The sequence below is a fragment of the Blennius ocellaris genome, assembly GCF_963422515.1.
Source record: "Blennius ocellaris genome assembly, chromosome: 4".
Lineage (NCBI taxonomy): Eukaryota > Metazoa > Chordata > Actinopteri > Blenniiformes > Blenniidae > Blennius > Blennius ocellaris.
The window spans coordinates 14,860,573-14,929,714 of NC_137653.1; the positions used below are offsets into that span (position 1 = coordinate 14,860,573).

The 69,142-nt window shown below is 42.8% G+C and overlaps 7 protein-coding genes across 14 annotated transcripts; 4 read left to right on the forward strand and 3 right to left on the reverse strand.

The window, feature by feature from the left end:
* Nucleotides 1–200: 200 nt before the first annotated feature.
* cyp27b1 (cytochrome P450, family 27, subfamily B, polypeptide 1) lies at nt 201–5,535 on the forward strand (the record flags this gene model as incomplete). Its single annotated transcript, XM_080494671.1, is given in 10 exon segments — nt 201–422; nt 1,198–1,388; nt 1,774–1,900; nt 1,903–1,963; nt 2,998–3,198; nt 3,955–4,118; nt 4,215–4,381; nt 4,474–4,555; nt 4,637–4,834; nt 5,408–5,535. Coding segments are annotated over 10 exon segments (1,527 nt in total). The 3' UTR covers nt 5,522–5,535.
* A 1,534-nt stretch (nt 5,536–7,069) lies between these two features.
* Nucleotides 7,070–11,913, forward strand: mcrs1 (microspherule protein 1). The gene is made up of 14 exons (XM_080495572.1): nt 7,070–7,229; nt 7,867–8,024; nt 8,195–8,333; nt 8,429–8,593; nt 8,686–8,795; nt 8,887–8,995; nt 9,164–9,302; nt 9,640–9,715; nt 9,840–9,868; nt 10,054–10,146; nt 10,260–10,342; nt 10,455–10,542; nt 11,385–11,512; nt 11,616–11,913. Exons 2-14 carry the CDS (start codon nt 7,867–7,869, stop codon nt 11,700–11,702), a joined length of 1,404 nt encoding a protein of 467 aa, XP_080351698.1. The 5' UTR covers nt 7,070–7,229; the 3' UTR covers nt 11,703–11,913.
* Nucleotides 11,914–15,135: 3,222 nt separating this feature from the next.
* On the forward strand, nt 15,136–23,434 carry suox (sulfite oxidase). 6 transcript variants are annotated; one of them, XM_080495512.1, is made up of 5 exons: nt 15,136–15,155; nt 18,313–18,383; nt 19,153–19,315; nt 19,937–20,206; nt 21,132–23,434. In XM_080495512.1, exons 2-5 carry the CDS (start codon nt 18,325–18,327, stop codon nt 22,365–22,367), a joined length of 1,728 nt encoding a protein of 575 aa, XP_080351638.1. In that variant the 5' UTR covers nt 15,136–15,155; nt 18,313–18,324; the 3' UTR covers nt 22,368–23,434. The 6 variants fall into 6 exon arrangements, with proteins under 6 accessions (XP_080351638.1, XP_080351641.1, XP_080351639.1 ...); XM_080495515.1 differs by having other exon boundaries at nt 15,138–15,155; nt 19,156–19,315; XM_080495513.1 differs by lacking the exon at nt 15,136–15,155 and adding an exon at nt 16,559–16,667.
* Nucleotides 23,435–28,222: 4,788 nt separating this feature from the next.
* Nucleotides 28,223–32,601, forward strand: mmp19 (matrix metallopeptidase 19). Its single transcript, XM_080495526.1, has 9 exons — nt 28,223–28,374; nt 28,550–28,635; nt 28,785–28,915; nt 29,520–29,732; nt 29,852–30,097; nt 30,573–30,695; nt 30,851–31,015; nt 31,264–31,391; nt 31,489–32,601. The coding sequence occupies exons 1-9, from the start codon at nt 28,282–28,284 to the stop codon at nt 31,717–31,719; spliced, it is 1,416 nt and encodes a 471-aa protein (XP_080351652.1). The 5' UTR covers nt 28,223–28,281; the 3' UTR covers nt 31,720–32,601.
* Nucleotides 32,602–32,892: 291 nt separating this feature from the next.
* Nucleotides 32,893–44,450, reverse strand: LOC308129731 (transmembrane protein 198-like). 3 transcript variants are annotated; one of them, XM_080495772.1, is made up of 5 exons: nt 44,009–44,450; nt 35,497–35,749; nt 34,760–35,335; nt 34,112–34,189; nt 32,893–33,907 (listed from the first exon to the last, which is right to left on the reverse strand). In XM_080495772.1, exons 2-5 carry the CDS (start codon nt 35,648–35,650, stop codon nt 33,855–33,857), a joined length of 861 nt encoding a protein of 286 aa, XP_080351898.1. In that variant the 5' UTR covers nt 35,651–35,749; nt 44,009–44,450; the 3' UTR covers nt 32,893–33,854. The 3 variants fall into 3 exon arrangements, with proteins under 3 accessions (XP_080351898.1, XP_080351896.1, XP_080351897.1); XM_080495770.1 differs by having other exon boundaries at nt 34,041–34,189; XM_080495771.1 differs by lacking the exon at nt 44,009–44,450 and adding an exon at nt 36,666–37,184 and having other exon boundaries at nt 34,041–34,189.
* Nucleotides 44,451–49,324: 4,874 nt separating this feature from the next.
* timeless (timeless circadian clock) lies at nt 49,325–61,461 on the reverse strand. Its single transcript, XM_080495444.1, has 30 exons — nt 61,326–61,461; nt 60,617–60,740; nt 60,352–60,505; nt 59,716–59,830; nt 59,544–59,606; nt 59,325–59,426; nt 58,995–59,150; nt 58,752–58,885; nt 57,292–57,379; nt 57,012–57,188; nt 56,672–56,889; nt 56,474–56,577; nt 55,788–55,957; nt 55,588–55,713; nt 55,262–55,413; nt 54,682–54,779; nt 54,479–54,593; nt 54,161–54,362; nt 53,920–54,059; nt 53,267–53,346; nt 53,020–53,143; nt 52,837–52,919; nt 52,555–52,709; nt 52,174–52,411; nt 51,649–51,717; nt 51,411–51,529; nt 50,966–51,212; nt 50,094–50,148; nt 49,911–49,963; nt 49,325–49,618 (listed from the first exon to the last, which is right to left on the reverse strand). Exons 2-30 carry the CDS (start codon nt 60,696–60,698, stop codon nt 49,491–49,493), a joined length of 3,747 nt encoding a protein of 1,248 aa, XP_080351570.1. The 5' UTR covers nt 60,699–60,740; nt 61,326–61,461; the 3' UTR covers nt 49,325–49,490.
* A 1,592-nt stretch (nt 61,462–63,053) lies between these two features.
* On the reverse strand, nt 63,054–67,667 carry prph (peripherin; the record flags this gene model as incomplete). The annotated part of the gene is given in 11 exon segments (XM_080495299.1): nt 63,054–63,125; nt 63,252–63,325; nt 64,000–64,052; nt 64,270–64,490; nt 64,598–64,723; nt 64,814–64,978; nt 65,129–65,224; nt 65,535–65,595; nt 67,037–67,587; nt 67,589–67,615; nt 67,617–67,667. Coding segments are annotated over 11 exon segments (1,497 nt in total).
* Between the last annotated feature and the right edge of the window lie 1,475 nt (nt 67,668–69,142).

A 69,142-nucleotide genomic window follows, 5' to 3' on the forward strand; every position in this document is an offset into this window, starting at 1 on the left:
TCCCCAAGCGGGGGCGGGACCACGACCCGATTTACATCCATGATTGGCCCAGTAGAGGGTCGGGAAAAAAGAAAAAAAAAAAACTCCGCTTTTTCCCTCCCCGGGTTCGAGGGGCAGGTCGTGTGTTATATATACAGCTTCCAACGGGGACATCAAAATGAGCATCGCTGTCCCAGAGAGCCGCGCCGGGCCGTCGCTCCATGACCATAGTGAGAAAGATGCTGCAGCAAGCTCTTCGAGTGTCCGGCCGGAGCGCCCTCCCCCTGGCCAAGTGGATGGAGAGGTGGGCCGAGGGCGCAGCGGCCGGCGTGGAGGGCACCAAGGCGGCCAAGTCCCTGGACCAGATGCCGGGGCCGTCCGTCGCCAGCTTTGCCTGCGACTTGTTTGCCAAACGGGGTCTGTCGCGGCTGCACGAGTTACAGGTGAGAGGATGAATAGAATAGAATAGAATAGAATAGAATAGAATAGGATAGAATAGAATAGAATGGCCCTCTGGGGTTGTTCATGTATGAGAATACATTCCAAGTTAAATCCATGCGCGTGCATAAACTAAACAGTTCAGCAAAGCTGCAGGTGTTTGCAAATCTGCTGCTGATGCGCTTCAAGAAAACCAGAAACAGAGAAATAGCGGTGTTAAAGTTGTTTGTTTTGTTCCACCACTCATAAAGTAACAATCAATGGATTGACCCGATATCGTTCCATGTTAATTTAATGGACGCTAGATGTCTCCATCAATTAAAAGTCGATCCTCATTGAATGCCAGATATTGTCCACATGCAGCCTCAGTGTGTTTTCTCTACTGCCTGAGAAATATTTCCCTAAAAAGATCTTAACGTAGAAATCAACAAAAAGACATGATTGCACATTAAATTATTGAATCTGTTTACTTAACTGTTTATTATTGGATAAAGTGGCTCTTGCTTTTCATAGATTGTTAAGTAATCAGTACAATTTGGCATTATTGTGCCCCCACCATAATAAAAGTTGTGTGCTGGCTTCACACCATTCATTTCTTCATCAACTGATTACATGTCCGCTTGAGTGATGCATCTTCTGTGAAAATGAACTCATCAGGGCATTTACAAGCTCTGCAAGCATCCCTGGTTCTGCACAGTGCTTTAGATTACAGGGAAGTTTGTACAAACATGAATGCCACTGATTCTGAAGTGTTTTGTTTCGTTGTTTCGTTGTCTTTAGCGGAAAGGAGTGCAGCGGTACGGCCCCATGTGGAAGGCAAGCTTCGGCCCCATCTTCACAGTTCATGTGGCCCATCCAACACTCATTGAGCAGGTCCTGAGGCAGGAGGGCCAGCACCCCATGCGTTCTGACCTTTCTTCTTGGAAAGACTACAGGAAGCTCAGGGGACATCATTATGGACTTTTAACATCGTGAGTGTCGCCCTTCTCTTACCTGTTCAACCCGCACACTTTTCCATCTATAGCAATTCCTTCTAATTGACTTCAAAACTTGAAGTATTTTCCAAAGTTTGTCATTGACCGTAAACTGATTGCAAAGTATGGCCAGTGGCCCAATTGTTACTTATTTATCAGTTGACACTTTGGTGATAAGGCTTTCAAACAATGGTGGAGCCTGCTTTCTCTTTTGTTTACTTATGGTTGTGTTACAAGATTCTCAAGTTAACTAAAGACTCAGTGAAGTGCAGCCACGAGAGTCCAGATTCACAGGACGTTACTCTCCAACAGTAGAGAATGTCTGCTATTGACCTGTTGGCAAAAAATTCTTTCAAGTACAATATGCTGTATTATTTCTCAGTGAGGGGGAGGAGTGGCAGACGGTAAGAAGTCTCCTGGGGAAACACATGCTGCGGCCGAAGGCGGTTGAAGCTTACGATAAAACGCTGAACAGCGTCGTCGATGACCTGATGCCAGACTTAGCTTTTGCAGAAGTCCTGAAGGCCTCGTCCCTGACATCGCCAGCGAGTTCTATCGCTTCGGCCTTGAGGGTAAGGTACACATTGTGTGAGGGGCAGCGATGTCATGCATCAGTACAGGGTGTAGCACACCATGTGAGCATTGGTAATTAGGGCCAGCCGCTCGCCGGAACGCCCTGCAATATCAACGACATATAACATGTGTATATCAGTGTTGGCCTGCCCTGAAAGTGTTTATCAATTCCCATCCAACAACAAATCCCTGCATTTCACCATTGCACTATCGTATTGAGATACTTTCCCTTAGTAAAAGATCAAAGCCACAAAGCTACAGTTGTATATTCAGTTATATTTGATGAATATATATGTATAAGTTAATCCTGCATTCATTGGGGTAAAGGGGGAAGGGGACTCAGCGGTTCACCCGGTGGAATTGATGTGGTAGCTACAGGGAGGGAGTGGGGTGGTGGGGGGGTTGGGGGGGGGGGGGGGGGGGGGGTCAGATTTGAGGTGGAATTGGTTTTCTTAGTTACTTTTCTTCCCACGCACACTGCACATCAGTCGCTAAGGTTTTCGTCACCTTTTTAACCGAGTCGAACTCAAAGTAATGTCTTCTCTCTCCTGCACCCCATGATGTCTCCTGTGGATCTCTACTGACGACACAGGGACGACACGTCTTTGTTATGGCGGGAGACAGTCTCCCCGGACAAAATCACAGTTCATTTACGTTGTAACGCGACCTGGTTGCAGGAGGTCTAATTCCTTATTTTTTGCAAAAGTAATCCCTTGCTTTACTCGTCGCTCGATAAAAGTAATCAGATGACAGTTTTCAGATTACTTGTAAGGCCTCGCTGCCCACCGGTGGTCGTCGCTCTTCACTGGTTTAAGACAACAAAAGGCCAGGACCACTGACAGACAGGACTTGATGGGAAATTATTTTTCAAACAAAATCTCATCTGTTTCGTTGTGACTCACATGACCGCCATCGATCCTGGTCATAGAGTAAAATGGTATATTAAGTCATCACAGAATTATTTTCCATTGTTCAACTTTGTGGACATCAAATGTGTTGTAATTAATTAATTTGCTTTCTTGCTGGTCCTCAGGTATCTCCTCAGTGTTGTTTGAGTCCAGAATCGGTTGCCTGGATCAAGTTGTCCCTGAAGAGACGGAGCGTTTCATCCAGTCCATTAACACCATGTTTGTGATGACACTCCTCACCATGGCCATGCCGAGATGGCTTCACCAGCTCTTTCCCAAACCCTGGAGTGTGTTTTGTCAGTGCTGGGACTACATGTTTGACTTTGGTAAGTTAATCCTTCCTTCAACAGCGTTTGACTGGTTTCATGTCAGGAGAGATCAGCGAGCTGGAGGCCAACGTGTGCTGATCATTACAAATACGGGAGTTTTAATTATATGTCCAACACTGCATTCTACAAGAAAAAGGCATTGGGAAGTAAGAATTTAGAAAGATAGAATGAAGGAATAAACAAATATAAACAAAACACAGACCAGCATAGAGAGTAAGCAGATTTTAGAGGACATTATAAAGACAGCTTTAACTATACTTAAGGTTCAGATAGAAAACACCAGCTCGTACTCCAACATGGAACCAAAACAAACATGGACGTGGAACATATTATGAGTCTTTCCATCCCATATATAATTATTATTTCGCTTCCATTCTCTTAACATTGACTGTTGCAAGTTTCCACCAAGCACTGGCTTTTCATCCCATTCAATGTGACAGTACATTAAGACTTATGCTGATCTAAAACATTAAACATTTAAAATAATTACACCGATCTCCACTAGATCAGGCAGCAGGAGATTAAAATCTTTAACCCTCGCACTGCAAGATCATCTGCATTTGATGTGTAGTTTTAAGCAGTTGTTTTGTTTTTTTTTAAGAAGATGAGTTGAGCTTAGTTTTCTGAAAGAATTGCACCAGAACGCTGAATACTTGTCACAGCGTCTCAGTATGTCCAACTCAGTGAGACCACTGACCTTATGTGTCATGCGTTTCTGTGTCATAATAGCTTGTTTTCTTTTCCTGTGTGTAGCGAAAGTTCACATTGACCAGCGCTTGACTGCCGAAGCAGAGAAAATTGCCCGAGGAGAGAAGGTGGAGGGGCGCTACATCACCTACTTCCTGTCACGGATGGGGCTGCCCATGAAAACCGTCTACAGCAACGTCACCGAGCTGCTCCTCGCAGGAGTCGACACTGTAAGAGACACTTATCCGTCATTTTCTTTACTGACTTCTGCTTTTTAGTCCATCAAGCAGTTAATGGACCTCCCCACCCCCTACATGTTGCTATAGATCTCCAGCACCATGTCCTGGTCGCTGTATGAGCTTTCCCGCCACCCGGACGTTCAGACCGCACTCAGACAGGAAGTCTTGTCTGTCCTGGGACATCGGAAAATACCAGATGCTGCAGACGTGGCCCGCATGCCTCTCCTGAAAGCCACAGTGAAAGAAGTGCTCAGGTCGGCCCCCCCGAGATGATGCCGCCATTTACAAATCTTTTAAAATGATCAGATTTTGCTCTGCTTCACATTGTTTAATTGTAATTGTTCAGGTTGTACCCCGTTATTCCTGCTAATGCGAGGGTCATCACAGAGAGGGACATTCAGGTCGGAGGCTATCTCATCCCGAAAAACGTAAGTCTTTCTATTTGTCTCCCAGAGTTTGATTTTATAGATGTAGGGACTAACCAAAATTTTAAAAATGCTTTTCTCCAGACTCTGATTACCTTGTGCCACTTTGCGACATCTCGGGATCCAGCAGTGTTTAAAAATCCAGATGATTTCCAGCCCTCCCGTTGGCTCACCAAAGAAGAGGGTCATCACCCGTATGCCTCTGTGCCTTTTGGCGTGGGAAAGCGAAGCTGCATCGGTCGGCGAATCGCCGAGCTGGAACTTTACCTTGCTCTTTCCAGGGTAAGTCGCTTGACCTCGTCTCCTCTTACATTCCTTTTATCAGAAAATAGAAATAGATGAATTGTGATAGGACTGTCTGATTGGCATCGTCAAGGCTTTGCATTTATGTGTATTGATGGCAGAATGTTTCTCCTCCCTTTGTGCTGTTTGTCCACTGGCAACTGACTGTTTGGCAATTTCCTGAGATCATTTAAATCTGTGTAACATATCCGCAGTGTTTCATAAAAAGGTGGAAACGTTTTTGAAGAAAATAATAGAATTATGTACATGCAGCATCTACATAGACTATTTTAGTTATTTTCAGTAATTCAGACATTTTAATACCATTTGTCAGAAACTGCAGGGTTTCAAACAAATCCTCTTTCCACACATTTTCTTGGCACAATCAAGAAAGTTAAAGAAAGGGCTTTCAGCAATTGTACAAATCCGAGTTTTTGATCAATCATTTTGATCACTTAATCCTGGGATTTCCAAGTCACTACCCAGTTGTTGCCTTTCTCTTTTTTCCCCCCTTTTCCAGGAGCCCAGTTCCTAAATCTTTTCTTTTCTTTTTTTTTTTTCTGTTCTAATTAGATTCTCATACAGTTTGATGTGAAGCCAGATCCGGAGGGAGTTTCTGTGAAGCCGATGACACGGACTCTACTAGTTCCTGAAAATGTCATTAACCTCCAGTTTATTGAACGATGACCTACTCGCCTGAGCTGATCAGTTACGTGAATGTAAACGTGAGTCCCTCGGCAGTGTGGAGAACTCGCGGGCAGCCTTTTCACGGGAACCGTGGGGCTGCTGAACACGGTGCTTCATGTCTCAGTGGACCTTCATCCTCCAACACAGCAAAGACTGAAGACTTCCCAAATGGCAACTGAGTGTGTGCTGGCCCGTATGATGTTTCAGACAAATGTAAAAAAACATAAGGGGCTGACATCTCATCAATGAGGCATTTCACATATAATGGTGCAACAACATATTCGCCATGTTGTTTTTAAAGAAGATCACTATGAAGACCTCATTTTTGCAAAGACCTGAATCTGGTTACAGTTTTTTTTTTTTTTTTTTTTTCTGAATCTACTTATGAACTGTGATCTCGTGCACTCCTGAATATGTAGTATCAACCATTTCCTGTGTCATAATTGTGCAAATATTTAATTTCACCAGCATTTCTGTTCATGTTCAGTAGAGGACGAGGCACACTACTACATGGCTCTTAAAATCTGAGATACACCCTGCACCTTAAATTATTGAAGAGTATTCAGAGAGCCTCTCACTGGCACATGGCTTCTCTTATCTCCTGCTCCGATTGGCTGCTGCGTAGCAACAACTTCCAACATGTTCATTAAAGTGTGTATTTTTTAAAGTCGTTATTGGACAAAGAAAGTAATCAATACGGGTTCTTTCAATAATAATAAAAAAGGCAGCTATTGAAATTATTCCTGTGTGAGAAATTATTTTGCCACTGGGGGAAAAAAAAAAAAAGACTCCTCTGTACTCAAGCTTCATACATCTGTCTATATTGTCTTCAGTTCACCAATGAAGCACCTGTCTTAAAAATTTTTTATATATATGGATACTCTTTTTTACATTCTTAACAAGCTGAACATTGTATTTATTATAATTTAAAGTTGTTGAAACTATTGATGTAAACATGAATAAAGATTTTCAGAATGGAACACTGAGTTTCATCATTTCATTTTGGTTCTATATTGAGAGTCTTGATTATGTCGCAGAAGCACTTTTATGGTGTTTTATTGTCTTTGTAATGAGAAATAAAGGTCCAGATAGGGTCTTAGGTTGATCAAACATATTTGTAGTTGGTATTACTTTGATACAAGGATATAACCATTTTTATGAAGGGAATTCTACAAATGTTCACAAAAAACAAAGTTGAACATCAACGTTCTGATGTGACATGAAAGCTGTGCAGCGTCAAAACTTTGACCAAAGCCCTGCTGTGAAATTATTGTATTATTACGAATTATTATATTAATTAGCCATGCAGATGTAATGCTGTGCAATATATTTTGCCATGCATTTCTCTGTGTAATGTATATGGAAGATAGAATTGATTATGAATTTGTGCAGCTATGACTGTTTCAGGACAACCCCAGTTTCGAATTATGCTTTCCCATAAAACAAATTATTAAAAATATTCCCTTTTCCTGTTTGCAGTATCACGCTCGGGCCCAGTAGGTGGCGGTAAGCCGGATACTAATCTAGCAAACCAAAGAAGAAGAAGAACGCACCGCACGCAAACAACAGTGCAGCTAAACGGCTAATGCTAACAAGACAGACATTTATCTACTTTACGATGTAGCCAAGCTATTTAGATGCTCATGAAATACAGAACAAGACTATACGAAGTACACTTAACGGATCAGGACCCTCTAATAGAAGCACGGTGAGTCGTGAGTAGCTCGTTTTACGAGATATTTTGGTTGACCGCCGGCTATTTCTGGCTAAGCTAATGCTAGCTCGCTAATATCAACATATTTTCTCTGATCAAATTACGGTGTCTATCCAGATACAATATATGATAACATTGCAAGAACTAAGACTGATTATTCTCTACGTTAACTAATTTGTTTTAGCGAGGATATCATATATCCAGGAAGTCGGGCGTTGTGGCTAACTTTACATGTAAACAAAGACAGTTTGGTGAACAAAAACAAGCACACAGCTGAGTTGTATTGTAGATGGGTCTCTTACATTGTTGCTTACATTGTTATTTATTGTCATATATCTAACTTAGAGCTCTTGCAATTTGTTCTCGGTACCTGTTAATATGCATCCCATCAACCCTGTAAACATGTTCGTCTAAATAGTCCACAGTCCATTTCAAAATTACACAGACCACTGCTGCCTCTTGCTCTTTCTACAAAATAGGTATTATAGAATGATTTAAAAAAAAAATATATATATATATATATATAATGAAGAATAAAGAGGCCAAGTTAAGGGTTTATGGTGAGAGGTTAAGTGTCTGGAGTCCAGTTGTTTGAGAATTTTGTGAACTATATCCTGACGTGTATGAACAGATGCAAGCTGGTGACCGTGTGGTTGGTGCATCAATGGGAGTTCCAGCTGGAGCTCAGAGTCGATCTGAAGATGAAGAATCGCTTGGAGTCAAAGATGTGAAAAGGACAGCAACACAAGCCTTTGGCAGCAGTGTTCCCAAGCGCAGAAGTTCATCCAGGTTTTCTGCAAACTTTTCCAAGTTTAACTACAGATTGTGAACAATATACTACACACTGTACCTGCTAAGATGTTAAAAATTTTTTATCTACTATAGTGACATTTTCTGTGGTGAATTTTGAACTTTGGTGTTTACAATTATTTGCATTTTTCTTCTCATAACGTTCATAGGTCAATAAAGAGAAAGAAGTTTGACGATGAACTTGTGGAGAGCAGTCTCGTGAAGTCTTCCACAAGAGTCAAGGGTCCTCCTGTCATAGAGCCGGTCCGGTGTTCAGGGAGTGAACCTTCATCGAGTGAGAAAAAGAAGGTAAAGAAAACTGTACAATCCATTAACATGAAACAAGACGGTGAATCTACATATGTTGACTGATATTTCTGCGCCGTGATTGAACTCTTTATCAGGTGGCAAAATCAGGAACAGCTCTCACGCCATCTTTAGCAATGATAATGAATCCTGCACCTCTGACCAAACGAGTGAAGAAGAGCAAGCAGCCATTGCATATCACTAAAGATTTGGGGCGATGGAAACCCACAGACGACCTGCTGTTAATAAATGCAGTTTTGCAGGTGAGTATTTAAAAATTGGGAATCAATCAGAAGGCATTTGTTGATTGGTCCTTTTCAAAAAAAAAAACGTGCCATTCTCTATGTCCGTCCAGACCACTGACCTCACTTCTGTCCATCTTGGAGTCAAGTTTAGCTGTCGTTTTACTTTGCGAGAAATTAAGGAGAGATGGTACGCTTTGCTGTATGATCCTGTCATCTCAAAGTAAGAGACCGTTCATCTCCTGTATTATTTCGGTTCTATTTACATGAGTTGTTTTTTTTCACTGAGCAGATGTCTTCTTCTTTCTGTTTAGGCTCGCGTGGCAGGCCATGCGACAGCTTCATCCAGAAGCAATTGCAGCGATCCAAAGTAAAGCTCTGTTTAGTCAGACCGAGGAGGCAATACTGGCCAAGATTGGTTCAGTAAGTTCTGCTCTATTCTGTCCATGGTCAATCGCAAGGGTTACATAAATATTTCAAATAAAGGGGTTAAGCGTAGTTGAATTATGTCTGTATCGAGCTGTGGCTACCCGAATAGTGCAAACGACAAACCAATTGTATGTTTGATGAATTTGTTTCTACTTTTAACAGACAAGTCAGCCCAAACTGGACGCGTTTCAGGAGCTTTTGCGAAATTATCCTGGTGTTTTTCACCCATCTCGCACGCCGAAGAGTCTGTTGGTGCACTGGCAGCTGCTAAAGCAGTATTACCTACTTGATGATCAGAGTGGTGAGTTAAAAACACTTCCACATTTAAATTGAATGAATGGTTTATTCAAAGGCCTTAATCATCTTTAACTTAATTTGAAGGTAAATTTAAGCATAAAAAAAAAAAAATCACATGTACACTGAACATATTTGCTTTGTGGGATTTGAAAAAAAGAAATGTTCCTGACCTATTGAATGACAAACATCTCCATCTCATTTTAATGTCTTATAAACTAGAATCTCTATAATCATCACAGCAAACACGACACCTCAAGTAAATAGAGGATTTTCTTTGCTGAATAGAAGTAATGTTATAGAATAACATTTTTTTTTTTTTTGACCTTCATTGCATTTTGCAGTGCAGCCTCTCCCTAAAGGTGACCAAGTCCTTAATTTCTCTGATGCGGAGCAGATGGTCGATGATGTGAAGTTGAAGTGAGTCTGCCACCGAACCCATTGCAGAGCAAACGATTTGAACAATGGAGGACATCTCCGTACATCATCAAACACACGACGGGCAGTTTTTCACTGATCACTTTCTTTGTTTGTACCCACACAGGGAGAGCAGAGACGAGGTCTTGGAGCACGGTGAGAACCTCAAGTTATACCTCTTCGTTCACAAACCTGAGCAAAACGATTTTACCACATTTTTCACGTGATCTATGGAATTTGATGGAACTCGACTTTCTGTCTATTTTGTGGGTACAAACTGAGCTTGTGATAACATTGCCCTGTGTCTTAGACCTCTGGTGCTCTCTGATGTTTCTTTCCAGAGCTGATGATTTCAGACCGTCACCAGAAACATGAGATCAGACAGCTGGAGCAGGAGTTGCCTCGTTGGCAGGTTCTAGTGGACAGTATCACTGGTGCGTAAACCTTGACCGATCAAGGACAAGCAAACAGCCTTCTGTGTCTGTGTGTAAATTCGAGGAATCCACATTTGTGGAACTTTTGTGTTCGTGAAATTCTCTGCAATCAGGGATGAGCATGCCCGACTTCGACAACCAGACGCTGGCGGCGCTTCGAGGACGAATGGTGCGGTACCTCATGAGGTCACGAGAGGTGAGCATCCTTTGACGGTGTTTGACTGACAAACACACCCGGGTGTTTCTGCAAAGAAACCAAACCACAAGTGTTCTCGTAACGACGACGTTCTCATTAAATGTTTGTGCAGATTACACTGGGAAGAGCGACCAAGGACAAACAGATTGACGTGGACCTCTCGCTGGAGGGTCCTGCTTGGAAAATATCGAGAAAACAAGGTGATTTAGCTTCGGTCTTACCTGGCAGATCCTCTGTTGACTGTAAACACTTGAAAGGTCTCTGCTCGGGTTTCACACTGACAAACACTGAGACCCGAGCAAGAAATACTTTCACTGGATTTTTAAAATCTCAGTTATATGAGAAAATACTGGAACTTTTTGTGTGTGTGTGTGTGTGTGTGTGTGTGTGTGTGTGTGTGTGTGTGTGTGTGTGTGTGTGTGTGTGTGTGTGTGTGTGTGTGTGTGTGTGTGTGTGTGTGTGTGTGTGTGTGTGTGTGTGTGTGTGTGTGTGTGTGTGTGTGTGTGTGTGTGTGTGTGTGTGTGTGTGTGGGGCGGAGTACAGTATTGGCAACCTGCTTTCATGAATTTTGTTTGTGTCATGTTGAATCTTCCAGCGTGAAACAAGCCGGGCTAGTTATCTCATTTACCACAAGCCAGGTGATGGAGAGGTTGTGACTCTACTTTTGAGTATCTCTTAAGTCCTCAATCATTTTATACCCAAACTCTCATCATCCAAATAACCATCTCAGGTCCCCTGATGAAGAGCACTTATGCACAGAAGCCACTCAAGTGTTCTTCATTCTGTTGTTGCTGCCCTTCCACCTCGACCTGACCTGAAATTTTGAAGTTTGTAGTATTTGAGCTTGGCGACCCCATGTGGACCAAGTTGGACAGGCGGATACTCGAGTAGATAAAATTATGTTATGTGATCCTTTCTAAACACAGCATGTGTTTGCTCCTAAAAAAAACATAGTTGCTCCTACTTATCTTTATCTCAACCACTGGGATTGTTGTGTTTCTTTTGTGAATGAAAGCATCACGGTAAATGTGTGTGTCGACAGGAATTATTAAACTGAAGAATAATGGAGACTTCTTCATTGCCAACGAGGGCCGACGGCCCATCTACATCGACGGACGACCGGTGCTGTCGGGCAACAAATGGAAATTAAACAACAACTCTGTGGTAGAGGTGAGTGTGTATGAACATGAATCAAATTTGAAGATTTTCTCATCGTTTAATATTAAGGATTGGTTTGGAAAAAAAACCCTAAAAAGCTGCTCTTTTTCTTCAGATTGCAGGCCTTCGCTTCGTGTTTCTAATTAACCTGGAACTCATCTCTCTAATAAAAGCTGAAGCTGCCAAGATGGCGCCACAGTGAGACAACGGCCTTGTTCCTCCGCTAAGCTTAAAGGAGAGTCCCGGGGCAGTGACAGCTTTTACTTGTTTGAATATTTCATGTTGTAATGTAGACACTTATGGTCGAGACTTCTTCTTCTTTTTTCTTTTTTTTTTTCACTTTTTCACAAAATTGTATTTAAATTCTGTAGTTAAAAACATTTTTTCAAAATATTAAACTTGTATACACAATGTTCTGGTGTTCCTTTGGAGTCTGTTTAAATGTAAGTGAAATCAGCCTCACGGGAAGTTTTTTTTTTTCCTTTTTATTCAGGTTTATTTTTCCTTTTTGAAATCAAATAGTTAAGTTAAGAGTGTCGGTGATTATCTGTGGGGAAATTAGTACATTTTTCTTTTCTTTTAACTTCTCTGGTGTGTATGCACATTGTCTATATTACACACTTTTACACTGTCTTTTTTCAGAAAATTGTTTCACATCAATGCTTCTTTCCTCATTCATCTCTCTCGCTATTTAAATGCCCCGTGCATCAGCGCTACCTGCTGTTTATAATTGAGCTCATCAGCACAAACATCACTGAGCATGAGCAATGATGAACCCGAGTGCAGCCGTCATGGAGCGGGAGGCCTATTTATATTGACTTTAGGACAACTTTGATAAGATGAGAAACAATGTTTTCCTTCTTGCACAATCCCCCGAGAACATTACTAGCTTTTCATGGACTTGAATGTTAAGATGATATTCTGCAACTGTCATGGGAATGTGGCAAAAAACAGACATCGTATGGGTGCATATTTCATTTCATGTGTCAATGGTGGTCTTCCTGTGACTGAGAAGGTAGCAGCACAGCCATCTTACATCTGCAGTAGAAAGTAATATATTACTGGTTTCCTTTGTTGAGAATAAAAGGGAAATGATTTCAATCTTTGATTTGTAAAGTACAGTATTAAATCCAGAATTTGATTGCAATTTTCATTTATTGAATTATTGTCCATAATTCTGTTAAATTCTTGAGACAAAACTGCTTCCTCAAAATTCCCCCCCCCCGGTCATCAGAATTTCCGTGAGCTTCACGAGGATCAAAGTAGTTTTAGTATAGAAGTTGAATCCGAGTAGGTTCACAGCTCTGAAAAATAAATAACACTGCACCCGATTACAACCGCACAGACTCTCTCAAGCCAAATCTATTCATGTATTTCTCAAAGGGAATGTCAACTTCTTACTACACGATGTTCTGCTTCATTCATAATAAGGTGGATGGCAGGTTTCAGTCCATTCAATCTCAAGAAACGTGTGGATGATTATTAAAAACCTATTCTGACTGCATGCATCACTCCCCAAACACAAAAAGGAAACGAACGATACAAGGTTTTCCGAGGGTTTTATGTGAAATTGTACAAGAGGAGTTAAATTGGGGACTTATCATCATCAGACAGTACCGTCTGGTGAATCTTCTGTTGCCATAGCAACTCAACCCTCTGTCCTGGTTTGACTGAATTCTTCAAACCTGCCACAGTTCACAGTGGCCACGTTTAAACAAGGGAAACTCAACACACACACACACACACACACGTCCTTTTCAAGCACATACCCGGTAATTTTACTTATGATCAAAACAGAGAAATGTGAATCAGACTGCACCTGTATAACTTTTGTTTGAGCACTTGTTCTTTTTTGGGGGGAAATTAATACATTTTAAAAGAGTAAATGACAAAACATCACTTCTCATATCCTGTGGACTATATTCTGCTTTGACTCATGAGTTCAGGTCATCTGAGATATTAATATGCGATTAGCAAGGCTACAACTCCAAACTGCAGGAGCAGGAAAACTATTGAGTGCAGAGGGAATGCCAATTCCCAGAATTATTTTTGAGATTTGAAAAAACTCGATCACAAATGGAAGTGGAGGGTCGAGCGCTCATATACACTATTACAAAATACATGTCAGAATTTATTCCATTACATAGTGTTGTATCCCCACTTGAACTCTCATATTTCCACTCTCCTCCTGTGCTGTTGACCGGAGTCATTACATGTCCTGATAATATCTTTGTCATTGAGTCTCAGCGAAAAAAATGATGGGAGTCCTGATTGCTGCTTTAACAAATCCACACGAATGAAACACATGTGACTTCCACTGCAACAAAAACTTTTCTCCACTTTAATTGAATCCGTCCTTTATTTTGCTTCTTATCTACGAGTGCAGCCGGAGGACGATGGCTGCTTCTTCTGTAATCCCAAATAGACAGGCTGTGAAATTTAAAGAGCAGCGACAGACTTCTAAGACTGAAGATAGCACATTTTGCCATTCCCTTCATGACTTCTCCTCTTTGGTGAGAAAGTGTGTCAAGCCATCCTTTCCGTCCCTGCAGACGCTCTGCTCAAACCCCTCCCAACCAGAAGGCGCCTCAGCTCTCTGAATCAAGCCACATGGCACAGGAGTGGCCTCCTCCCACATACTGAAGTCTCCATTTTGAGCAGGTTAAAAGAAGGATAAAGGAAACTCACCATGAAACTTCATAGCATCAAAACATTTACAAACAAATACACACATAGAATGCTGAGGCTCACATAGTGTGTGTGTGTGTGTGTGTGTGTGTGTGTGTGTGTGTGTGTGTGTGTGTGTGTGTGTGTGTGTGTGTGTGTGTGTGTGTGTGTGTGTGTGTGTGTGTGTGTGCGTGTGTGCGTGCGTGCGTGCGTGCGTGCGTGTGTGCGTGCGTGTGTGTGTGCGTGTGTGTGATTGGACAAATGTAAAAACATGGTTCGGGAAGTGTTGAATCAGTGAAAAAGTGTAACATGTATGAAATCTATCTAAATTTTAAAGAGAAACGTAGATTTTTGCGACTGCTCCTATGTGGTTATGTTTCCCATATGCGTTATCTGTCCTCCGGTGAGATACGCGTCTTGTGGGTCTATCTCATCAGCTGGTTTGGAAGTACGCTCACTGCTGCATTTTATAGACCAGGAGCTGATACTGCGTTCATAAAGAGACTACTGTGCAGACTCCACTGGTCAAAGAGGTTCAGGGGACCTCAAGGTGACTGAAAATAACTACAATAATGTGGAAAAGTAGCACAAAAAAAAAGTTCTGTCATTTTGCAAAATGTCAAAGATGTGATCTGTCGACTGTCTCTTAAAAATTGTTCCATTGTTTGATTCATGTCCAGAGTCTGCTGTCAATAAATACCCACATGATGGCACTTGTGCCTATTATGAAGCAGTACGACCCCTGAATCTGTCACATTTATCCATCTTTCATATGATAACGTCTACATGTTGTGTTGCACCTGATTTCACCTGCATGGCGTGTGTGTTTGTGTACTCGTGTACACGCCACAGGCCAAACAGGTTGTCGTCTTGAACGCGCTCCGTGTGCTCGTGCTTTGCGTGCGCGTGCGCGTGTTACGTTGAGCAGCGCGAGCAGCCTCTCCGGGTTCCTCTATTGGCTACAAAGCAGGCGACTGACAGCGCAAAAGTAAGTAGGAAGATTTAATGTCAAAACAAACGAACGAACGAGGATAACCGTGTAGACTTTGTGCTCTTTAAGAGCGTTACTTTAATGATGTGTCGCGGGGGAGAGAGGCTAAAGTGGACATAAAAGCTAAGTCCGGGGATCCAGGAGATGCTAATGATAACTGTTAGCTTCCCTGCAGTTTGTCGTTTAAACTTCACTAAAAAAAAAAAAAAAATCAAAACGTGTGACAATAATGAGACAGAACAGCGGACTGGTTGCGTTTAAATATGAGCACATTCAGGATCCGCTGTGGTCTTTTTGTCCAGTCTGTGGTTTAACTTCGCCCCCCTCCTCCATAGCCAGAGAGCCTGCAGGAGTGTGTTTACTGTCACATAATCCCCCCCAATTTTCCTATGTATGGCTGTGTAAAACCTTCATCTAGTCCTGCCATAAAGAAGGGATCTGCTAAACTCTCCTTTCATTCTTGCACCCGATCACACAATCCCAAAGCATACAGGCAGTAATAAGTTCCAAACTGGGTGTAGAAATGAGTGTGTCCACTTCAACAGGGAGGTTTCATCAAGTTTTAGTGTCTTATCTTTAGGGCCAGTCGTCCAGCAAAAAGCTCCATGCAGTTGCACTGACATGTAATAATAACAACTATAAATGTGGGATTGAGAAGATCGTCTGCCCACTTAATAAGTCAGGGAGATCTGGCATGAGGAGAGTGGCCCTGAGACCCACAGATGGCCTGGTGAAAGTGTCCTAGGACCAACGAAATTAAACTTTTAGATCTAAGAAGGTTCCCACCTGATGATCCCAGAACTGTGCTGGCAATCCCTCCTGTTACCTTTCAGTTCTTCATTAGAAAGTAAAGATGCTCCGAAAGAGCAAAAGCTTCTTGGCTTTGTTTGATTTACTGGGAAACCTTTCCTGGTTCTAAACCCTTAGAGTATTTTACAATATGTCAAGTATGAGTAAGTCATAATTTGTGTTACGAATACGATCAGTTGCTCAGTCAGGGTAATTCCACTACGCCGCAGTCAAGATGAGGACTGATGACTTGACTGATGTCCGGAGTCACACTTTTTGTGACTCTGTCCACAAGCGAGGTCAACCACATGAGATTACTGCTCACCGGTTCTGGCTGCTCAGAGTGCTGTGCTATGGAAACTTGGCTGGGGGGGGGGGGGGGGGGGTGAATGTGGCAGGAGAAGGTGCACAAGCAACAGGAGTGTAAGCCCACAGCCTCAGATTGTCAAATAGGCTGATTCAAGAATTTTGGTGGAGCTTCATTCTTTGCCCACTGAGGCGACGTTGTAGGCATCGAGAGCCACCACACCACAGACGGCGCCGGGAAATAGGCTATAAATGTCTGGGAGGATGGTGTGTGTGTGTGTGTGTGTGTGTGTGAGAGAGAGCACTCCTGTACCACAGGCAGCATTAGAAGAGCTACTGAGGTGGAGGAGAAGGAGAACCTGGGAATTGGCTCAGTTGTCTGAAGTTCCTTCTTCTTTTTTTTTTCACCTCACAGTAAATTTTTGCAGTTCAATTGGAAAGCATTGCTCTATATTATTGGATAGAGGAAAGAAGCTCATGGTTACTGATGCTTTGGGCGACCATGTGATCTGTTGCTGCTGCTTTGCTCCAAAGTCCATGTGGGGTCAGGTTAAAGAAAAAAATAACGTTTTTATAGCACTTTGTCTGTTTTGTCTGCTTGCAAGGAGATTTTCTTTTCAAGCCGTTTGTTTTCAACTTATCATAACTGAGCTGACGGCTGCTGTCGTGAGGAAGATCAGATATTCTGGAGCAAAACCAATCGGTCACTTTACCTTGTTGTGAGGAGGGCCCCACTGCTGTGTCCAGTAAAAGTTACCTGGATTACACAACGCCTGGCTATTGTTTTACTTCTTCAGAACTTGGGATTTAAATGAGAGGTTTTGAAGCTGCTGGCTGTCTTGGTGTGGTCCTGAAAGGTGGATATAGATAAGAGTAATCTTAATGGCTGCTGTTGACGGTGATAAGCCAAAAGGTAATCAAGCGATAAAAAACAGCTTTTTTTTATTATATTATCTGTCATTTGGGAGTGGCCTGTAAATCTTCAGTCGAAAGCTTGTACACCTTTTTGGTTTGTTATCCCAATTAATGAAAGCTATGTGTCAATTTCAACCAATCCCGTCAGCCACAGATTTTCCGTTCTTGAAGTGGCCCATCCGTCACAGATTTTTTTTTTTCCAGAGTTGTGGGACGTTTGCTTGGAGACTTTCTTAACTCACAACTTGTTACCTTATTCTTTAAATGTCAGCACTTTTAATACAAAGTCCTGTCAAATGTCATCATTGTGCTGAGTAGTAAAGCATTTTATTTGGTTTCTTTATGATATGCTGGACACCTTATCTGTGCTTTCGGCAAAACGAGCTTACATGTCCCATAAAGTGTCTGTCGTCCCAAAAAAAATTAGCTGAACCGGGGACTTCCTCCTCCTCCTCCTCCTCTTCTTCCTCCTCTTTCCTGCTCACTCCCCCTCAGCTGGTTGGCTGGTTTCGGAGGCTGAAGTCACATTCGGTTGGCCAGTTGTGTAGGAGTGGAAGTGGTTAAAGGTGGAGCCTGTGACTAAATGACAACACGTTCACTTTAGGTAGTTTCACACATGATGAATTTGCTTTTTACCAGTTACCCCTGGTTTCACATCGCTGTCGCAGAGGAGGACAGCCGTCGCTGCACTTTCCAAAAACACACAAGTGAGAGTGCTTCTCAGAAAGCCAAGGCTTCAACCATAAATCTTTTGTACTGCCAGAAAAAAAGAAGTCCACCTTGTGTTAGTATGTTCCTTTCTTAATGAATGCTATTTCTTTTTATTTATTCTAATATTGCTCATTTTATGCTATTTGAGATGTGCTTAAAAATAAAGTGCAATGCAATTCAAATGTATCATTGTTATTATTTACTTGACAAAATTGCACTATTTTCATTCAATAGTAGTGGATTCGTAATTTCAGTCACCCGCAATTGTAAAGATCCTATTATTACGTATTATTGTACACTGACGTAATTTATTTTTAACATGTATTGGTGTATTATTCTTTTGTATTTCAAATGGGTTCGTGTTCCCGAGAATACAGTCGTTCTATGGTTTCTGAGGGGAAATAACAACACAATGTTCTGATTCTCTTACCAGAACATCAGTGCCATGCTGCTTCTCAGACGTTGTCACAGCCTGACTCGATTTGCCCCTCTCACCTCACAAAGGTAATGTAAGAGTATCGTAATTTCTTCTACTACACTGTGTTTTATATTGTGCTGTGATACAAATTTAGGAGTACTAACGACTGGCTCTCAGTTAAAATCAAAGTAGCAAAGATTTTTAACCTGAAAAAGCATTAAGGGCGCCGACACGCCTGCTGTTTCTAAGGTGTCCCAGATGACTTGAGATAAAATTGCTCCTGAGTTTTATCCATGATGACTTTTTCCAGTAAAATATCGAACGCTGTGAAGAAATAAATATTTGTTGCATAATTGATAGTTAGTCTACTAACTTCACAAATATCCAACTATCAAGAGCTCAAATGGGTTGGAGTTGATTTGTTTAATAAAAGCTAAGAAAATACGTAATAATCTAGGGTGCAATATAATAAAAAGTGCGATGCACTTAATGCAGCTTTTTGTGGTCCAGATAAAAGAAAACCTTCTGTGGTTCCTGAGGGTTGCACAAAGTGGTTAGACCAACATGGCGCAGACCAAACTCCCTGTGGCGTATCTGTTTTACATTTTGTTCGACACCAAATGCACAGCATGGCAGCGGATGTGTAAACATCCTTAACTTGAGACTCATCAAAATTGACGTTTGAAAACTGACTAGCGAGTTGCCAGTTAGTCTGATCGTATTGGGATTGAGTCTATTATATTAGTAGACATCAACATTCAACATTGGAAACTCATTGAGACAGTTGGTCTTCAGAACTGCCTGTTGAGCTCCAGGTGATCCGTGTAAAAGCTCCATTTCTGTTTTTTTTCCTAGTAGGCATCGGGCGTTTCCTGTGGCATCGGGTGCAGTCCGTCTCTGCAGCGGCACCAGTGACGACCAGCGATGGTACCAGCGCGGCCCCCATTGGAAACATGCCCTGGCCGGGGTCCTGGCCGGTACAGGAGCGGTGCTGGCTTACAGCCTGCACCGACACAAGGTCAGAAAGAGAAGGGATCAGTAAACACCGTCAATGTTTAATCCTCTTGCCTACATTGTGCTTTTTACACCTGCTGTCCAGTGAGAAGTAACTATTCCAAAACAACACGTTTACTGAGAGAAACCATTACTTTTTCCTATGTTACCAACTAACAATGGCCAACAGCTGGTATCACAAGTAATGTATGGATATGCATCAGAAAATGCCACTGGTTTTTATACTGGGTTCTCTTTTTCAACTGCATTTGTCGAAATCAATTATTCACAGCCAAGGAATGTTCTTGACGCTTGACAGACGAAGGGTTATCTGGCTCAGTGCCAAGTTCTGTTTGCACAGTTCAGGCTTCTGTTCCTTATTTGTATAGACTTCCAGCATGAGTATAAACATTTGCCTTTTAGATAAAGATGTCTGACTGAAAGAAAAAGTAAATCGACGTGTTGTATCACTGGGCTGCAATAAAAAGGAAAAACGACATGCTTTTAGTACGGTGGTGAGATTATCTCCAAAATAAATCCCAATAAAAATGTGGAGCCTTTACCGACTCACACAGTCATCCAGTCCCATCATGTTTCTGCTGCTTTGATGGATTCGACAAGTGACATTGTGGTTCTTCGTCTGCAGGCTGAGCGGGTGGACACCACCGTCCAGACCGTAGAGACCAGCTCCTCTCTTCCCATCTTCAGCCAGGAGGAAGTTACAAAGCATCGCTCCCTGGAAGATGGCGTGTGGGTCACTTACAAAGGCGGCGTCTATGACATCACTGATTTTGTGGCCATGCACCCCGGTGGGGAGAAAATCCTGCTGGCAGCAGGTGGGGCCCTGGAACCCTTTTGGTCTCTGTACGCTGTCCACAGCCAGGAGCACGTGCTGGAGATCCTCTCTGAATACAAGGTTGGTTTCTGGTTCACGACTTCTGGACGATAATCTTCATCAGTAGGAAACTTGTAACCCTGATCTGAAGGAGTGTCGGCCTCCAGAACTGAATCTGTGAGCTGGAAATAGCTGTAAGCTTTCGGGTATCTCCAAGAAAGCATGAACACCCCCCCAACAAAATTTAAAAAAAAGATGATCCATTTTGATAATATGATGCTGTATGTGCTGCTGTCAGGCCTTTCCATTATAAATCCTCGAGTATGATAGAAACAGTCAAGTCTCCAACACGGTGTGGACTTTAAGTATTAATTCTCTTCGACTTGCATTTGAAATTCACCAATAGCACCTTGAAAGTGCAGCTTCACCTTGATATGCTTCTTATAGTTGGGTGAGCTCATTTTTGATTATTAAATATAATAACATAAGATGAAAACGCCCTCAAATCGTTTGAAGGACAAACTGTTACCCCTCCATGGATTACAGCTTGTGGTCAGTATTGAGTGTCTCAGCAGAGATTTTGGTTTGTAAAATGTGAACAAAAGCATCATACTCTTGAACGACATTGACCCTTTTTTGCATCGCTGCTCATTCGCGACGGACAATCGCACTCCAAATCCACGAAATAATGTCCCGTTTATCTTTCGGAAACAGACGCAGACATTGTGTGAACCTGCGTTAAATGCAGCTGAACATCTATCCTGGAACGAACTCGCCTCTTCTGCGTCTCTGTCCAACACTTGTTCCCTGTAGACATGTATAAAAAGGTCTACTGCACAATGTATACTACGGAAAGACTAACAGCTTGCAGGCTGAATGGTGGCACTCCCTCAAGTGGCCAGTGAGGAAAATGCAAGTCAGAAACAAAAGACATTAATGACCTCTGTCTCTCTAATAATTGTCCTGTGTGTGTGGGATCTAATAAAAGTTTTTGTGTCTGTTGAAGATTGGCAATCTGAACCTGGAAGATGTGAAGAAGCAGCAGGCGGTCAAGTCGTCGGACCCCTACTCCTCTGACCCCGAGCGTCACCCGGTCCTGCACGTCAACAGTCTGAAGCCCTTCAATGCCGAGCCGCCGCCGGAAATCCTGTCGGACAGCTACATCACGCCCGCGCCTTTCTTCTTCAAGAGGAACCACCTGCCGGTGCCTCGGGTCGACCCGGCTTCGTACCGGCTGCGTGTGGAGGGGCTTCCCGGAGGAGCGCTGACGCTGTCCTTGCAGGACTTGAAGTCTCGCTTCCCCAAACACACCGTCACGGCGACCCTGCAGTGTGCCGGCAACCGCCGCAGCGAGATGAACAAGGTCAAGCAGGTGAAGGGGCTGAACTGGGGAATCGCCGCCATCAGCAACGCCACGTGGGGCGGCGCCAGGCTCCGGGACGTGCTGCAGGCCGCCGGTTACGAGCCGGACGTGGCCCGGTGGGCTCGCCACGTTCAGTTTGAAGGGCTGGACAAAGACGCGACGGGGACGACCTACGGCGCCTCCATCCCCCTGAGCAAGGCGGCCAGTGAAGAAGGCGACGTGCTCCTAGCCTACGAAATGAACGGCGAGGACCTCCCCGCCGATCACGGCTTCCCCGTCCGGGTGGTGGTACCGGGCACCGTCGGCGCTCGCAACGTGAAGTGGCTGGGGAAGATCGTAGTCAGCGCGGAGGAGAGCGGCAGCCACTGGCAGCAGAACGACTACAAGGGCTTCTCGCCGGGGACCGACTGGGACACCGTGGACTTCAAGTCGGCTCCGGCCATCCAGGAGCTGCCCGTCCAGTCCGCCATCACCACGCCTGCAGACGGCGCCGTGGTGGACCGCGGCTCCGAGACGGTGACGGTGAAGGGCTACGCGTGGAGTGGCGGCGGCAGGGAGGTGGTCCGCGTGGACGTCTCGCTCGACGGGGGGAAGACGTGGCAGGTGGCAGAGCTGACGGGCAGCGAGAAGGAGCACTCCTCCTCCTCCTCGCCGCCGCCGCCGCCGCCGGGACGGGCCTGGGCCTGGAAGCTGTGGCAAGTCGAGGCGCCGCTTCCTCCCGACGCCCAGGAGCTGCAGATCGTCTGCAAGGCGGTGGACAACAGCTACAACATGCAGCCGGACTCCGTCGCTCCCATCTGGAACCTGAGGGGAGTGCTGAGCAACGCGTGGCACCGGGTGCGGGTGACGGTGCGAGAGGACGAGGAAGACGAAGCGTAGACTCGGTGGTCGACTCCACCTTTTAATGATTGACGCGCGACGACAGCCGTCATCGTCTTTAATCCTCGTCTTTGACACAGAGGAAGAAGACGCAGGAAACTGTTTCATAAAGCTTCATGGAATATGGTGATGATAATGCCGGTGAAAGATTTGCAACACCGTGACTCAACATCTGCAGCTTCTTCTACTGAGGAGTCGTTATGTTTGGCCTTAAAGTGAAAGATGAGTTTGGTTGTTTTACGATCTTAATGGCTTATCGAAATGTTTTATTTTTGTAATCAATTTCAGCGTCCAGCAGCTGAAAAGGTTCATTAATGCCACGATTAATGTTCAGCCTCATTTGAAAGGCTAATTGTAATTACATGGTTTAAATCTAATATAAATGTTAAGAATTTATTTAAGTTTCAAATAGAGGGAAGCTCTTATTGGTTTGGGTTCTCGAGACTGCAGGTTATTGAGAATATTTCAAACTGACGACAAGCATTTGTTTCAGAGTTTGACGCCGATAAAGTTTTATCACACAAGTTAACTAACTTTTTTACTAACGGAGATCGTCACCGGTGACCTTTGGCCCCCCCCCCCTTGTGTGGTTTTGTCCGCTGGGTTTATGGAAGGTTCCTGTACTGCCTCGGAGGTAACGTGAAGTACGAGACCACACTGTGAGGGTGGAGCTGAAGTTCAGCTGTGTTTACGCCGCAGCACATTGCAGAGGTCTGTGTGCCGCTTCGCCACACTTTCTTATCCCATATGCGCCAAGAGTCTGAAGACGACCAAACCAAACAGCAGCAGTCGAGCGTCGTGGAGTTTTATTTTTATTTTTTTAAGAAGTAGCAAAGGTTGTGAATAATGCAGAAGGACAGGAAAACAACCGTGAGAGTGTTTGACATGAACATTAACCTTGTTAGAATCTCAACTGCAGTAATTACGGAGCTTTTCCCCGAACAACATCTGTTCAGTCATTCCAGTCATATTCTGAGTTACTGTCACATCGCGCAGTTCTGTAAAGTCCGCAGTCTATTTTCTTCAGTGTCATTTGCACAGTATTGTTGGTGGTTAATAAACCTCTGATTTTATGTTGATGTGTGCTTATTGAGTCACAGTGAAGTCTTATTTATCTGTCCTCGGATCTCAAACTCCAGTTTTGAGAAACTGGAGTTTGTCTTGTTTTCAATTGGAATGAGTCAGACGTTTGCAGTACGAACATCCATAAGTTAAAGGTTTTAGTGCCTCTGTGCTTTTGAATAAATATATATAGATTTTTTTTTATCCAAGTGCAGATAACGCTTTGCAGCGCCTGATATTCAGCCGTGCTGGCTTGTGTGTGTGTGTGTGTGTGTGTGTGTGTGTATGTGTGTGCAGGTGCCTCTTAAGGGGGACATTGAAAAGTCAAATGAGGTGAGCTGAGCGATTGTACTCGCGTGCCGGTGCTACATTTTGTGGCTTTGAAAGCTCAGGTCAAACACGAAGATGCAGAAATAGTTCAACGCGACAGTAAAATATTTCTTCTGAGTTCACAAAAATCGAGCTCTTCTATAAAGCGACAGCCACTTAAACGTACACACTGTGGCCTGGACTCTGTTGTTTTTTGCTTGTGGCAGGTTTTTTTTTGTTTTCGTTCAACTTGTAAATGTGTATCTTAACTGCTTCCAGCGACCATCTGTAATTAATGGATGTGAATGGACTGGAAGTGCTTCCTGAGAATGTTGATTTCAGGTGAACGAGAGGCAGAAGGGGACAAAAGTTCATTGCAGGTGATGGAAGTGTCAGCAAAACGATAAATAACAGGCCGTAGATGAATGACGACTCCCATGAATGAAATCACTTCTAAGGTATGGTGCTTGATAAAAGAAGACGCTCGGAGTCGTCATGCGGTTGGCGACAACCCGGGGATTAATTCTAGATATCTTCTCACTCGGTTTCTCTGACCGGAAGCGAGTGAAGTCGGCAGATGTTTTATTAGTATCTACTGAAAACCAAACACAGTTAAGTGTTTTCTAGGATGCATCTGTCTCTGACTCATTAATGACTAAAGTTGTGGTGAAACGGAGAAAGAGAGCTCATGGCTGCACTGAAGCCCCGAGCTATGAACGTTCATTCATATTGTGATCCACAGATGTTAGAGACACGGGCAGCATGTGGAAGTCGCACGATAAATCAAATAAAGGGTCATATAAAGTTTTTATTAATGAATCTAAAGACAGATCGCATACAAGTGAGAGGATTTTCCATAAGAAATAATAGGGAACTTAATGCACTGAATGCAAGAAAACAATTTGACCAGTTCCTACAAAACGATGATTATGAGGCAGTGGAGAACAATCAAGCATTACCCAGAGGAGAAATCACAGAAACTGAGGTTAAGCAAAGTCATCACTCGAATGGAAAAAAAAACATCACCTCATATCACCTCATATCACTTGTTTTGGATACAAGCAGTTCTGAGTTTATCTCAGTGGCACGTGTGGGTTTTTTTTTTGCAAGAAAACATCCCCATCCAAATAAGGAATACTCTATTCCCACTTCTTGCTGGTTCCTGGTTTTTGTTCCTTCATATTTACTGTCAGTAACTATAAAAATGTCACGGCAAGGATAAATGCAGAACACAGGAAGCCTGAAGATGACTCCTTTGCTTGCAGCCGCCTCAGTCAGCAAATGCAGGGAATTGTGTCACATCGATGATAAATTCAAACCAGTAGAAAGTGCTTGATTTGACTTTTTCCCTGCGTTAAAGCTGTGATGCTTTCAAATGCACCGTGCGTGGGTGGTTTTCTATTGAAGGAGAAGACGCGGTATTGAAAGAGTCTTTTCTGACTGTCTGTATGTGCACATTATCAGTCGTGCGTGGATAAGAAGATAAACGCTGGAGAGCAATAGCATCCATTAGAGCAGTGTCTGGACTGTCTCAGCTATAGAGATCAGTGATTACCTACCTTTTTTGTTTTTTCCAAGAAGCCTTTCAAGACTAACTTCACAAAAGGCTGCAGATCCCCCTTCTTTGGCCTCCGGCTGGCCCAAAGTCACAAGGGAGCCTAAACTCTTGCAGACACGGCCACTCTTTCAGACGTACAAAAGCAGGAGTTGTTTTTTTTAAAAACGAGGCAGGTTCACGGGACTTTATATTCTATGTTCTACAAAGTGTTGTCTTGTTCTTTTAAGCAATTTTGAAACCCTCAGAACAGGCACATCCTTGGTCCTCCCCTCCCTCTAAGGTGGTACCAGACCCTAAGTTTAAATGAACTGACTAAGGTTAGATTTTTAATAAAATTTTTCTTATTTGCGGTTGCTGAGTCAGCGTGTCTCACTTCATCTTGCCTTCTCTGTTTACGTCGCAGCCTTAACTTAAAAGTTTAGAATGTTTTAGACCCCAAAGGTTGGATTTACTTCGTGTTTTGTTTGTCTTTTCCATGTCTGCGTCTCGGTCTTGCTGATTCACTGGGTGTTTGACCCACATTGTTCAGAATACCATGAGTCCTGCTTGTGAGGCCTGTTGAACTCAACTGTCTGGTTTATATCACAGTATTTTACATGACTGATAAACAGTTTGGAGACTGCCCCATGTTTTATTCGCAGCAAAGAATGGACACGTACAGCAAGAGAAAAACCCGTCGCAGTGAAGCTTTTATAAGGAGGCAGGTTACGTGTGTGAATTTTTTAAGATTTTCCTTGGAACATCCTGAAACATGGGGCGTTAAAAAAAACAAACAAACCTGTTATCAGTGCAGTAGCAGGACATTTTAATGGATACAGAGATAATGGTCAATTAACTGGGGGAAAAAAGAAGAGAGTAGCCTACATTCTCAAGAGAAAAACAGCTTCACTCAGTGTTTCGCCATCCATCTTTGATTTGGGAGATTGTCGGTTCAAAATGTTCTGTCGACCCACAACTGAGACGTTCCCTCCCGAGGCAGTGCTGCTCAATGCCAAACACACTGACATCTTGAGACCAGCTGTCTGGATGGTCACCACTTCTGTACCACTGACATGAACAACAGCCTGTGCCGCTCCTCTCTGCAGAGTATCGTCAGCCTTTTGTCACACACAGTCGGATACTATTTGATCACGATGGTACGTTAGTGCTTCAAGCAATAGAAACGTTTATATCCTATCTACAAAGCTAGAAACTCTAAATTCCCTGAAAAATAAGATGCTGCTGTCTTCATTGTCTTCATCTGAAAACAGAAGGAATCATATATGCTGAGAAAGTCAAAACTAAATCTAGTAACAGATGTTACCGGTGAGTCATTCATTGTTTCAGTCAACACTTAAAACCTTCATGACCAATTTGCTATAAAAAAAAAAAGAGAAGCAAAATCTGTCAGTCAACATTTCAAAAGATAAAGGTTGAGATGGACACAAACAGACAATTTCTATCATTAAAACAGCCACACAAAAAATGTCTTCTTCTCCACAAGAGGCCAAATTGTGACTGATCACATCTACCACAAGGTTTTATAAAGATTATAGGAGCTAATTCAGTGAAAAGAACTACGTCATTGTATATTTGTAAATTCAATCACGGAACAAAGTAAAACCTGGTTGAATTGTGCTGAAATTACCTGTAAAAACAATATTTCATTTAGTTCTAGAAATTGACTTACAGGTCAGAACGTTCTTAGATGGGTGCTGCTTTTCATTTCTTAAATGAAAGCATGATCCCATCAAACTAATCTTTTATATTTAAACTGATGTTTAATAGGTAAAAGGCTCCATATTTCCAAGGCCAACAAACAGTTCATTATTATGCATACAGTTGTCTGAAATTTAAACAACATTGAAATTAAACATTTGTTTCACAAGAGAATAAAATCAAAATGCATAGAAGTCAACAGTAGCTCAACAGTCACTCACTTTGTTATAGATTATGTTTAAATAAGATTCATACAGGTTCATCAGTGCCTGTAAAGAAACATTTGACTCACTAGTTATCCAGATGTTTAACAAATTCTGTCACCAGTGAAACGCAAACGTTTACAGCTAAAAACAAATTAAAGTCAATACCCTCAAATGCATTTTGTTCATTTTGTTCAAAAATGTGATAAAGAGTAAGGCTATGCCATATTCTTTTTTTTGGGTTCATAAACACTTTTTTGAATTGAATCTCTTTTTTCGTGAGTTTATAATACTTGGAATTAATGTCATAATTTGGTGAGTTGTACTTGAGAGTCCCATTCATTTTGTAACACAAAAAACAACATGATGTAAACCTTATAGTATCTAATGCAGTAGCAAAGAATTTCAAATCTATATCAGAAAAAAACTAAATTAAATTCACTAAAGAGACGGAATCTATCCAGCCAACGTAAATTGTGTCCCTGCACAGACAGATTATGGGGTCATTTGTCTGGAGGTCGTAAACATAAATTATTTGTCCCAGGTAATGCGGGTGTGTTGATGGGTAGGAATGTGGAGACCGAGGGTGAGGCTCCGCTTGTGGTTTAGGCCCACAATTGAACATACATGCTGTACGGTAGGAGCGGGTCGACTAGTAAATTAAGGCCAGAAGACGAACAAAACAGCCGTGATCGTGGAAATGTTGCGGTCTTGTTTGGGGAGCATGCCCCCCCTCCCCTCTGTGGCTGGTAAAGGAGATGAACTGAAGACCACTTCTGAGGGCAGACTCCAGCTGTGAACTCTGTAAATTGGTTGAACGCGGGGCAGTGGCTCCACATCCTCTCTGAACAGCCGTTTAGCAGTAGACGTGTTGGCTGTTGGTCAACTGGCTGCTCTTGTAATCCTCATTCTTCAGAGGTGGATCATCGTAGCCGCAGGGCTGACTCATGCCCCGGCTGAGTTAAAAACCGCTGGAGCACCCAGAGAACAAAGAGTCGGCTGTGGGACTCTGCTGAAACCTCGTCCGGCTTCAAAGCATCAGCTGCAGATATCTGGGTCAAAACCAGTTCAGAAAGCCCCGATTATGGACTGCTATGGACCGCTGCTGCTGCTGCTGCTCAGCCTCAGAGCCGCACTCTGTGCAGTCATGCAGTGGAAGGAGTTGGATGAAGCAAAGGTAAGCAGCCAGTTTGGTCTTTTCTCTGAACTCTCTATTAAGACATTATATTCAAAACAGGACTGCATAAATAATAATAATAAATGCAATATTCAACTACAATTTCAGTGCCTGATAAGTTGCGGCAATGTTGAATTTTAAACAATTGACCTCTGTTGCTCTTGGACATTTACAGGCCTATTTGAGGCAGTATGGGTACCTGTACGATCCCGTCGACCCACTCGACCCGCAATACCTGGAGGAGCTCTATGAAGCACTAAGGTGACACAAGATACTTCTTTTTCATCATGTCATGTCACCTGTTGGATCAGATCCTGGAGACCGGGTCGCTCTGCAAGAGGATGCCGTGGAACTTTTGAATTTCAGGTGTTTGGGTCTGCAGATGTTTGAGCGGCTTGTTGTCTTGTCAGGGTCTTTCAGCAGGCGAATGATCTGCCACCTACTGGAGAATTAGATGAAGCTACCCTGGGAGTCATGAGGCAGCCCCGCTGTGGCCTGGAGGATCCCTTCAACAAGAAATCTCACAAGTACAGAGTGTTGGGTGAGTCACAAAAATATTTATTACAGTCCAAGCGAATTTGGATTTTAAGTTCAAAGACAGGCAGTAACATGAAAGAGTAATTTATATTATTTACAGGTAAATACCATGCATGTAGTTGGCAAAATAGTTCAATGATTATGTAAAAAGAAAACGTCATGAGTTGGTTAGAATTTTAACAGCACCTTAAATGACAGACGAGTATCATTAACTGATTAAATGCTGCGATCAAATCGTCAACATCAGCTGAAAATGTACTCAGGAATCCACTCCAACTATATCTCCTGATAATCCTGACGCTTATGAGCATAGAATCTATAATGGTGCCAGAAATTGTTGGTAGATTCAACTCCTTTAAGTAGTAAAGGCAGGTGATCTCTGACTCCCCGAACAAAGTATAGCTACTCAGGTTACAGCTGTTTTTCTCAGCAATGTTGCTCTATACGAAAAATCCTCCACATCCTCACCTCACTGCTCTGAAGAAATACACAGCGTATGAACGTATGATTTGTCTAAAGAGTCATCAGTTTATTTACAAACACTTTTTCTGCTTTGCCCTCAAACTCACTTCACAGTATGAGAAGTCCTGACTTGGGTTTTCTTTCAGGACGATGGAGGAAAAGAAATTTGACCTACCGCATCTACAACTACACACCGGACATGAAACGGGCCGAGGTCAGGGCTGCCATTCACTCGGCCTTCAAGTACTGGAGCGACGTGGCCTCTTTGACCTTCAGAGAGGTAGACTACGGCAGAGCGGACATAAAGATCTCCTTCCATGGGAAAGATGGTTACTGTGCTGTGCCGTTCGACGGCCGAGGTCAGTTTTCATTCAAACATAGTTTTCTTTTTGTCCACTGCACGCCAAGATAATATATGAGCTCCCTGTGCCTTGGCTCCTGAACGTGATATTATTCTGTTCATTTGTACCTCCTGCAGGTCACGTACTCGCCCACGCAGAGTCCCCGGAGTCTGGCATTGTGCATTTTGATGAGGACGAGTTCTGGACTGAGGGAATATATTATGGCACTAATCTTCGCATTGTAGCGGCCCATGAAATAGGCCACGCCCTCGGCCTGGGTCACTCTCAGTACAGAAGCTCCCTGATGGCAGCGATCTACGCTGGTTACCGTGCCAACTTCAGGCTGCATTCAGACGACGTGAGGGGAATCCAGGCGCTTTATGGTGAGTGCGCCAAGAAGGCTCAGCTCAGAGGCTCAAATTCAACCAAAATTTGTCAACATTGTGCCGTGTTCCTCAACTCTGGGTCTCTGGATGTATGTTATCGACCATGAACGAGTCATAAACTTCTGCAGAAGAGAGAGAACGATCAGAGGGAGTTGTGTTGGTGACGTGCAAAGCGGGACCACAGTTGAGAAACCATGGTCATGTCTAAAAGTACTTACATGTGGATCTTAAAAGTTTTTTTTTTTTTTTTTTTAAGTTTTCCCTCCATGATCCATAGTCATCAAATGGCTTCAAGTAGAACATTTTGGGACTTTATGCTAAACCTGGAGTAAACACATGAAGAAAAAAAAAAAAACACAAGCGTGTGCAGGAAGAACATGCAAACTGCACCGAAAGCCTCCAAACCTGGAAGAGAATTTAAACCACGGGAAAGACTTCATTAATGGACAATGCCAATTGTTTTGTGTTGCAGGAAAACGCATCACCAGCAGTTTATCCAGTCCAGCAACTCCAGACAGTTTACCGACAGAGAGCAGCCATGGAGCTGAGAGCGTCCCCAATCCCTGCACTGCCCCTCTGGATGCCATCATGCTGGGTAACTCACTCCTTTATACCCTGATGTAACACTGGGTCGTTGAGGTTTATACAATAGTTACACTGCAGTAAACTTGAATATCTTATTTTTTTTGTTTGTTTGAAACATGGTTTTTAATTAAATGCAAGTGAAAACGGAAACTTTTATTCAATCAGGTCCTTGGGAGAAAACCTTTGCTTTCAGTGGTGATTATGTCTGGACCATCTCTGATATGGGTCACAACACCCCAATTAAAACTGAAACACTGTGGAGGGAACTCCCTGGAAGCCTGAATGCTGCAGTGCACTCTCAAAGAACCAACAAGACATATTTCTTTAAAGGTAAAGTACGTTTTTTTTTAGTTTGTGCTTGCTTGTCTGTTTATACTCTATTCTGCAGCTGTTGCAGTGGAACAGCAATGTCAGATTTGACATAGCATTTTATCATAACAGAATTGTAGATTGTGTCATAGTCGCATTTTTAAAAAAAACCCAAAACTATTGAAAATATTTCACATTTAATCTCTATGAATTGTTTGTGGTAGAATCTTGCAGTGTAGTCCTATAGTGTGTACTGTTTGTGATAAGAGGCAACCGGGTGTGGAAGTACACCAGGTTCACGTTGGACTACGGCTACCCCAAAGAGATGAAGCGCGTTCCCGCAAACCTCGACGCAGCCTTGTACCTGCAGAGGAACAAGAAGTTGATCTTCATCAAGGTACCCAAGAGCAAAAGCATGCAAACACATGTGTCCCCCCCCCAACCTGCTTCAGGCTTCACTATTTTCTTCAACCTCTTGCTGTGATTGTGTTTAGGGGTCAGAGCACTGGCAGTGGGATGAGCTGAGGTACAACGACTTAACCTTCTACCCCAGGCCGCTCAGCATGCTGTTCACCGGGGTGCCTTCAGCTCCTGACGCAGCCTTCACCTGGACCAACGGCAAAGTCTACTTCTTTAAGGGAGACGAGTACTGGAGAGTAAATGACCTGCTGAGGGCAGAGAGGGGATACCCTCTGAGCAAGAGGGAGCGCTGGATGCGATGCTAGTAATCCACCAGCAGGGGGCAGCAGGTGCAAGGAGCCCTGAAGTGGGCTTATTGGTTTTCACCCCAAGGGCATTGACAACTCTGCAACCTCTTCAGCGGTGGTTCCCAACCTTTACTTTTTTAAAAACCCCATAATGCCTCTGATTAAGGCTGTGGACTGTCTCTGATTTGCAATAAACTTTACAGTGAATCCACACATGCGAGGTCACAAACTGACAAAATAAAATGAACCGTACAAAGTGGATGCAAAGTTCAGTTTGACAGGTCTGCTCTTGATTCTAAACTTCTGAATGTGTAGGTCTCAAGTTTGTACGTCTAATTTTACCATCCTAAGAGTAGCAAAGCCTCATAACCAACATCTGATCTCTGATGCGAACTGAATGGGGACCCGGGCCCCCAGGTTTGGGAACCACTGCTGACAGCAAACAGGGAAATTGTGAACATTCATTGATCACATTCAAAAACTCTAGAGAAACAAAGGTTTTTTCCACTGGATCTAATCACAGCCATATTTTCCACGCTGAAATGCAGGCTGATGAGTGAGGGCTTCTTCTTGTCGTTTGTTTTTCTCTGGCTGAAGCATTATGCAATTTTTTTTCGTGAGTCGTGTCAGAGAAACACAGGCAGTTGTTTTTTTGGACATATGTGTTGGATTATGTGTTGTAATACTTTCAGCGAGATGTAATGTGATGGAGGGCGTGTGCGCTCTCTCTTCACTCTTGTTTATATGTTCAGTTGATTCTTCCACCATTATGTCATGAAATCACACTGGTCTGTGAGACATCTTGTGATATGTGTTCTCGGTTTATATGAATATATATGTTTGTTTGTTTTTAACAACTAAACAGGACAAAATGTTCCAAATAAAACTGCTTGAAATGTTGCTGAGTCACATATCAAATAAGGATTTCTAGTGAATCAAAGAGTGGTCTGTCCTGCATTGTGGTGTCTGCCAAAAGAAGGCTTTTTTTTGGGGGGGGGGGGGGGGGGGGGGGGGGTGGCAACCCCAACCAATTGCAGAGTGGGAAATTCTCTCGGTGACCTCTTTACTGCTGGTGAAGGATCTGGTGAGTAACACTGCCAGTGTTGCTAAGAACCCAAAGAGACAAAGAGTAAAAACTATTTGACTCAATAAGCACGGACCAAACCGTTGCTTTTTTTTATCAAACAAATTTATTCATTCATCTTTGATAATTCTATCAACAGATATTTACAGGTTCAGGTCACAAGTGCATTGTCCCTGTAAAACAACAAATGAAAATCTACAAATAAACCACAAACATGCCTTGTTTTGGGTTTTTTTTAACCTTTATCATCTCAAAACTACCAGGTCATTATATAAATTAAGTTAGAAAAATGATTTCTCAAGCAAACACAACCTTCTAAATCCTTCACCTGTGGTTTTATGACAAGGAGGTGTATTGCAAGAGAAAAGGACTCACACAGATTTAACTGGATCATTTAGGTTTTGCCTCACTTTGTAAAACTCCACTTATCCAAGGTTTATACTTTACACTCGTAACACACTCCATCAAAAAAAACAAAAAACTTCAAAGATAAGCTTCCACGTTATCTAAGATCACACAATTACGCAATAATACAACAGGTAAATAACATAACATGGCATTAACTAACTTCCAAGGTACAGTAAACACACAATCAAAACAATTCACTATTGAACAAAAATAGATCCGTTTTTGAGGCTCGTACTTAGCTGTTATGTATTTAATACACGATGTGCAGACATGATGACTTTAATTTGTTAGTGTTCTTAAGTGTTTCTCTGAGAAACAGTGGTTGCAGTGGTTTTAGCATCATCAAGCAGGAGCCTGACGTTTCCTACATCTCCCCAGAGAGCAGCTGAGCACCCGGGAAAAATCCATCCCTGCCCAGTGACAAGTCATGGAAGTTAAAATATAATAAAAAAAAATAAAATAAACTGAGACAGAGGCACAGCTAATGGGCTCTACTCTACATAAGACACAGTTTGAGAACTGTCGAGGTCAAAGTAAGTAGTCCCTTCTTTTGTGTTGATTTGCTCAGACCCTGACCACCGGAGTTGTGGCCGTGAGCGGCACGGTGGATCCAGTATCATAGTCCAAGTCAATCATGGTGTGGTTGGCGGTGCCCAGGCTGCTAAGGGAAGTGCCTGTGCCCATCTGTCTGTCCCGCAGACTTTGCAGGTAACTCTGAAAAGGCAAATCAACACAGGGAAATGAGAAAGGAGCACGTCATTGATCTGTGAAGAAGTCAGCAGCGTTTGTATGATAAAAGAACACATCACTAATCACTACAGCACACGCCCTGTTGGGTGACACTGACCGGTGCCAGTAGATCCCCAGCATAACGTTTCACTGGGGTGGGTTTACGACGGTATGTGCCTTCCTGCCCACCTGCCTGCTGTCGCTTCTTGGCATCCTTCTCTCGAATTCGCATCAGCTGGACTCTCTTCTGTCTCCGACTGATAACAACTGTAAGAAAGGAGGCACGTTACAAAATAAACTGATATTGTACATTGTATAGTGATTGAAATATTTGGCACCAAGTGTATAAAAACAACAATAATTGTCACTTCAGTGGCTTCAGACTAGGAATCCATGTGTAAGAGTCTTCACAAGACATTTTAACATGGTGTAATGTTGCTTTCCAGTCACCTTGGGCATCAAAATGTTTTGGTCTTTTCAGTGTTCCAGAGCAGACGTGATAAAAGACCCTCACCTTGAGGTTGTCACAAGGCAGAACCAAGAAGCCCAAACCCCTTTGTGAAGTGAAACATGAACAGTAGTTTTCCAACAAAATGTTTCTGTAACTAAAACACTTTCCCATATACATAAAAAAAAATTTTTGGGTTTTCAATGTTGTTATAAAGTAGAACATCGTTGTTCTGTGGATGTGAATTTTGATGACTGAGAAAACTGAAAAGCAACCAAAGTCCCTGGATTATTCTTCAGACATCCATACTTCATTTGTTCAATGTTGTCACTTTGATTATTCAGATTTGAAAAAAAATCCATAGTAAAAGCTTCATGTTTGATCCTTACCCTCAGTGTGTGAAAAACTGTCATCGGTCAGTTTCCACTGCACCAGTGCTCCCACGAGGCTGAGCGCAGGCCAGATGCCCAGGATGACCCAGCTGTACCAGCAGAGAGGCGGCCCCGGTGTGAGGCGTAAACAGTCATACACGTGCATGGCCAGAGCCAGCATCTCCACAAAGTAATCGGCACACACCGTCATTATCGCCGCTCCGAACACAGCGGTGGACAGCATGGTGAAAATCTTTTGCCACTGCAGTGTCAGCACAGCAAACAGCATGCCCGTTCCCAGGAGGGCCCCCAGGGGCACCCAGACCGTGGTCGGCGTGTAGAACTGGTGAGTGACCAGCAGGGCAGCGAGAGCCAGGAGGAGTCCCAGCAGCAGGCCGGTCATGAAGAGGCCGACACTTCGCACCATCATGGTGACCAGGCCGCACAGCAGGCCTATACCCAGGCCGATGCCTGCACTGGCCTCCACGCTCAGCTGGGTGTCCAGCACGTGTTCTTTGTGGCACAGCAGGAAAATGATGACCGAGCCGAACATCAGGCCAGAAAGGAACATGACGGCCTTGAAACAGCGATATCCTACAAAAAAGAGAGGCATTGGGATATTATAACGACAAATCAGGGATGAAGATACGTAACTATAATGCACGCACAGGGAAATAGACCGCTGCTATTGGAGAGTTTGTACGATCTGACGAACTGAATGTCTCGTGTTAAACTAACTCTTGTCGAGATCTTACCAAAGAAGCAATAGATGATGCCGAACAGGCAGCACATTGAGCAGATGACGGCAGGGATGACGTCGTACTTCCTCTCTATCTCCAAACTGCAGGCGTCGACCTCTGCCATGCCCGCCCCTGTTCCTTCAGAGCCCACTCCAGTGGGATCTGCCATTCTGCCTGAACGTCGGAGGCTCCGGGGCTGGCTGGGGTTGAGGAAGAGGGTAGGACTTCGACTGACGTTATCTCAAGTCCATCTGGGCAGGTTTGGTGGCTGTAGAAAATAAATAAAATAAAACGAAGACAGAAAATGTAGGTGAATTTAGGAGAAATGCTTATAGGTGGTCAAACTTATGTTAAGTGCGGGCCAAAGTAGTTTTATTCTAATAAACACGGGAGGAAACTCAAGAACTCCAGAGGTTAGGATGAAGTGTGACACCTTCTGCTTTGCAGGTGCAAGTTGGTAAAAGCGAATCCTGATATGCTCCGGGCACACAAAAGACGGAATGTAGACATGTCAGAGGTTTATTGTAAAACTTGATGACTGCTCAACTATTTTTACGCTCCACTTTTCCAATCTATGGCAGAACTGCGTTATAAAGTGACTGCAACAGTATTGATTATCCGCATGTCTTCTGCACTGCTCTTCACTGAGCGTTGGATCTGATTGTGAGTGAAGACAGGCCACATCGTGAACAGGTCCCACAGAGCAAGAGACAATAACACACACTTTTCATTAACTTCAAAACAGATTTTTGGACTGTGGGAGGACACACGAATACTGAGACAAAAAAACCCATGCATAGGAAAACCCAAAATAACAATTTTGTCACTGAGAGGCGAGAGCGCTAATCAGCATAAGTAATTACCAGCAAGATATAGAAATACCTTAGCAAAGTCCCTCCCTTCTTAGTCTGCATGCAAAACAATGATTAAATCATTTTCTCCTGGTAAACTGTCTTTGAACGCCACTCGCCCCTCTTCCTTCTCATTTCTGTGTCATCTGAAGTCCAACAACTGGTTTTCTTGAAAGATTGTATATGTTATTTGAACGGGCAGGCCTGCGGAGCGAGGGGCTGCGAGGGCTGCAGCGGAGCTGAAGGCTTATGGGTGGACTGCTTTCTCCGAGGCTGCTGGCAGGCCTCGCGTATGAGATCACCGCGGCTGAGATCCGATTACAGCAAACTCACGTTTTCGACTCAAAGACAAACAGTCAGGAACAGTCAGCCCTGCCTTTCCACTTCAATAAACGTCAGCTCCTTCTGCCCCGTCTTGTTCTTTTCTTCCTTTGCCTTGAGGTCTTCCCACCTTCGAGCTCTTTAACAACGAGATGTGGCACATTTGTTTTAGTTTGCTGTCAGACGGCAGACTGTATAATTTCAATGTCCTGCCCGTGAATGACTCGACACGGAAAAAATGACACCATCGGAAAGTTCCCCTCGCTTCTTCAGTCACTTGCAGTTCTCCGATACAGAGTTTTGTCTCTCTCGTTTTTTTTTTTTTTTTTTTAATCATTCACAACTGCGATGTCTCAATTCCACACTGACAGACAGGGCTTCCATGCAAGGTGCCCAGACACCTTTAGTAGAAACTTGGGGTTCAGTGTGTTGCCCAAGAGCACGTTGACACAATGGCAGAACCAATGATGATGATCACTGCTTATGGAGGACACCTACACAACCATGTGAAACGTGGTTGCGCAACTGACAATTTCCACCTGTTGACACTTGCAGGATAAATGCACTATTGTGATATAACATAACGGGCAAAACAACCTGTGAAGTATTGAATACTCCAGTTTCAAGTGAACACGTTTGAGGACATTCTGAAAATCTTCAAATTGAAAGATCCTGGATGATCGATGGAAAAAGAAGCTCCGACTGCTCTGAGCTTTTGTTTCCCTCCAGTTATGGAGTACTGTGATCTGCCTCTCCATGTCACCACGGATGCGGTCATATAAGAACAGAAAGATTTGTTCGGGTTATGCTTCAAAGGAACATCAGTGGAATGCTTTTTTTTTTCTCCTCTGAGTTGCCTGTTAAGGTTGGGTTTTTGTTGACTGCTGTATACAGTATGTCTGGAAGCACTTTGTCTCAGTTGGCCTCCATCCAACATGACACCTCCAATATGGAACACCTGCCCCCTCCACTTTCATGTGGCGCTTTGTATACCTGTTTGTCCAGCTCCTGCTATTTGCCTTTCTAGACATGGTTTGTCTTGTGGGGACTGTGACCCATTTTAATATGAGACAAATTCCACAAAGGGCTGCTCAGCTGATCCCTATAACAAGGTAAAATGCACGTTGAAGACAAAAAACAAAAAAGTGTGGCGTATATAAATATAGAGACGATCACCCACAGCTTCACATGTAAACTAAAATGCCACATGATCAAATTTGGATACAGATTTCTACCAAACCTTTAAGAATAAATAATACAACAAGCAAGTCTGATTATTTTGTAGCTAATAAAAAAACTACAATAAAATTTGCCACATAACTATTGCCTATAACTGGACAACACCCTGAATGAATGCGTTGTGCTTGGTTCATTGGATGTATTGTATTTATGTCATACAAGGAAGTGAACACATAATTCAATCCTCCTAACCTTTCCATAACACGCCGTAACAGGTTAATTCTCAATTATATTAAAGCCAATACTTTAATTACCACTTTAATTGCCACTTTGGGAGTTAACTGGTGAATATCTCACCAGCATTTTTACACTAATTTGCTTAACTCTATACGCATGTACACCCATGTACACTCCCACTTCCCTGCCTCATGTTACCACCTCCTTCCCTCAACAATGGTGTCCAATGTCCAGCAGGCTTGGAAGTCACTGCTGCTGCGGGAGAATGGAGCCATTATGGAGCAAAACAAAGCCTCTGAGGCCCATGCTGTGACCTCTAGTGGCACTCAGAGGAAACCATGCGGACGAAAAGGGGGACCACATAAAGATGGCTGAGGAGCAGTGAGGAAACTGCTACATCCCCAGTTGTTTGCTTTAAGATGGGTGCCAAGTATTTTCCCTCAGAGGAGTGAGTTGGGAGGGTGGGGGTGGGGGGGGGCTAACTGAAAGCAGCGCTATCCGTCTTTAGGGACTGAACTCACTAGACACCCCCCAAAACCTTCCCGAAATCAAAGTTTCGACCAACTAAAGTTGCCCGGCAACTTCCACAATACAAAGCAACAAGAATAAGTGTCGACGGCTCAAGCAAGCGGCTCCAAGAGGTTGTACTTCAACACTCCTGCACTTAAAAGGTTAAGCATCATCGACTAATATCATCACAGTGTGAATGTTCTTAAAGTGATGAATTACCATCTGTTCCCATAGTTTATAGTACTTCTAAAAATGAATTTAAGAGTACAATTGAGGATAAGGATTTAGTTATGATTGTTGTTAAAAGAGAGCACGCGGCAACGTGAGTCAAAGTTCATACGGGATGATGGTGAGACGTTTGCTGAAGTGACTGAACGTGTCCTCTGGAGAATACAGCAGGTTTCCCAGCAACTGAAAAACAAAAACTTAAAACCTGGTGATTATAACAGTGATTAACGTGTCATTCTATTTCACTCAGAAACAAAAAAATATCAATTCTCTGACTAACAAATGTGTAGAGAACCTCTCTACGACTAAAGTGAGAGAATTTCACTGACTCCATTCAAATGAGGTCTGACATTTACTCAAGAGGTCACAGAGCGGACCTGAAAGTTTACACACACACACACACACACACACACACACACCCATAAGTATCAGCTGCTGATGAGCCACTGGATTATTATGCTAGCCTTTAGGATTCTCCGCTTGAACAAACACGGACGGGGTTGAGCTGTGTAAATGTGAGTGTTCAGCTGCTGAGGAACAGGCCAGCTTGACTACAAGATCCCCACATAGCTGATCTGGGTGTGTTAATCAAATGGGGGTGGGGGTGGGTGTGGGGGGGGGGGGGGGGGGGGGGATTCTGCGCGTGTTTCCCCGACTTGACGACCAAGACCAGCTGAGAAGCCGAAAACCTGCCGTGCCGTGACTTTCTGAAGGCTTCCATAAGAAGAATGCGAGATCCTCTGAGGTCTCTGCAGTTGGTCATAAATCACTCTATCTTAAACTGAACATCTAGATCAACATGAACCTTTGTGGGAAAAAAAAGGCCACCAGTCACTACGTGGGTGGTTAAAATGATGCCATATTGTATTAATAAAACGTCACATGTACTGTACATATAAATCTAAACTCATCACCACAACAACATCTGCTTCCACTCTCTGAAGTGTAACAAAAAAAAAAAAGAGAGAGAGACATCAAATGTCTCACTATTGAGCTTCCTGTCGGTCCATAGCAGGAAGCTCAGGACCAGATGAGGAAGTGGAACATCGAGTTTCAGCAGGAACTGACCCCTGAGCTCACGACACGGAGCAGACAGACCGAAGAGCTGGACGGTCGAGACTGAAACCTCAACAACAAAACTCGAAATTTCAGATTGGAAACGCCAAAAAACAAACAAAACAAAACAAACAAACAAACAAAAAAATAAAGACAAGAGTGTTATCTGGTATATTGCGTTGCTCTAAAACTCTATTGTCAATACGAGAATTTGATCTGAAGATTTGTCACATTAGGGAGCAGTGTGATAAGTGTCCTTGTGATGCAGCAGCGATAAGCTTGTAATCGGTCTCTGTAGCTGTGCACATAGTTGAGAGTCTTTCAGAAGACTTTCTGTGTAGAGCAGCCTCGGCTATGTTTGTGTGCTGTAAAACCCTTGCATAATAAACAATGCGCCACATGATAGCTAGCTTTTATTTATTTATTTATTTATTTATTTTTAATCAGATTTTGAGTGCTGGAATGCTTTGTCTTCCAGTACTTGTCATACGCTCATGATTTTTAGATCCATGTGAAAATGTTAAAGCTGAACGTTTTGTAAGGGAATTCATGAATAAACAGCATTATGCTGTGGGTGACAAACTGTCTCTAAAATCTAAAATCTCTGTAGTGAGTTTAGTTATTAATTGAAAACTACCACAGAGTTTGAAAGCTGAAAAGACGAAACACAAAGATCAGTCAAAGATCAACGTAAAATCACATCTTGCAAAACGGGTCTCTCTTCTTTAACAGAAGCAATATCGAAAACCTATAAACTCTCTGAACAAGCGCAACTGTATGAATGTACTTTTGCCAAAGAAAATGTATATTGCATGTAGTGCTGTGCATTTTTTGACAAAAGAAACATACGTTTTAGGTTTTTTTTATTCAGTTTCCACAATTGAGAATACTGTGCCAAAATATTAGTTACAGTTACTTCTGAATTTACAAACCTACAGACTCTTGCAATGTGTTGGTGTTGGGCATTTCCCATACATTTTCTCTGTTTTACATGTTCTGGCTTGAATTAACAATAATATGAGAACAAATGCGTTTTAAACTCATGTAATTCCTAAACGATTATCAGACTCTGGATGAGTTGACCCGGAGGTCAACTCTGGCCCCGGTTAATGTCCACTTCTGGCTATTTGGTTAAGTTTCTAGTATCTAACCTCTTTTTCCCCCTCATAATCACTGCATTTCATGGTCGCCTGCCTTTCATCGAAACAATAGAGGTCTTTCAGCTGTGGACTGCAGAGAGCTACTTATAAATGAAAAAGCATGAAAGGCCACTAATGTAATGAGGAGCCTTTTAAAGAGTCACATGTCAGTGGTGCGTGAGTGTATTCTGTACACATACACATGGCCATTACCGCAGTGAATTCCAGACTGAGGAGCAATATCCATCCACACATGCTGCTGCTGTAAGTTAGTAATGATTCAGCAGTGGAGGAAGGAGAACCCAGCCTGTGCAGCCAGGAGGGGCATTTCCACAATGCTCTATTAAAGCCAGCGGCGGGGAGGATTTAGTAGTAGGCGGTGTGGTGGAGTCTGATGTCCATGTGTTAGAGAGAGCGTGACGGCATGGGACTGTATGCCAGTTAATATACACCGCGGATATATGCTAATGTACACTTTTCTCCAACACTGGGGTTGGGAAAAAAGAAAAAGACCTCAAAGTATAACCGCCAATGTTGCAGAAGTGTCCTTGAGAGGCCACCACTCTTTATCTCCGCCTCGCCTCTGTAATCAAGCTGGGCCCAGTTTCTAAATATTATTATAAACAAGCATAAATCAGTTTTGTTTATCTTGTATTAGTTTCAGATACAGAGGGGTTGGCGGACGATAAACAGAGCTGCGGAGGCAGACTGCCAAAGGTAAATCTAACAGACCTGTTTGATTTCGGCATCATTTGGAGATAGACGCAGGAACAGAGAAGAAGCCATGCAGTCCACACAGTCGTGGTTTAGACCTCCAGTGCAGTGCCTATATATGTCTGCAGGACTTCCACTGCAGCTCTATCATTTACAGCAGGCATTTAACCCTCTTTGTGAAATTCCAGTCGACAATAATTGTACCTCCTACAGCGATCTCACGAGCCTCAAATATCCTGTGTGTTCTTTACTTTCCATGCCAACTCCGCTCCCTTCTCATGTCAGAGCTATAACCAGTGTTTAAAGTGCTATAAGTAGGCTCGTCTATGGGCGGATGTTTCGAAATACTTACAATCCTTTTTTTTTTAATGTGGTTTCTGTGTGACAATAGTGTTTTGCATGATCCTGCAACACTGGATCTGATCCAAGCAACAAAACAGTTTTCACATCATGACATGGGCGTAGCTAACTGACCTGAACTATATTGTATGTTGCATTAATTCAATTTGACATAGTGTACCTTTGTGTAACCAAATCTGAATCTCTCACAGAAGCAGAGACACAGTGTGTGTGTAGGTACACTACAAACTTATGTGTTAGATCAACTGTTTCTAAACTGCAGACCGCATGTCAACTGTAGCCTGTGACTCACTTTCTATTAGCCAACAACAATTATGAAGCATAATTCAACATTTGATTAATATTTCTGAATTTACTGAACTGGAGATGAAGCGATCCACCCCAACTCTCGTGTTTCAGCCCTTTGTATTTTTGTATATAGGGCCTTCAAGTGACATAAATGTTTGGACACTCCTGTGTTAGCTCAACCAAACAAGCTGCACAAATTCTTTCTTCACACTGCTCTCATCCATAAGGACACATTTGTTCTTGGTATATAGAGTTAACCGGACATGTGCTGTGTACACGAACATATGCAGGCGAGATATGAGTCAGAGCGCCTTGCTAACCAAGTAGGGTTGAAGATGTCCGATCTAAACTTGCCTAAACAATCTCTGACTGAAAAAAATGTTACTTCATGATGATTTAAATATGCGTTTGCATCGATGCTTGACAACTCAGAAGAGAAACGTGATTAATTAGTTCATTACTGTGCAACACTTGTGTATAAATTACAAAAAGAATCAATATAAGTAATGTTTTTCACATCACTATCTGTGTGTGCATGACTTTTCTTCTTGTACTCCCAATTTATTCCCACAATCGAAAAAAAAACTGGGGTCAACTGGTGACTAACATAGCATAAAGGTGTGCAGTAAGAGTGTGTGAGTATTCTATCATCTGGTCAACCTGGTGTTTGCAAAAGTTAATAAGAAAAAGTTAACCCATGTCTGCTATGGTAAATTCATTTCAATTGGCATGCCTCCATTTCTGCTTTCTCTCCACCCCTAATGTAGGGAAGGGCTTCCTCCCTGCCTCTTTTTTTTTTTTTTTTTTAAGGGGACAAAACCATCTGGTGCAGGCTGACAGAGTAGGTCAACTTGAGGAAAGAGGGGAGAGGTGGGTGTGGGGGTTAACTACAGACTACTGCTCTCCAGTAAAACCAGGACCCGTAGGCTGTCATCACACTGCCCAGAAAAACCAGGAGGCATTCCCAGAACCACGGAGACAGAGACACACCACGAGGGCCACGAGGACACCTGAAATGTCCAAAGATGCTTCCAACCCTCATTGTTACTAAATATTGTGACTTAATACATGTTCGTAACCACCTGTGGAGTTATATAAATAAAATAAAAAAAACCTCTTCAAACCACACACCGGTCTCTATTCCAGAGGTTATTAAGACGTGACACGAACTCTCATCTTCTGCATAACTTGTCAGGAGGAGTGAATAAAAGACAAGTGAGACAGAATGGCTGGTTCAGTGCACGCAGATAAAGGATCACTGTGTCTTTGTCGTGCAGAAGCTGAAAAGACAAGTTGTATTAAAGTGTAAACGTCTCCGAAAGATGGTCCGGCCGTGGATGAATTCGTAGAACAAACCCTGGGAATGTTTTCATAACAACATTCCCAGGGTTTGTTCTACGAATTCAACATCAGCTGTTCAGAAGGGGATCTGATGTGTGATCGTTCAATTATGAGCGGATATTGTTTGTAACTCAGTTCAAATGTTTATTGAGTGGGAATAACAAACATACACCCTCATCCTGCCCTAAAAAAAAACCCGACGTGGATAAACAATGTAAAAGCAGAGACACTGGGAGCATGGATTCAGTTCATTTAGAATTTTTTTTGTTTGTTTGTTGTTGTTGTCTTTGTTTAAAGACTTACCGATGAGTGAGCTCCTCCGCTTGTGCTCGGCGGCTGTAACGTTCACTGTCCGTCTGTCAAGGCAGGAAAAACAGCCCACCGTTCACACACAAAGCAGCGGCAGGGTACCAGGGAAAACCGGTTTTTCTCTCAACTTATCCCACGGCTCTTTTCTTTAAAAAATAAATAAATATATATATAATAATAAAAAACAAACAAACAAAAAAAACTTATGGAGTGCTGTCAGGCGGCGCGAGCTGCATCGTCTGGCTCATGTTCCTGTTTCATGCAAATCTGCGCGCGCGCGAGAGAGAGAGAGGGAGAGAGAGAGAGAGAGAGAGAGAGACAGAGAGAGAGAGAGAGAGAGAGAGAGAGAGAGAGAGAGCGAAGAACGCAGGAGCTCGTGAGGGCAGATGTGAGGAGGGTTAACTGGTTTCCATTCTGCTCGCGCCCTCCGTCGAAGTTCCCGTCCGCGACTAAAAACGAGTCCAAATCTTCCCCTCTCAGTCTGGAAAATATGAACAACCCTCCCCAACACGCCTCCACTCTCTCCTTTTTTTCTCTCTCCTCCCCAGTGAAGGAAAAAACAAAGGAGGAAAACTTTTCCCTCTATCCACCCGAGGTAACCCCCCCCCCCCTCTCTCTATCAGCCCAGCCGCAGCGACGGTTGGGCCGTTGGGCACGGGAGGGGGGGGCAAAGAGCCCCAATGTCTGTACCTGAACCAAACTGGGAAAACCAGCTGGCAGATCTCACGAGCTGAATAAAAGAGAAATAATGACAAAGAGGGGTGATGGGAAAAATGCAATTGTAAATGGTATCTATCTATCTATCTATCTATCTATCTATCTATCTATCTATCTATCTATCTATCTATCTATCTATCTATCTATCTATCTATCTATCTATCTATCTATCTATCTATCTATCTATCTATCTATCTAGCCATCTATCCATCTATCTATCTATGTAAGGCAAGGTAGTACTGTATCTGAAAAGGTTACAAGTCCTCAACACACACACGTCCATTGTATCTGTTCTGTTAATAAACACACTCTGTGCCAAAACAGCATAAATAATATATATCATTATACATTAATTGTTATAGGACGTCATAGTGTAGTAAAGTGGTTTTAGCACTCTGGGCTCACAGCAACAATTATATCCCCACATAGTTTAGATTTTGAGCCTGGGGGGGGGGGTCATTCTGAGTAAAGTCTGAATGTGTCTTCTCTCTGTGCCTGCATGGGTTTTCTGGTTTCTCCCACAGTTCATAGACATTCATACAAGGTTAATTGGCATCTCTACGTCTCTAAGTCTCAATTTTTTCCTGTATGACCCAAGATCTTTGCAGGATGAGCAAATGACGTGATAACAGATCACTGTACACTCACAAACAAGTGGACCTCATGTCAAGGATAGTCAAATGCTTTAGGAAAATGGTATCTCAGCTTAGTATAGCTTATGTATCTGAAAACCTTGGAATAGGAGCAACAAATTGTCTCCTAATGCACGTGAGCTCTGAAACAACTCCAGAAATCATTGTCTTTGACCATTTGTTAATGAGTAACCAGCAAATGCCAGTGAAAGAAAAAATGCTTTATGTGAGCACATTTCACTATTCGACTCTTTTTCTTGGTCAAAGTTCATTCACAAAGAACTAAAGACTGAAGCGAAGACTGAAAAAAAACTGCCCCGTGGTCAAATTTGAAATTCTGGTTTAAAACCACATGTGCTGATGTTTTTGGGCAAGGTCTGAGATGAGAGGTTAATGTCAGACATGCCTTGGACTGAGTTTCTTGGTATATATATATAAAAAAACAACATCTAAATAACTCTGAACAGAGAGGACAAGGATTCATGAATTATTTTGCTGCTGAATTGAACTGAACCACTTTGTGGCAGCAGCCTTTGGCTTCACTGGCACCGCTGTGTGTACACCAGTTACTTCAAGTCACTGAGTGTATATATGTTGTAATCATAGTGGTCATATGTTTTAACTGGTTGTTGATGTTTTAGACAACTGTGCACTTTAAGTTTTAGCTGACCCGGTGGTGTAATCTGAGAGCAGAGAGGATAAACTTTGTGTTTACCTTCTATTTGATCAATCAATCTTTCATTATACATCATAAAATAGATGTATTCCTGTTTTGTCAATCTGACATAATCACACTGACGATAGCAGGAGTGAAGTTTCCTTGGCACAGATGCTCAGTTTCCATAACAAGTTAATCTTTAATTAGCATTCACACAGAACCAAAGTAAGACCATAAGAGACGGTGGCTTCCTGCAACAGAGAAGAACAGAGCTACGACTTGAAACTCATTCGAATGGACTCTATTACAAGTCTGGAATAATCCACTAAATTTTAAATTATGACTTCAGTTACTTTTTCTTTTCAGAAGAGCATGAAAAGAATCAATACAAAAAACATTAAAACACATAGAACTGTGCACAATTTGATGAAGTACAACATACAGTATACATTTCAATACAGTGTACCTATCTATTGTTTAAAAAGCAATATTATTCCCCATATTCATTAATATTACATTACAACAATATCTATCAATATATCTATTCTTTGACCAGTCTCAGAATCAATACACTGGCAAATTTCCATTGTTGAAACGACACTGTCTACAATCTGCCCTGTGAGAAGCTGCACGTTTTTAGAACTGGGACGAGTGTTTGGACGTGAAGTCGGAGCGGTGTAAATTAGTGGCTCACTTATTTGCTTCTCTTTTTATGTTCTCCCGGGGAATTTGCTGGGTGCAGAGAGTAACAACTGGTGACACATTGCCCTGAGGATTGTGCTGGTATGTTCAGGAATGAGCTACAGCTGTGAGTTTTGCTCAGAGGAGCGCTTCTTTCCCTCCACTGTGTCTGCCGGAGAGGGGGGGGAGGAGAGACTGTGTGTGTGTGTGTGTGTGTGTGTGTGTGTGTGTGTGTGTGTGTGTGTGTGTGTGTTGCTGCATGTCTGAAGACTTGTCATGGCTCCACTAATAGTTACACCTGTACAGCGTTGTGCTGTGCTTTGCATGTAAGGCCAGTGTCTGATATATTTTGACCCTAAATGGAGTCTTATCATAAATATTCCATGATATTATGTTGATGGAATATTCAGCAACACGATATTTTAAAGGCACATTACTGTACCAATAACTTAACTCTGTTTTGCTCTGAATTAGAGAGAGACAATATAAACTTTAAAGGAGGGGAAGTGAAGTATTGAGGTTCCTGAAGATTCCAGGTCAGCCTGGTTGATTGTGTAAAATATGCATTTCAATAAAGAAGTGAGCGATTTCCTGTGTTCTCTCCATAGTGGAGAACTGCCAGTACATTGACGTTGTGGTGCAGAACTTTACTTTGTTAGAGTTAGGCTCGACCTTAAGAGTAGAATACATCCTGTTCTACCGACTGAGGCACCCCGATGTTACGTTTCTGCTCTTTATTTGCGAAAATCCTTAAGAAATGCAATGATGCTTTGATTTGTCGTGCTGATCTGGAGACGACAACCTCAACTCTCTCTTTCAACTGAGAGGCTGCAGAAGATGTTGGTGAAAGCACCCTCTCTCCCACTGTGTCTTCACTGCATCTCAAACACAAAATAGTTCCAGAGTGACCTGACAAGCCTTATCAAATATGAGAATTTGAAGCTTAGCGATCATTGAACACAGATGGAGCCCAAACACCCCAGTTAGTGTTTGATTCAGCCTGGATTTAATGTACGTCAGAAAACCCTGATTCCTCACTATTGAAATTCATGCTGATGGAAAGAAGCAGCCCTCCGGTCTAACTAACGAGCACAAACAAAGAATAGGTATTGATCTATCACAAAACCACAAGGTGGTAAACAAAACGTGATGCCGTTGGTTGACGTGTTGCCACACGCGTGCAGGAAGAGAAAGAATGTTTTGTGACAAACAAATCCGGTATTTCATTCTACCATTGCACCCGACAGAACCGGCGCTTTCCTGAATATGTAGCAATGCATTCGGCTGTGACCCGAGGGCAATGCAATAAGGAATCGCTGGCACCTTCACCGACGTGTCGCAACACTCACACGGAGTAACATAACCCTCACCCTGCGACTGTGGGCCTTTCCTACTCTCCCTTAGACAGATTACAAGAAAAGCATGGAAGAAAGAGTTGCCAAACTAAATGATTTCTCCAGTAAACCATACACTTAAACTTTTTAAAAAAAAAATTTCTAAGCATAACCATTCCTTGATAGAAAAGTAGAAATCCAAAAGCTGACGGGTGATTTTTCCAGCTTTATCGACGTTTAATGAAAAGTCGGCTCTTTGTGTTGAAAGTGCACGTGCAAGGTCTTCGTTTACGAGACGTTTGATTTGACGACGGGCACGGCACATTTGTTTCTCACATGTATGCAATAGTCTTCAGACAATTACTTGCAGTCACGGGCCAATGAGTCATCTCTGCTTTACTGAAAAAAGTGTGGAGGCCTGGTTTTGTTTAGATGGTGCAGGCCGGTGAGGCCGCTCTCTGAGCAAGAGGAAGTGATATAGACCTTTAAGGTCTTAGCTTGATGAACTACACCCATAGAGCGGTGAACTCACATGCTTAACTCGCAGCAGAGTCTGAGGGCTGTCAGGTCTGCTTCTGGCTCTCTGAGATGGGGGGCAGAGCAGATGCTGCAACAGGAAGTTACTAATGTGGTCCAGATGTAAGGACAACACATCGCCACAGAAACAGCTGGAAATCCTGCCTCAACTCCAGGCCCCGAGTGTAGATATAGAAAGGATACATGATCCATGGGTGAAAAATACTCACATTATGATATGTATTTTTTTTTTTTTACAGAAATGTCACTTACATAAATGTGATTTCTCAATTAGTCAAATGTTTTTATGTTTCAATGCACACACACACACAAAATGCATCATGCAATTAAAAAATATGTAAACATCAATGTAAGGGACAGTATGAGGAGATTCATACGTTCTTATAAGGCAGTTTTTTTATATCAATGTTATTAACGTTGTGCCCTCTAGTGTTGAAAACTGTGTAGTGCAATAATTGCCATAAGCAATTCAATAACCAGCACTGGATTGTGAACAGTATTGTTTTATTAATTAACATTTTGGCATATAATTGTGAAACCCAAACCAAAGCCAACAGTGAACATTTATGACCCCCCCCCCCACACACACACAAAAAACACCATTTGCAGCCACAACCTTAAAACCTAAGATGAAAAGTTAGTTTAAAGAAGAACTGACATGAAGTCAAATCTTTCTCAGACAGTATTATCTGCATTAAATACATACAACTGAAAAAAAAAATAAAAAAAAATAAAAACAAGTCCAGCAGATTTTATTTACTCAAGCATCCAAAATGCAACTCCTAACAGAACCTGTGTTTCCTCAGAGGTGTTTGGTTTTACATTAACAGCTTCAGCTGTCCGGAGTGCGGATCCCCCACAAGACTCTGAGGAACACCCAAGGACTCGCACATCTCCCGTCTGTCGTTTCACTAGTCCTATTCGTCGTCTTCATCAATCAAGACCATCTTTCGCCTCCGTTTCACAGGAGCAGAGACGTCCTCCTCCCCATCTGAATCCACGCCATTATTTGTGTCCAGGTCCATCACAGTGGTCGTCTCTCCCACTGTAAGGACAGCGGCACGCCAGTGAAGTCATGCTCTCGTAATGCTAAGAATTCTAAAGGTACGCATGGACATATTATAGAGGAATTCCTGCATGAATGACATTGTTCTATTTATCTACAAAAACAGATTATACTAATCAATAAATGTAAACGTTAATAAATGACGTGTGATGATGAATGAGTGCACTCATCACTTTTTCATAAATGTCAATTTTTCCTTGAAATAAGTGACTTAAACCTCCACATTTTTATTTTGTGTTAATTATTAAAAGCACCGGGAACAGCACATTACCTTCCTCATCATCCAAAACTCTGCTTCTTTTAGTGGCGCTCCTCTCCTGAGACCTGACACAAACACAAACACAAACACAAACACAGTGGATGAAGAACCAGGAAGAAGTCGGAGACTTGAAATTGAGGTTTGCCTTGATTAGTAATTTCATATAAAGGAAATAAAAGAAGGCTGGGCAGTCACCTTTCAATTTCATCTTCTGCATCATCATGATCAAGGGTGGCATCAGATATTGGAGCTAAAACAACAACAAGTAATAATCACTAAACATTCTTGTTAAAATATACACTTTAGGCAGCTGATCACACAAGTTCACAAATAATTTTTTTTTTAAACTGGCAATGATAAACAATACATTTAGTTTACTTATTTAAACTGTCCCAGCAGAGGAAACTGCTCAGTGTGCATGATGACACAATTAGGCTTTCTAATCTTGTGGTTTTGAGTCATTTATTTATGATGCCATTTTCCTACAATCATCAACAAAGGTTTTTTTTTTTTTTAACCATAAAATTAAAAGGCACCAAATGAATTGCGGTCTAAAGATATGACACAGATAAATAGCTTAAGAGGATCAATGTCCACAGGGACAGCTCAGAGGCACATTTTCTTTCAGTTGTTGTTGTTTGCTGTTCAGTTAATACTGGCCACTGTTTGTACTCCAGACCTCCAGAGGTCTGCATCCGTCCCCCGGGCAACTTAAGAGACCTTTATATATCTTCTGTCTGCACTTTGTAAAGTCCATTAAAGACGGTCACTAATCTTCCTCATAACAACTTTGGTCTGAGCTGCAGAGGAGCAGGAAAAGCACTTCCAGTCCGTCCTGCGTCGTCTGCCATGAAGTAGCAGCACTATAATTAAACCATTTCTAAAAGTGGTGTACGGGAGGACTCCTGTGATTCAGGACTTCTCTGCTGGGTTTGCTTCCTCTGCCTTTCAGGGTCACTGTTTCTCAGCGGTGAGAGATGCAGGCCAAAATGTGATTTCTTTATTATGTGCAACATTCTCGTGAAAATGTAGAGAAGCAGCACTGAAGATCGAATCCCCACATTTACCTGCGTCTTCAGTGGAGAGGTGCTTCCTCTTGCGTGTGAGCAGCAGGGCTCTTAGGGCTTGAGCTCTCTTTTCCTGCGAGTCCGCCTCTTCCTCCGCCTCTTCCTCCTGTGTGTCAGTGGTTGTGCCCGTGACCCCTCCGTCTTGCTCTGCTCCACCTTCAGGCTCGTCCTCTCCTGGACTCAGAGCTGCAGCTGCACTGCGGAGCTGCGATACGCTAATCTTTGCTGGGATCCTCCAGAAGCTCTCCTAGTGACATGAAAGTGAAAATAACATACAGGTTCTTATGTCAGTACGTCAGAAATTCAGCTGGATACATTTTTTTTTTCCCACCAATTTTTGAAGCAGCCCCTGCGTCAAACAAAAGCAAAAAGGCACATGACAGTGGTAGAATTAGAATGAGGTTAAATGATTTGGTAGTAAAATATCCCACCAACGCAGACACACCTGCTCATTTGCAGGCGGTCGCATTCCCAATTTGCGCAGGAGCTTCTGGAAGCTTTTGCTTTCCATGGCTTCCTCGTTCGCCTCAGTCAGGGGGACAAATGGAACGGGCTGGGACAGACCTGACAACAGGAGCACAGAGTGTTTTGTTATAAAATAAGGGTGCCTGTTTTATAGGATAAAACCTATAATATAATACAATATTAAAAAGCTAAATATTTGTTTTTCCAGCTGGCCTCACCATCTTCCTCACGATCATTTGCTGTCCTGTTCAAACAGTTCTGCAGCCACATGAGAGGTCCAGACAGGCCTGAGAGCAGATAAAGCAGGAAATGAGGGGTTAAATAAAGCTGCCAGCAATGCGTCTACACATCATTTGTTAAGTTTAATCAAACCGCTGTGGCTACTTTTGTGATTTTTCCCAAAAACGCACCATCGATAGAATCACAGGTAATAATTTACATTTCACGTGTCGGGTGTCTGAACCAGACTCTATATTCACACTGCAGGTAGAAGTGTCCCAAACGCAGCTTTTCCCATGTGACCCACACCGGAATATTTTAATAGTCTGAATAGCACAGTTGAATTTATTTTAATGGGAATGTGTAGTTTCTCAAAGCAACCGCAGTCGGACTATTCAGGTCACATTTCATCTGGCACAACAAAAAAAACAAACAAAAAAACCCCTATATTTTGCAAAATTGCACTTGAACATTAAGACGAGCAGTGACTGTAGCCTTTGTTCACAGTTTGGCCGTCTCCTTACCTTCCTCTTGCAGGGCAGACGCCATGCAGGCAACATCAGCTCTCCTCTCTACAGTTGGGTTCAGGCTTTGGCTCCTCCTTCCGCCTTTTAGCGATTTTTCTTTATTCTGTCCCTCATCTTCTTCTTCTTCTTCTTCTTCACTCTCCTCAGAGTCTTCTTCTCCCTCGTCTTCATCATCTCTGTCCACGGGATCATCTGGGTAACCTTGTGTTAGTTCGGCTAAAAACTCTTCTTCAGTCTGTGGAGAATAAAAAACCAAAAAACGTAATTGATATATGGATGCGTTTATATAAAACCTACATATACTTTATGCATAAAAACACATTTGGAGGAATGAACATTTTCAAGCTCCTAATCTATCCTTTCGTCGGTTTGAATTACCATTGCATGACACGAGCTCTTTCCTTTAGCGGAGCGACTTCTCCTCTTGTACAGTTCTCGCCTCTCGGACACTAAACCCAGACTGAGCAGCTTGTCCACCAGACGAGCACGGGAGCGCTTGGCTGTGATCTTCTTCAGGATGTTACCCAGCACATCTGTTCAAAACAGAATCGACACGCAAACTGAGAAGATTTCCGACAGGACCCCCCCCGAGAGGAGATTTGGTCACGGTTATGCATTTGCAAAATACTGAAACGAAGAAATTAATTCAGCTTCTGGTACCATCCGAGTCTTTGAACTCCTCAAAGAGGATCTGCAGCTCCTGCACCTGCTCCTCAGTCCACAGGACGATTTGAGTACCTTTCCTATGAGTCAGGGAGACGTTATCAACAAAAGCGTTCCAATATTTTTTTTCTCGAGAGACATTTCTTCCAATATTTCCTCACGCAAACTTGAGTTACATACTTTGGTTTCTTCAGCTCCTTGGCGCTCTCTACCAGGCCCATGTGCACCAGCTGAATCACAACGTGGCGGCGAGTGCGGCCGCCGTTGCTCAGTAATGGCAGCAGTGTCTCCACGATGTCTGGGTCTGAACACAAGGACCGGCGGTCAGAGAGAAAAGGTAGACCACGACGGCCGAGTCTGGTCATTTTATTTACACCCACCCCCCCAGACAGAAAAAGTAGCGCAAACAAATGAGCTGAACACAAACCTTCAGAATTACGGTGCTCTTCATACAGCTTACGCAACTCCTCCTCCTCCTCTTCAGTCCACGATGGTTTCTTTCCAACTCTTGACATATTCAGCACAAGAGTAGACATTTTATATTGTGGACATAAAAAAAACATTTTTTTTTTTTTTACATAAATGCATATTTATTAGATTAATGAGGACATTCTGGTGATGGACTCGGCACAAACACAGAACTATGGTAAGGTTTTTAGGCAGGTGGAATATCACGCTGCTCTTTCAGCAGGTCGGCTTCTGATTGGCTCTAAATTGATTGTGCGGCAGAGGAAAACAACACCAAACACACAGCGAGTGTTCGTTTAATTATTAGTGTCGGGGCTCGGAGAGTGATGCCGTTTCTCACAGAACCCTGAACCTCAAAGATGTTTTTAAAAACAACCTTCATGCAAATTCTATTAAACAACTAAAAAAAAAAAAAAAACCCAGTCTTCATGCATGCTGAGAAGAAGTGATGTTGCTGTGAATGCAGAGGGTTGTCACACCAAGTACCGATTTTTCTCTTGCCAATTGACGTTGCAATTTTAAACGATAAAACTTAACGCTCCACACCAGCCTGAAACCTTTGCACAGTCCTGCACCGGCACCCAGAGAATGCGAAGGTAAAAGAGGACTTACCCGTCTTTGCTGTAGCCCTCCGTCATCTCCTGTACAGCCCCCACATTCTTCCAGAACAGCAGTTCAACATATGCCTTGTCGTTTTTTGCTGCCAGTGAAAAGAATCGGTTCAGCACATACTTGGCAAAGGTCACGAGTTCCTGTGAAAAGGGAGAAGAAGTAGACTTCGGGTACTGTGCGTGACCTGGGCTGGGCATACGGATCGTCAAAAAAACCCTGAAATATGAAGGACCCCCCGAACCTTGTAGGCGGCCGATGAGGGGTCGCTCAGGATTTTGTTGAAAAGGTGAAAGACGGACAACTGGTAGAGCAGGGCGTCCATTTTCAGGTCGACGGCCAAGCGATGCAGCATTCGAGCAATGCAGTGGTTTGTATGGGGTGTGTTCTGCGAGTATGTTTTCAGCAGCAGGATGTAAGGTCGCACGATATTCGCGTTGGCAAACCTGTAATGGAGCAAAGACAAAAACGTCACAAGAAACCCCCTTTTGAAAACTACTTTGAAAAGCAGTTACACGGTCATGAAAGTTATTGTTTTGAGTTGGTTTTCATAAATCCCCACCTCTTGATAAAATCCAGAAAGTTAAACTCTTTTTCCATAACCTGGATTGATTCCAACTCTTCCTCTTCGAACTCCGCTGGAGAATGCTCTTCCTCCATCACCGCTTCGGGAGGAGCTGACCCTAAGACAAAAACCTGATGTTAAAGCTCCAATCGTGAGGTGGTACGATCAAATCCAAAATAAACGTATGGGTTAAATCCTACTAGGCAGGTTCGCGTTAAGGATCTGCTTCAGGAGCTCCAGTTCCTCTTCGGGTTCAACATCGGCCGAACCAAACACATCTCCCTCCGGCCACACTTCCCTGAGCAGGGCAGAAAGAAGAGTTCAACTATTTACACAACTGTGGCTATATGATTATAAGAACAGGGAGGGATGCAGAAATTGATAATCAATTCATCAGTCACAAATCCTACAAGCAGAAAAAAATTCGTCAAAATATAAGACGACTCTGATCTAGTTTCTTCTTCTTCATCGCCACAGTCATCCAAAGCTTTCAAGATGCATTTTAAATTCCTTGACTGGCTTTTTAACGTAAATGTTCAGAACCTGTAGCCGACTCTAATATTCAGACCAATATAGCAACAGTGAAGTTTTGACAGTATTCATTCATTATATTGCTCATTGAGATTTTAAATGTTTTGTAGGGCAGCATAATTTAATAAAAAAAAAAAACTTAGTAACTACCACCGTTACCCCATGTTTTATTTTATTTTAAGCAAGAGAGATGATGATGGATGGATAAAAGACGAAATAAAAGAAGAACGACTCGTGGGTCTTGCTGACCTGGCGGCACGCAGCAGCCCGAGGGCTTCTGGTCCGAGTCGAGACATCAGAGCGTCTTGCACTCGCACCATGGCCTCGGTACGCTGGTCCTCCAGGGGGGTTTCAGAGGTGGCGTCAAACGGCACGACGCTCTCCATCAAAGCTCCAGACAACTGAGGCATGAAGACAGAAAGAATATGCTTTATTTTTGTCTTTTTGGCAAGCATTGGATGCAAGATATGTTTGGGTGTTTTTTTTTGTGTAATACGTCAAACAAAACATTGATGAGAACGTTCTCTGCTGAAAGCCGCCACCTGCTTCTCCCCGAGGTCAATTCTCACACTCACCTGAAACCCTCCAGTCTTCAGCTCTTCTTCAACCACCTTCCAGATCTCTGCCAGCGCCTCCGGACTCCTGTCCACAGCCGACTGCTGCTTTTTCCCTCTGGACTTTTTCCGCTTCACCTTCTTCCTCTGCGGGGTTTAACAGGTTTGAGCATTTCGAAGGAGGGTGGAAAACAAAGACGAGCACACGTCCGGGAACCGACCTGCACCATCAGGTTTCTGCGACCCTTACAGAAGCGCTCCAGCATGCGCAGGAAGAGGTGAGTCGTTTCCACCAGGTCTTTGAGGTACGACTGAGGCTGTTTGGTTTCATCATACTTCCTCAGCAGGGTGAGAAAAATCTCTCTGTACTCCATCAAGTAGAATATGTTACCTGGGAGTCGGGGACACACACAAAATAAGAATAAAACCTTTGTCCTTCCAAGTATTTTTTCAGGGGTTCACAAACTGCCTCTCGTGGTATGAGGAGGAAAATCATTCTGAAAAGAACCCATATTTCAAAAATGACAGAGCTAGAATTTAAATATAGAAAACGAAAATGATATTGAAAATATGTATTAGCTTGCTTTTATAATTGATGAAAAACAGCCATCGTTCTTCATGTTGTGATTTTGATCCTGCATCTTGTCAGAATGAGTCGAATGTTATAGTGCTGCCGATTTGTACCGTTCGGATGTGGCTGGGAAAAAATAAAAATCAACAAATAATATTCATATTAGGAGTAAACATGTCTTTTTGTGAAGTGCCCATCGCGACTTGATTAAGCTGTAACTACTTTATGAGCAGGTTGTGGACATTAGCCTATTTTTCAGGACTGTACTCACTGCAGAGAGCCTCCAAAATAAAACTAAATGATGCACTTTCTCAGTCAATTTAACCAGCATCTTACTTTTGATAACGTTGGAGCTTTGACAGATCCCTTCATCCTGCGAGCGGTCCATCTCGTTCACCGTGAACAGCAGCTCTTGATAAGCCTTTAACGCCAGGTGCATCCTGGAAACAACCAACGATAAGGGCAGTGTCAGGACCCTTTTTTTTCTTTCAATATTTGTTTCCGTTTCCCTTCTTTGGAACCGCTTCGTATTACCTGCGGGACCAGGAAGTGGCCTCTTTGCGGTCTGTGAGCAGCATCTCGTAGTAGTTGGTAACGTTACGCTCAATGTAGTGGAAAGCGCGGATGGACATGGTCTCGGAAACCAAGTCGGCACGGAAACCGTTTCCACGATTGAAAGCCATGAAGAAGCTGAGCGCCCAAAGGTAATAGGTCTCGTCGTGTTGCTGGGTCTGCTCTCGAATCAGACTTTCCTGTGAAGGAGGAACACGGAAAGAGAGGTCTAGTAATTACTTTGCGACAGAGTCTTGATATCAAATGAAGCAGCGAGTTGATCAATAAAGGGCAAAACAAATGTTGAGTTGAGTTGACGAACCTTCACGAGGTACATGAGTCGATTGTAGCAGTTTTCCAGGAAGTCCACACAAAACTCTCGCAGGAAGAGTCGAACATTTAAGGCCGAGCGTCGTTTCCCCTGAGTTTCCTGGGCCCGTCGATTCCTCTTTGGAACACGTCTTACCGATTTGCCGATATCGTGAGTGTAATTTTTAAACTTAAAAAAAACACAACAAAAAACAACCCACACAAACAAGCTCATTCATCATAAAGTATTCATCAAGATTCAATCATATTCCAGTAGAATTTTCTGGACTCACATTGTGAATATTTCTGTGGTAGATCACATCTTGGTCCCCGATAGCCTTGAGCCCTTTGACCACAAAGGACCCACCAAAACGAGAGTGTCTGAAATGTGAGCGTCAAACTAATCTCAGTCACACTCTTAATTTGGAAAAATTAAACAGAAGCACGATAACCTTTAGATACAATCCACACAAACATGAGTACATGATAAGAAAGCTTTAATCGTTACATCACTAGAGGCTCAAGTTAGTGTTGCGTTGTCTACTAAATCTCCGCAATCTCAAGTGGATAAAAAGCTGTTGATTTGATCAAAAAACACAGTTTTCTTTGTAATTGTTACACCTTGTGATGTCATCACATCCACCATGTAAAAGAAACACCAACACAAAAACTGTGACAAAGAATAAACAGTTCACAAACATCTTCCATTTGTTGTTTTATCCAGTTACAATTGCTAATGTGAGTGTTCTGCTTTCCTTGTGAAAGCTCCATGAGAAAGGCTATGCTGTAAACGGCTTTGGCTAAATCACACTGAATTGAATTGGAACGGCGTGCGCCGAGACGAGCACTTCTCCCACACAACGTGGATGACTTCAGTGGAAATACACCTATAGGCAACAGCGGAGACGACCATCTTGTGTGACATGGTGGCTTATTCAATTATCTTAAGTTGGAAAAATGTTATCATGCAAACAATAATCCAGTTTAAACTAATGGAAACCTATTTTTGAGGTCAAGACATTCATCATCGTTACATGAGAACTCAATGATAATGCTTCCTCTCTCAGTTCCTCTCATTAATGTTCGAGTCGTGGAAACAAACCCTTGTAATGTGACTCAGCGTTTGCTAAATCTGAACATACAGCCTGTGTAACATGACAAAGGCAAACAGTTGTTATGTGGATATTTTCTCACAAACATCATGATTAACTCGCAGATTTCAGACTCTGCGATACTGAGACTAATTCTGTGCAGGCTGAAATTACAATAATGCAGCCCAACTTTTCTTATGCTGGAAAGGCCAAATTTAAACACGCAGGAAATTTTTTTGTTGTTGTTTTAAATCAACAATCAGGTTGGATTCAGCTTCAAGATATGCTCCTTTTCATCAGGACCTGTTTATTGATAATTGCCACAAAGGTCTAGCAAGGTTTACACCGAGAACAAGTTTGAATTAGAAAAAGGGGTTTTGCTTTTAGCTTTTTAGGAAAAAGAAAAAAAAACCAAAACATTTCACCTGGAAACCAAAATAAAAAAACTAGTGAACCTCTTATTCTGATAACTTGAGGGAGACTTTTCCCAAAACTGCAGTTACACATCTGTTTTGACAAAAGCTTTTCTTCTCTTCCAGCAATATTGCAATAAGGACGACACCATCTATAACAGCTACTCTGAAGCAGCTGCACAAATAACACCCAATATGCCTTCCAATAACAAACACTTATTAGCGCGTGTGTGTGTGTTGTGTTGGCACCTGGTTCCTCTTTGTAAAGCACGAGAGCGATTCGCTGCATGCTCCTTCTGCCTCAGTAGCTCCAGTTCATCAGCGTCTCTCTGCTTCTCCTCCACTGAACGATCGTGGCCGGCGCTCACCAGAGCCTCTGGAGTCTGCACAGGAGGAGGAAAAAAAACAACCCCAAACATCTTTTAATGTAAAAAAAAAAAAAAAAAGAAGTTTATTTTAAATATATGATTTGATTATAATATTATATCTAACCTGGTCTCTGAACATGAGAGAGATGATTTCCAGCACATGCATACTCCACTGCTGCTCACTCTGGGCTGACGCCAGGAACTTGACCAGATCATCAAAACCACTCATGTGAATTGCCCACAGCACCCTGTCGTGGACACTGGCATCATCGTCTACTTTCTACAAGGACATAGAAGGACGAAGATCAGGAACAGAGAGGTGACGGTGCTGTGAAAACTTTATGACAAATCTAATACAATTGTATTGTCGGGAAAGGTTTTCTAATGTTAATACGAAACATATATTTTGGTTTATTTGAATCTCATCACAATCGCATCCATGATAAAGTCAAACCTTCTCTTCACAGGGGTTTGCAGGGACATGCAGCACATTCCTGACCAGCAGCAAAATCCTCTCTATCAGGAGGTTATCCTCCTCCTGCCTCTGCTCCCAGTCCTGATGTCAGCAGGCACATAAAGGCGAGCAAAACAAAGAGACATGCATGAAATGCCAGCAATATTTCTCTGGGGGGGGGCAGGTGGAATGCACACAGATTCAGTCTCAAACACTCACAAGTTGTAGAAGGTTGTACAAAGTCTCGCTTAAAATGCCAAACACATTCTCGCTGGCGAATGCCTGCAACGGAAGTGGGAAGGACAAAATTACAAAGCAATTAATGCACCGTAAAGCATGCAGGATGCAATAGGAGCCCCTTAAATATAGTTAATCAATGCGGTTTTAATACCTCTTTATAAGCTTCTAAATGTGATGTCACTTGCAAATAGTGTTGTCTGAACACCGGATCATCTGGAACTTTACCAAAACAAAGCATGGCGGGCTGAGTAAGGTTGACCATGAGCCTAAAAAAACACACACACACGCACGCACGCACGCACGCACGCACGCACGCACGCACGCACGCACGCACGCACACACACACACACACACACACACACACACACACACACACACACACACACACACACACACACACACACACACACACACACACACACACACACACACACACACACACACACACACACACACACACACACACACACATTAAAGCAACGAAACATTTGATGCCAAAGCCTGTATGCATGTATTCACATTGAATAAGATCAGAAAAATACATTTGTCCTTTTAATGATAATAGAAGCAATAATTCTCAAAGATCCCTGTGGTAAATGTGCACAGTTATAATTCAGCCATGTCGTCGTGAGAATTACAGTTTCCTACCCCCCCCCCAATAACATTTGTGCCGCTGAAACAGTGACTTGTATACAAGCCTGTGTTATGATGTATATTTTGAATATGAATCAAATTAACAACGTGAGTATAAAGATAATTGTACTTTACTCGTAAGATGCATGTTTACCTGATGCAGGCATCAAATAAGGATTTGTCTTGTCTGAATTGGACGATGATTGGCAGAAGGTCGTTCTGTACAATCTGTCCTGCACCCAGCTGCTGGCGAACGTCTCGGGTGTCATCTTCATGGCGTAGGTACCGTATCAAGTCCTTCACACTCTCTACATCACAGACACAAAACTGTTCATGAGAAACTACGTTTGATGCACAATAATGATTTCTCCTTTATGGCAGCAAAAATATGTTTTCTATTTCAAATCGACAGTACTCACCCAGGCAGTCAGACTCCTTGTGGTACGTGTCTCCCTCCAAATAACCGAGAGCGCTGCAGGTGGCCAAGATCTCACAGTTCATCCTGAATACGTCCTTCACACCTTCAGCAAGCTGAAAGGCGACCTTTTACCACACAAAGAAACAACAATTTAACCCAGAAAATAGTTTTTGACAAACAACATTTAGTCACTGTTTGACCAGTCAGTATTTATTTACAAATTACAATGTAATTTTATCATATTTTCAGTACATAAAATAGGTATAAGAGGTGAATCTGGTGTTAACTGACCAAAACAGATGACATGCAATATGACCGTGTTTGACCTCACTTTATCTCATGTTATGATGAATTATAACAACACATTAGCAATCTCTTCTGATTAAGTACCACAGCAGAAATACAGGATCACACTATGATTACATATATTTATTGCACCTCAAAATAAGCAACTTCAATAATAGACAGATGAGGTGAAGCTTCACAAGTTCTAATAATAATATAAAAACACTGACACATGTGGGGGCGACTCATCATATATCCCGCTAACGTGATTTCCACAATGATTGTCTTTTGTGAGACTGATTCGGTGTTTATTATCAACAAGAGGCTCTTCAGTGAAACGTCCTAGGCCAATGCTAATGTTGTGACTTAGCTTCAGGTCGACCGTCAAAAACATCAGCAGCGGCAACAATAAGACACGGACTCACCACACGGTTGGGCCACAGACGTCTCGCCGCGGGGCTTTTCTTCAACCAGGGTCGGTTCAAATGTGTGTTAAAACCGCTTTGGACTCAATAATAAAGTTATTATGAACAGCCTGTCTCGCACATCCGAAAATCTCGCGCCAAAGCAGCGGATGTGGAAATACGTCATGTTGTGTAAAAGGTTCCCCGAGTAAGGACTAGCAAGGCAATAACCTTTAACGACAAAGTACAGGAAAAAAAGAGTTGGAATGAGATAAATGACCGTGTTAATCTTTGCGAAAGAAAGATCGAATTGTGGTCTAAGTTGATTCGCGTCTGCGGGCTTGAAATATATCAAAGTGTTCATAATGTAGCTGTAACTCCGGGTTAAAATTTGCATGAAATAAATGCGCAGGGCAAAACCATCCTTGTCTACTCTAACAGAAAGATGTTGATTTGACATCTATTGTTTGCAAATATTTACTTATTGTTTCCACTTTGACAGGCAGCGAGGACACGTGTGTAAACCACGAGTTGTTTTGTTCTGTTTCGTCTTATTTTTCTCTTTTTGCCTGCAAGGATGCGCACTTTCTCAGAACGATATGAAACGAGCTTCCCAGTTTAGAGAAAGAAACAACAAGGTAGGTCACTTAAAAAACAATAATAATGAGTTTTACACTTTGTAACGTGGGAACAATATAAAAGCTCATGTTAAAGTAATTTCCTATCATAACGTGATATAATTTGAAAAAGAATTGCTGTGAAAACATGTAAAACTACTCTATCCAAAGATATCATAATTAAGATATCTGTTAAAACATTGAAGGCCACCCATAATTTAACAGATTAAAAACAGTATTTCTTTTCTGGTGACGTTTTGATTGTCGTTCATCCAACAGAAGTCTGTTTGGGCTGTTAAACTGTGTATAGTAAACTGTTTACAAGTGCAAAATACACTAAGTGCAAGCTATGGAGTCCATGCATTTGTGTAACACAAATATAAGAAAATTATTGATGTAGATTTATGAGGGCAGACAACACAGAGTTTCTCCAATGGTTTATTTCCTCATACACATTCTTTCTTTAATCGTGCCAGATACACACAGCATTGCAAAGCACATTCAGCAAAAGTCTTTTCAGTTGGTGGCTGTCATATTTTCAGTGTCAACATTTCCATTGTTACATGTTTATTGAGAATCCAACTCTTTGGTGTAAAGATGGTTTGCACAATAACAGTATTGCAAAGCTGCTAAAACAAATGCAGATATGTTTCTTTATTCCCAGTCTGTCTTCAAAAGTGTTCTATGCCAAAGGGCAGTGTCAGAAAGTTTCTTAGCAAGTCATGTCTGTGACACAAGCTCCTAGATCCGGTATTTAAACTACCTGTGTTCGCCTGAACATTTATACTCTGCTACAAATATGTGATCGTCTAAGGATCCCACGGGATTGCACTGTAAATCAAGGCCTCGAGTGGTACATTAATAAAGTGGTTTGGCTTCGCCCTACAGATGACACAAGTGTTTAGCAAAAGTCAGGTGGCCTAAATAGCACCAAAATGACACTGTCTGATGGACTACATCCAACATTGCACCTATGCTGAGAGACACTTTGCTCGACAATCAAACACATAACTAGACGCATTGAAGACTAAATAGTTGAATGTTTGTTCATTTCATTTTTATTTTTTTTCCCTTCACCTTCGCATGTTGTTTTTCCCCATCATGGCACTGGCCTTCACATTATCTAACAGTTTTACTCGTCATTGTCGTCCTTGTCAGCTCTACTTGCGTCTCTCTCCTTCTCCCTCCTGGATTCCTTCACCACCTGATGAAATAGAAAAAAGGCAGATGAGTTCTATGCTTTATTAGACGTTGCTCTTATTTATTTATTTTTTTTGGGGGGGGGTTATTTTATTGTATATCTTGCTAAGATTTGCATGAATGGCTGTACCTCTCCATCTCTAGTCTCAACTGTCTTTATCACCACAGTCCTCTTGCTCTGGGTGTCTGGAGTTTTTTCATAATCTATGAAAAGTCAGATAAAAAGACCGATGAGATTGTCACATTTATCTCCATTTGCATTCACAGTTTTCTTTCGTCTGAAACACAACATTTCAAAATGTGGACTCAGCAACTGTCAGTCTCTATTGAACAGTGATCATTTCATGCAAGGTGAAGCAACTGGCCCCAAAATAAAAATATTCCCTTTGAAACACTGGAATAATAACAAATGGATGTCGCTTCCATGAATCTGCCTTGTTGAAATAGCACCAGGACTACTTTCATGCAAAATCTATAAAGTACAAGCCTGAAAAAAGGACGTTTTCTGTCACGACAAGGTTTAGTTTGGTTTTTTTCCATTCAGAAGCTGATCGCAATGCGGGATGTAATCCAGAGATTAAGCTGTTTGTAATTTTAGATTAACTCTAATATCAATTGTGGATTATTCCAGGAAAAATGCGACTGTGTTTGGTTTCCAAATAGAAACTGAGGCTCTGTAAATTCACTACAATTCTCATCAGTGTCTCTGTGGCTCATGAGTGTTGTAGTATTCAGGGTTGCTTCACTATGTTGTTATTAATGGAGGATCTATGTAAAAGACCTTTCTGGATATAGAAAACTTCCAAAGCAAACAAACCTTGACTTGCACAATCCATTTACAATTATTGTAACTGTAGAAAAAGAAAACTATATCTTACCTCGGTCACCAAAGTGATTGCTCATACCAAGGTTGAGGATGGGAACAGTAATCCTAAATGGAGCAAAAATACATTTAGATGTGAAATCCTGTATTGAAATATATATTTTGGGCTGACTGGAAGTTAAAATCTCAGTTGCTCTGGTATATATAGTTTCTGGGAGGTCACTCTGAGCTCTCATTGGACACCATTAAGAAGAAAAGCTCAAGTGAGAAAATAGTGTAAATACAATGTAAGCAAGTGCAAAACTCTGAAAGTATTCATACACACCTGCTCTCCTCTCCCTCCAGCAGCTTACGGTAAGTGGCAATCTCAATGTCCAGAGCCATTTTCACATTGAGGAGGTCCTGGTACTCCCGAAGGTGGCGAGCCATCTCCTCCTTGAGGTGGCGGATCTCGTCCTCCAGCCTGGACACGTTGTCCTGGTAGTTGCCAATCTCAATGCCGAACTGGTCCTCCATTTCACGCATCTGCCTCAGCAGTGCCTCATTCTGGGGGAAAAAAAAAAAAAAAAGTTATAGGAGCCCACCATTTGAATTAGTGACTGACACAACAGTATCAAAGATTGGTGTGAATTAAAAACAGTTTTTTGTCTCACTGTGTTCTTCAGAGCATCAACTTCACAGTTGAGAGACTGAATCTGCCTCCTGGACTCATTGGCCTCCTGCTTGGCCTGCCTCAGAGCGTCGGTGTTGCGCTTGGCAGACTCAGTCAGGTCAGTGAACTGCAAGGACATAAAACACGCACATACAAAACGTGAACAGATATTTCTGTGTTACATGCTAGCTGTGCATAGATGTGTCTGTCTACCGACCTTGGACTTGTACCAGTCTTCTGACTCCTGCATGTTCTTCAGGGCAATGGTCTCATACTGGGCCCGGATGTCCCTCAGAGCACCAGTGAGGTCGGGCCTGGAACTGCTGTCCACCTCCATCTTCAGCTGCTGGGTCTGGACACTCACCTGAACATCCTGGATTTCCTGGTAACATACACAATTGGAATGAATGAATGAATGGCACATACAAGCGGTAAAGCCCTCGCCCTGGTTTAGTGTGGAGCCTTTGCACCATTGATCATTGGGTGATCTCACTGCATGTGACTTTATAGGTAATCAAGATTGCAAACTCACTTCGTCGTGGAGCTTCTTGAGGAATTCTATCTCATCCATGAGAGACTCAATCTTCCTCTCCAGCTCCAGACGAGACAAGGTGGCGTCATCCACATCCTGGAAGCAATTTCATTTTCCGTCACTTAGTCTTCATGAGAGGAGCAACACAGGTGTAATTGCTTCAATAAATTCCACGCATGGGACAATGTCATTAAGGGAAATGCATGAGTAAGTTGCATCAGCGTGTATCCCATGCAGAGGTCTGCGTCAGCGCACATTTTGAAAAACCTGCCTGGTCATGTTACTGTGACAGTGTTGTGAAAGTGATGATGATGATGGAACAGAGATGTTCACTTTGACCTGTTATGTGACACTGAGGACGCTGAAAGCCAATAGGTGATCACGGTCCGGTGAGTTGAGTGTTTACCTTGCGGAAAGCAACCAGGTTATTCTCAGCGTCTGCCCTCTTCTGCGCTTCTTCCTCAAACCTTGAGAACAAAGTAATTTCAGTAAGTATGATGTTTCGCCGCTGCTCAAGTGACATTGTTTTTTAACAGCGGGAGAGAAGGTGCACCGGAGCCTCAGCTGGCAAAAAGCTTTCTGGATCAATTTGTTAATTTACTGTTCCCCCAAAAAGGATTTTCGGAGTGTGTCCCCGGGGACCAGCAGCTGCTGCTTTCAACTAATGTGTCGTCTTCACAGTGAGTTCAGTAAGGTCATCTGAGCACGCACACACGCACACACACACACACACACACACCCACACACACACACACACACACACACACACACACACACACACACACACACACACACACACACACACACACACACACACACACACACACACACACACACACGTGGTTAGTTTGTAGAGATTCATAAATGAAGTAACATTTAAAAGATTTGCAAACTCCATCTTATCATTCAGGTAAAGTACTAAAGTGTGGATTTTTTTTATTCTTTCAAAATCAGATGAAATTGTTATCATCTAACATTATCATCTAACTTGGTTGTTATATAAAACTAACTGAGAAGAACACCTAAACACAGTGTTTGGTGTATTTCTGGATGTGCACTTGAATCCCGTCAGACCAAAGTCCTGGAGGGCTGGACTTAAAGTAGATTAGTGGGCCCCGCTTCCTCATCTTTAATTCATGTTTCATTACACGGGACCTTCTTGGTCCTAATGGGCTCTCTGGCACCATCCCATCAGCACAGAGGGACAGTGAACACACACCTAATGGAGTCATTGAGTCACATTGATTTTTCCTGACGCTACTCTCACCAACGCCTGATATCCAACCTCTCTTCCTCTGGTCCCATATCCTCTCTCCTTCCTCAGCCCAGCCCCACCCTGTGCCTGGCCCATCCCCCTTCCTCTCCCTCCCTCCTCACATCTTTGTCGTATGCAATGACGTTTGGGCGATTGTTGTTATTGAAAAAAAAAAAAAGAAAAAGTCGGCCACATCTTGACTCAACTCAGCATCCCTTGTGTCCTACATTTTTGTTGATCAGTTTTTCAATTCTGTTGAGATTCTTCACTTCACGCCGGCATGCGAAACATTCGGTTTCAGCACATAGTCACACATGAGCAGCGTCTGCACGCACGATGCAGTGCAGCATCCTGTGTCACCCTGCTGCTGCTCTGGTGCCACGCCCTGCAACAGCATCACTGATGTCAAGTGGGACACGTCCAGGGACTCTCCCCTCCCTCTGTGCTTTAAGTGAAACAGGTCTGCTGGATTGTGAAAGTGTCAGCGGAAGAAGTGATAAAAAAAAATGTATCTATCTATCTATCTATCTATCTATCTATCTATCTATCTATCTATCTATCTATCTATCTATCTATCTATCTATCTATCTATCTATCTATCTATCTATCTATCTATCTATCACGCTGCGGTTTGTCGTCACATTGGTACCGACCTCTGCTTCATCAGGCCCAGGTCTTCAGCCAGGTTGTCTCTCTCCATCAGGTACTGGTCCCGCTCTTTGCCGGTGGCGTCCAGCTGGCGCCGCAGCTCCCTCAGCTCGTCCTGGAAGAGCTCTGTGGCTCGGTTGGGCTGGCCGTGCTGCTGCTGGCCCTTGAACTGGTTGAGCTCCTGCTGCAGCGAGCCATTCTGCTGCTCCAGGTAGCGCACCTTCTCGATGAAGCTGGCGAAGCGGTCGTTGAGCTCCTGCAGCTCGGCCTTCTCGTTGCTGCGCGTGGTCAGGAACTCCTGGTTGATGGCCTCAGACAGGGTGAAGTCCACCTTGTCGTAGCTGAGACGAGGGGCCTGGGCGCCCGGGCGGGAACGCTGTTGGTGGTAGGTGGTGGAGCGGGACGCCACCACCGGCGACATTGAGCGCATGTAGCGTCCCCCGGAAGCTGGCATGCGAGAGGACACAGAGGAGTAGGTGGACATTGGGATCGGATGTGGGCTCCCAAAGGTGCGCCTGTAGGAGGTGGAGCTGTGCATTGAAGAGTGGCTCATGGTTGGTTCTGCGTCTGTTCTCTGTGGCTGTCGGAACGGTGGCGAGATGGAGGCTTGCAGAGGCTCGTGAAGCAACAGGACATTAGGCTGAAGCGTGTCGAGGGTTTATATGGACCTCAGCAAGTGACCCTATCAGCATCACACCTCCCCCCTCCCTCATGCCTTCTCACTCCACCCACATGAAGCCCTCCTTCCTCAAGCAGTCATCAGTATGCGCACTTTGGCCACTCCCTACCCTTCAGAGGCAGGACCCAGCCTCCGGCTGTGCTTTCTTTCACCAGCGCACTCTCTCACTCTGTTTCTCTTCCTTTCCAACCTCATAAACCACACCACTTGGCAAAAAGTCCAATTGACTTTCACATTATGGCTTTGATAACCAGAGATGCCTCTGTGTGGCCATGCACCCCTCCTCCTCTGACTTTATGCACTCATTGACACTTTGGACGGATGCTTGTCAGTTTCTTCATACAACTACTGCATATATATATATATATATATATATATATATATATATATAAAAAACTTACTTTCGATTCTGCTTCTGTTCTCAGCATTAATATCAAATGTCAGGGATTCAGTTACCTGGTTCTCGACGAGAACTGTGTAAGAAGAGTGAAATTCTAGCTGAAACTAAAGCACATTGATTCGATTCCTTCATCCCCTATCTGTCTGCCTTCCTCTCTCCCCTCCTCTCTTCCCCTCTCTCCTTTTACAGTAATGGAACACTTTATTGACATCCTGGGCGTCTGGGAGCCATGACTCTGCAGTTATTCTATCCTTTTAAAATGCTCTACGTCCAGTAATCCCTGTCAAAATGCGAGTTGTCAGATGATTTTGTTTGTATTTTTGGCCAACATTGCGCTGGTGAGTGAGTTCAGGCAAACTCGGATGGAACAGGTCACAGACTAATGTCTGTTGTCATTGTTGGTCCACAGACTGTGATTCACAAAACAAATTATGAGTAGCTTAATATCACAGTATCCTTTGAATTAGCTGTTGAAATTAGTTACAGTTAATACATAATGTAGATATTCTTTATCAGCCAGTATTAACTTTAATAGTAATGTATATCTCAGAATTTCTTTTTTTTTAATACAAGCTGTATTTTCTTTCCTGAGTTTTTTCAGCCATCAGTTTTAAATCAATCAATAACTGACATATAAAGGGATTTACGTGTCAAACTGGATTGCAGAAGTAAACCATAATCAATTAAATGCAGTTTGATGACACAAGGACATCTTCACATCTAAAATGTTCCAATGTTCAATTTTTGCATTTTGAATTAGTATCCCAGCCATTAAGTGCTGAGTTTTAGCTCAGCGTGATATGGAAAGCACTCAGTATCATTTCAACCTGCATACAACTCATAAAACTTTATCATTTCCTTCTTCATCCTGGGGTAAAGATTAAAAGGTTATAAAAGCTGTATTTTCAAGGCAGCACTTTCTGTGGTCTCTTGAGTAATTGTGTGTGTGTGTGTGTGTGTGTGTGTGTGTGTGTGGGCGTGCATGTTTGTAAATCATTTTAACAGAGGCTTGCAGACACACATAAAATTGAC

Coding starts and splice junctions, on each gene's coding strand:
- mcrs1 (XM_080495572.1), top strand. CDS start 7,867: ATGCAAGCTGGTGACCGTGTGGTTGGTGCATCAATGGGAGTTCCAGCT. Junction 8,334..8,428: donor CATCGAGTGAGAAAAAGAAG/GTAAAGAAAACT, acceptor ACTCTTTATCAG/GTGGCAAAATCAGGAACAGC. Junction 10,343..10,454: donor ACCTCATGAGGTCACGAGAG/GTGAGCATCCTT, acceptor ATGTTTGTGCAG/ATTACACTGGGAAGAGCGAC.
- suox (XM_080495512.1), top strand. CDS start 18,325: ATGCTGCTTCTCAGACGTTGTCACAGCCTGACTCGATTTGCCCCTCTC. Junction 18,384..19,152: donor GCCCCTCTCACCTCACAAAG/GTAATGTAAGAG, acceptor TTTTTTTCCTAG/TAGGCATCGGGCGTTTCCTG. Junction 20,207..21,131: donor AGATCCTCTCTGAATACAAG/GTTGGTTTCTGG, acceptor TGTCTGTTGAAG/ATTGGCAATCTGAACCTGGA.
- mmp19 (XM_080495526.1), top strand. CDS start 28,282: ATGGACTGCTATGGACCGCTGCTGCTGCTGCTGCTCAGCCTCAGAGCC. Junction 28,375..28,549: donor AGGAGTTGGATGAAGCAAAG/GTAAGCAGCCAG, acceptor GGACATTTACAG/GCCTATTTGAGGCAGTATGG. Junction 28,916..29,519: donor TCACAAGTACAGAGTGTTGG/GTGAGTCACAAA, acceptor GTTTTCTTTCAG/GACGATGGAGGAAAAGAAAT.
- LOC308129731 (XM_080495770.1), bottom strand. CDS start 35,650: ATGGCAGATCCCACTGGAGTGGGCTCTGAAGGAACAGGGGCGGGCATG. Junction 35,336..35,496: donor CATCATCTATTGCTTCTTTG/GTAAGATCTCGA, acceptor TCTTTTTTGTAG/GATATCGCTGTTTCAAGGCC. Junction 34,190..34,759: donor CAGTTTTTCACACACTGAGG/GTAAGGATCAAA, acceptor CCTTTCTTACAG/TTGTTATCAGTCGGAGACAG.
- timeless (XM_080495444.1), bottom strand. CDS start 60,698: ATGAACTGTGAGATCTTGGCCACCTGCAGCGCTCTCGGTTATTTGGAG. Junction 55,414..55,587: donor TGAAGACTGGAGGGTTTCAG/GTGAGTGTGAGA, acceptor TTCATGCCTCAG/TTGTCTGGAGCTTTGATGGA. Junction 51,530..51,648: donor AAATGATCGTGAGGAAGATG/GTGAGGCCAGCT, acceptor TCCTGTTGTCAG/GTCTGTCCCAGCCCGTTCCA.